We start from the raw sequence: 72,089 nt of genomic DNA on the forward strand, positions 1-72,089 counted from the left end.
TTAAATTTTTTTTAATAGATAAATAAGTTAGATTTTCAAAATGTCTAATATAATTTATATATAAATGATTTAGAATTTTTTTTATAAATTTTATAGAATGATCGAAAATATAAGAGTCATTTATAAAAAAAATGAATAATATAATATATTTTGTATGAAAATAAATTTAATATATAAGGTAAAAAATAATTTATTTACATAATTTTTTTTAATAATAATTTTAGAAGTAATAAATTTTTATTATAACCATAATAAATTATTTGTATTATTAATTTTTATTATGTTGTTTTTTCATAATAAGGACAATAAGTATAAATAAAAGAGTAATTTGGTAATTTAGTCTTGTCACTCTCTAATCTTATCCTAGGTAGTGAGATTGAATCTTCAATAAATTCTCTTAATCATCTTCTTCCACCATCTTGTATCATTTTAAAAAAAAACTATTCACTGACTAATAATCTCTTCCTCTTTCTTGAAAATATTTCTTGTGAATAGTACATTCATCCAATAAGAAAACAGTGTTTTCTTTTCACAGGTTCTGTTTGGCTAAACCTATGCACAAAAACTTATAATAAAAGGACTTCTCTGAATACTTTTAATGTGAAAAACTTCTTTTAGGTATTTTGTTTACATGATACCTATTTGTACTTATGTACAAGAGCTTATAGAACAAGTAGTGTGCGGATAGTGCTTTTTTATTATTAAAATAACTAAAATTATCATAACAAAATCTGAAAAGTAATTTTGCACTCCAAATTTAAAATCTGTGTTTTTTTAACCTCTTTGATTAATGATTTTTTCTTTTTCATTTTAACGTTTGCATTTAATTTAATTTTTATATTTTTGGAAAAAAAATACATCTACATTATTCTATTATAAAACATAATTTGCTTCCTTTCTATGAAAACTATACATACAAAATAAATAAACATTTTATCACTCACATGCTCATTAGTAATTTGATTGTGTTCTACACAACTATAGTTTGAAACATACACAATACAAACACGTCATCCAATATGAATTGTCCAAACATAATCCTCTCATGAATATCTAACCTTGTCCTCCAACTTTCAAACCCTGTGTTTACCAAAGGAAGCACATTTTAGTGATGGCATGCACACAGACACTCCATCAAAAACTGGTTAAGGTTCAAATTCAACAAAAGAACAAGCCAAGTAATTGCTGCTAGCAAAACTTGAGTAGCCTGGAAGAAATGACCTTCACATGAAATTTTGCAAAACTTTCTATCGCAGTTTATCTATTACAACAAATAAATATTTCACCTCATAGGAGGGAAGAAGAAGAAGTATGCAGTTTTCAGTGGGTGAATGATAAACATTATTGTGAGAGGCAAAGATTGAATGCAGTGTAAGTTTCCCCCATAAAAGTCACCAATCACCACCAGCACGCGCATTGAATCTCTCCATTGCCTCGGCTTTCTGTTGCTTCACAATTTCGAGCATCTTGGGATTGAAGAAACGATCACGAACATATTTCCTCTCCTCAGCTTGTATCTCCTTGATAGCACTAGGATATGGGTTTGGAGGAGGTCTCTTTCCTTGAATACGTGCAATTTCCTTCAAACGGCTATATGCTTTCTTCTTCGCCTTCTTCTCTGTCAGATATTCCATCTACAAAGATAGAATCAAAGAAAAACAATCAACTCATTGTCAGAGAAACAAATTGTAGAGACACCTTGTTCAGGAACCAAACTGGGTTACATACATCAGCTATAGCCATTGCTCGCTCCTCACTAACACCATGCTCTTTCAATTCAAGAACCCTCAAGGCAAAGATACGAGATGGAGGAGGGTCAAAAGCATGAAACCTGTCCAAACATTAATCATGTATCTGAATCAGTTATTAATTCATTTGATGCTTCAGCTGCTTTACCTCCATCAAAAGGTAGACATGGGTTAGAGCCTAATTAAAGTTTTCTTGATGCAAATGGAGGCAACATTGAAAAAAAAATTAATCTACAGCAATACAGAAACAAGAATAGGCTCGAACATAACAAATGGAACAGAAACTAGAGACAAGGAAAAAGGACAATACCTAATGGGGTCATGGCTTTTGGATTCCGGATACTTTTTATAGAACTTCTTCACGTAAGCATCCTCAGGAAGAGTGATGGTCGGAATTTTTTCTGCAACTCGAGGAAATGTTGCAGGTGGCGCCCTGGTAACACAGTCAAAAGCAAAACATTACAAAAATTTCAAACCTTTGGTAAAAATAAAAAGCCATCAAAGGATAATCGACATGCTCAAATAAAGCTTGGAAAGAAAAATTCATTGAATCCCAAAAATGATCAACAGTACAGTGCAGAGCGACAGTGAAGAATTGAGCATTCCGAGCATTATAATTAAGGAAAAAGAAAAACATTAATAAGATTTGGAAAGTAAAAAGGTAGGATTTTGGAGAAAAAGAGGGGTGGATGAGAAAAACCCAGAAGGGGATTCTGAAATGAAAAAGGGAAAATGAAAATGCAAAGGAAAAGATGGAAGAGAATGATGAATCTGAATTAGAAGACAAACTGTTCCATGGCTTTCAGCCATACGGGTTGTGCCTTGGCCAAACCCTTCACGAGCTTCCTTGTTTGAGAAAGTAAATCTCCGCGCATAAACGACATCGTTTGGGTTGGTTCTTGGTGTTGGGTGTTGCAGTGTGGAATATGAGAATAGTCTAAAGAAGAAGGGGTTTTAGCAATGCGTGGTCATGTGTAAGGTGGTCACTGAGTATTTGCTCCAGAAGTTAGACTGGAGTTGAATTATTTATTTATTTAACATTTAAATACTTTTTATTCTCAGAAAAATTATGGAATTTTCATTTAATTTGTAATAACTTTTCTCTTATTTTTTAGTCTTTGAAATATTTACAAATTTGGTATTTGGTCTTTAAAAAATATGTATTCATATTTATTATTATTATTTTTAATTTCGTTAGTAAGTTTTTGAAATATCATGTTAATAAATAAAATATACTTAAAAAATACTAAATAAAAAAATAAATAGAATAAAATTAGAGAAAAATATTTATTAGAGATTAAATCCAAAATTTTACCCAGTTATATTAATAAAGGTCATAAACTTATTTAACATGGTAGAAGTCTAACTTTAACATAATAATTAAACTTTTTGCAATTTCATATATATAACAATCTAACAATTTAGAATGGATATATACACCGTTTCCTTTTTCCTTCTGATGAATAAGTTTTTGATATTTTCTAATTTTATCGACGTAAGTATATCATCTGTATTTTCTTTTTTAAATTAGATCCTTTTATTGTTGAATTGTAATTTTTTTTGTTGCAAAATACTAAATTATCATTACGTTTTTTCCTTTTTAATTTTCCAGTCTTTTATTGTTGAAGTGTAATTTTTTTGTTGCAAAATGCTAAATTCTTTTCTGTTAAAATTCTAATTGTAGAGTAACAAATTCTTATCAACATTTTCTTAATAGTTTTATAGATTTGTATTGTAACATCCTGTTTTCATAGTTTTTAAACTATTAAACAAAATATTTAAATTTTTAATAATTGAGAAGCAGATGATGACGTGGGTCAGTATAAAATATGATACAGTCATCCTCAAAATAACCATACATACAACTTACACTAAACGAAGGGTTACAAAACACCCTAAGCATCTACTAGAGGAACATGTGACTAATACCGCTGAAAACATCCAGGAAACCCAATCAACGCCTGCCAAGAGAGGGTGTATCTTCGCCTGCACTTTTATCTGCTCACGCCATTCAATAAGGACGATCATTGCAAAAGTAAAAGACACACAGAACACAATAGAACTAGAAGGGTAAGCTAACTTGAACCAAGAGCACGTCATGCGATTTTCATACTGAAACAGAAAACAGACTTTCATTTCACAATCCAATAAATCATCCAATTTATCCTGACCATAACACCACACATCATTCTAGATTCGATATCCGGATTATGTAAGTGGCATTGGAGCTCTTGGTGACTTGCACTTGAGATGGTTCCTAAACTCTGCAGAGTTTTAGGCACAAGGGGTATTCACCTAACCACTCCCAAGGTAAATCCCATCACCTCTATGATGGATCGAATCATAGACCAGGACCTCCTGCTATTCCCCCCGACGTAATCCATCATACTCTACTTGAGTCTTAATGGTTACTATGAGCGTTAGGATGTCACCAATCTGAGTCTTCATGCCCTTACATTCACTAAAACCACATTCCTTAGGATTTCCCTTGAGATCCTAACTCCAGCATATTCCCATTCACATCAAATTCGCACTCAAATCCATCACACAGTCTATCATGCATAAAGATCACGTACAAGATCAACTATCATCATTTTAAAGCAATCAACATAGCATCATGTAAGCCAAATAGTGAGAAAAACTAACTTCTGCAGGGGATCTCGCTTAGGCTAGAGAGTCTCGCCTAAGCTAGAGAGTCTATCTCGCTTAGGCGAGTTGATCTCGCCTGGGCGAGACATCATACAGTGGCGAATTACAAATCCTGGGCGAACTCTCGCTCAGGCTAAACTGGCTTGCCTAGACGAGATGCTATCTCGCTCAGGCGACCCCAGCTCGCCTAGGCGAGATTTCGCACAATGACAGGGGTGAGTTTCTGGTATTTTCGCTCAGGCGAGACCAACTCGCCTAGGCGAAACTACCAGGAAATCCCCCCTGTTCTGCACATGCAAGCTCGCTCAAGAACATCCCCCACTCAAATTCACACACCAGCAGTCTCAAACATCAATTGAACAAGTAATCATGCAATTAAAACACTCACGAACACAATTCACATCAAAATGAGTTACAGAGTTAGCTTCTCTTACCTATTCTTGAGCTAAAGTTTGGGTGAAGACAACCTAGGAGAGGGGAGCAAAATTCCTCAGCCGAACCTAGAAGAATTTATCATCAAATCACACAGGAAGGGTGAGCACTGGATTAGACTCTGAATGGAAGCAGAATTTCGAGTTGAGTTTCGAGTTCAGAATTGAAGCTGCAAGGAAAACTTACCTAGGAGATGAGAGGTTATGAGTGGAGGCAGCAGAGGGCTCAGGCGTGGCTTCTTCTTCAGGACCTAATCAAGAAGCAAGGTTGGTGAGATGGAGGCAAGGGTCAGAGAGAGGGAGACAAAGGGGAGAGTTGAGTTTGCAGAGAAGAAGAAAATGAGAGTGGGTTTTATTGTGTTTCTGGAAAAAGATGAGTGTTACATGTATAATAAATATACTTTATTAAAAATTTATAATTTTTTATAAACTTATGTGAACATAAATTAAAAAAAAATATAATTTAGTATCCACAAATTAATTGAAAATAATGAATTTGAAAAGTAATTATAATAAATAAGATAATTTAAATATATTGTAATTATAATAATAGAAAATTTATCATAATAAATTATTATAACTATGTTTTTTCTTTTTTTTTTCAAAATTAATTTTAATAAATGTCTATTTATTTTGTTAAAATAATTTATGTAATAATTATTTTTTGTAGAATAAGTTAGAAAGTTTAAATTAAATAAAAATATGATTGTAGCTGGAAATAAATGCAAAATAGTTAATGGAAAGTTAAAAATTAGTAACATGAATTTAAAACATTTAGGTTTATTTCTAAAAAAACTTATTTAAAGAGAATATTAAAAAAGTATAGAATTTTCTTAAAAAACGTTTTAAAATAGCAAAAAAATAAATAAATTTGAATTTGAATAACTAAGAACTTCAGCAAATAATTTTTATTTAGAAAAAGTATATAAATATTAATTTAGATAATTTTTTTTATAAATAAACCTAAATGTTTTACATTCATATTTTATATCTTTTATCTTTAATTAAATTTCTTTTCAAATATTTCCACCTACAATCATATTATTATTTAATTTTATTTTTCTAACTTATTACACACAACAAAATATCATATAAACTATTTTAACTAAATAAATATATGTATATTTATCAAAATTAATTTTACAAAAAAAAACCATAATAACAAATTTTTCTATTACCATAATTATCTTATTTATTATAATCACTCTTCAAATTTTTTATTCTAAATTAATATATAAATATTAAATTAAACTTATCTTTTTAATTTATATTCACATAAATTAAAAAAATATATAAATTTGTAATAAAGTAATGAATTATAAATAAATATACAAATCTATAATACTAAAGAACAATGTTTTTAAGAATTCGTTCCTAAAAATATAAAATTTCCGCCACAAACAACCTCCAAAGTTAGAAAAAAACATATTGAAAATATAATCTCGTACAAAATTAAATTATATTTAAATAATAAACTGGTTTTGTTTGAGAGAAAAAAATTCTGATGGTCTATGAGGCCAATAAATTTAAAAAATAATATTTGAAATATGATTTTATATGAACAAAATTTAATTTAATAAAAAATTATCATTTAAATAATCATAAATCTATTATAGCAATTGCCATAATTATAAAAGAAAACATGTATAAACTCATAATAATTAGATAAAAAAGCGATTTGACCTTCTGGATAATACTCAATAATATTTCTTGATATAATCATTTAGTAATAATTTTGCTGATTAAAACAATAGTGGGATGTCAGAATAAAAAAAATAAGAACCTTGTATACTATAATATCTTAACCTATTCATAAATATAGATTATTTTAAAATATTTCAATCAACCTATTACAAAATAAAATTATTCTTTAATTATCACACATTTCTATAACTCTTCATATGCAAAATTGAAAAAAAAAAACTTTAATATCATTTGATATTTTTAAGTTGGGATCCTTAATGCGTAAATTATGACATTATAATTATATATTTTAACATATCTTCCTCTGTTATTTCATGGCTAAACCCATCAATAGTCATATAGGTTGTCACAAATGAATAGCATCAAGGATGATACCAATGTGTAACATGAAACGTTCATGTAACGTGATCTTAACATGTTTAATTCTATTATAACCTCATAAACTTTAATGAGATTGAATTACACTAAACTTAAAAGTTCTGATATACAAAAACTTTATTCATATATATATATATTGTTTTTTTTTTCAATTCAAAATAGTATTTGATTTTTGTGTTTAAATGTTTGTTATGATTTGATCATTTGTATGTGGTTATTGAGGTGTTAAAATATGTCTTTTAAACTAAAATTAAAATTGAATATCTAATGGAACTTGTATCTAGATATAAAACATGTTTCCTTAATAATCTTAAGACTATTGAACTTGATGCATGGTTGCTTGTTTAGGATTCAAGAAATTAGAAATTGACGAGTTCAAAGTTATTAGGAATAAGATTTGAGTATTGGTGCGAGTTGATTTTAGCATGAAATTGGAATTAAGATATTTGTGAATGCATAAGAATGAAGTTGATGAAATCTAATTTTGACAACTGTAAATACTTTAGGTTAAATTTCTGTTGCACACCAATTGTTTGATAAAGTACTAAAAAGAGTTTTTTAGTGTTTTTGTGAACTGTGATGTCTAATTGAATTATAAATTGCGAGAATTGTCATATGTTGCACAAGTCCTTATGAAATGAACGATATTTATTATTTGTTACGTGTGATCGGTGCACTTGCCATCTTCTACTAACATCAAGTTCAGGATAGTGCCTACCCGCTACTCATATTTCTTTCTTGTCACTCATTTTTTATCAGTACAAAATACCATGGGTGGGGATCGATACCCTATATATTTTTATATTTTATTTTTTTAATTTGAGATAAAATTATTTGAAAATATAAACTAAGATAAAAAATTAATTTTTATGTACAATTTAAATCAAATTATTAAATAAAATATTAATGTAAATAAATTTAGTCTGTTTGAAAAGAAAATTTAAATGAATTGTACCAAAATATAATTTTTAAAAAATTATTGTTTTACAAAATCAATTTTATAAGTTTAAATAAATAAAAAGTAAAAATATATGAAGTTAAAGTCTAAAATAAATAAAAAGTAGAAATATTTGAAGTTAAATTTTAAATGATTATTGCATGACTAATATTTGTTTCACTAATAATTTTTTTTTGATGATTTGAATATAGAAAATATTCAAATAAAATTCACTAATAAAGGTATCTACAAGTTGAATACCATAATACTCATATACTCCTCATCTAACAAACGGATAATTACATATCATATTCATTATCTTTTTTAATTCATGCACTACCATTACCGAAAAGAAGTCTTGTATTATCACAGTACCCAGTTTCCCGTATTTGGGTTCCGAGTGTTCTAACGGACTATGGCGGAACAAATTTAAAACTTCTATTAATAATTTAGAAATATTCATGAATTTGATATATACGATAAAGAAAAAGAAAAGAGGTTAACATAATTAAAGAATCTAAGGTGTACTGTAGTGGGACCCCAAAGGGAGAGTGAAGTTGTATGTTGTAGGATCTTAGTAAGGGCATATTCATTTTTCACTCTTTCTGTCCCTTCCCTTCCCATGGGCCTGCATTTCTGAAAACCATCTCTTCCACATGCAAAACTAACACACAAAACAAAACCTCTTTGCTTTTAACCTTCAATTTTTAATTCACATCTTCCATATACTAAGTATCATTATTATTTTGTTTCTAATGATATAATCATAGTTGGAAATTCATTTTCCTAATAGATATGTCTGTCAATTATCTAAGAAAATTGTTACAGAAATATTGACTTTTATAAGGTAAAAATGGAGTGAGACTATGAATCCATGATGGTTGAAAACTGTGAAGTAATTTTTTATGAAAGTAAAATGAAAGAGAAAGTGAATGTTGAATATAATAAGCATATATCACAGAGCTTAAAGGGACAAAGGGGGAACTTCAAAACACTCACTTTACTTCCTTTTCAAACCCCTTCTTTTCTTGGCTTTTGTTTTGTTTCTTCATCTCTCTCTTTCTCTGTCTCTGCATCTCTAATAATGCAATTGGGCTGGCATTTGCCGTGCAGTGTGATTCTGTAACTGAGCTTCTGTACCATTCCCTGTGGGTCCAATAACAGTCTTTTACACCTCTGATTTTTAGTATACCCATAAACTTCATTGTCTTTTCCTTTCAAATTTGGATTCTTTACTCTGCCACATACACTCTCATGGTTGCATTGCATGCCAAAAAAATGCTCCAGTTCTTTCATTTATACCACTTTATGTGTTTTTTTTAACCCCTTTTTAACTACGTGTACAATTTTGTTTAGCAACTTTTTCAGTGTGTATTGTTGAAGAAGTGAAAGAGATGTACAAAGCTATGGTTGCATAAACTGCATGCCAAAACAATGGTCGAGTTCTTTTACTAATGCCACTTGTTGTATCTATATTTACAACCTTTCTTAATCACACCTATTATCTGTTTGTAATAATGTTTAACAGCTTTTTAAATGTATATACTGTGTGGAAGAAGTGAGAGATGAAAACGTTTATGTTCTACTTTTCTTTGACTTGACTTCATTTCTTTACTATTGTACCTAGATGAAGTCATGTTTACAGTTATATAAATAGGTGCTATTAGTCTAGTTTTTGTACCACCAGTAGTTCGCGTTTGTCAGGGTAACATGTTAAAGCTGCATGCACAGATTGGATGCACAACTACCTATACCTGAAAATTGAAGATTATAGATTGTGTGAGGAACCGAAGCATTTTGTCTTTTGGTTGAAGCTATTTTTTTCTCTCTGCCTAATCAGTTGTTTATTCACACCTGAATTTGTTAGCATTCATCTAAAACATGCATAGCATTTAAGTAGTATGTAGAATCCAAGGGCCATTCTAACTGAGCTGAACTTAAAACCTTCAGAAGTAACTAAACTTTTACAGGAATCATAAAATTATACTAATATATTTATGAATGTCTTAGTTTAACTAGAACAGAAAAATACAGTCACAATAGCCTGCATCACTGATATCCTGCACATGCTATATCAACTGATTACATTTCATTTAAATAAATGACATTAGCCAAGAGTTGTCACTAGCAGTAGAACATGAGCTTCTTGATGTTTTCACTAAGTTTTGGTAGAGGTGCTGTCTTGGGAGGAGCAGCTCTGGATAACGTAGATGTATTTCTGAACAAACCTAAGGACTCTGATCTCTGGAGGTAGAGTCTGCCTCTATATGCAGCTAAATGTGCATAATATGCTGGAGGCACCAAAGAAATTGGCTTGGTGCACCTGACAAAAGTGTAGCATAAGTTGTAAACCAGTTTCTGCAGTTCATCAGAAGTAAACTGGTTTTCATCCCATAAGACATGGTAGTGAGTTGGCCTACTTGTTCCTTTCACACCCCAATGGCTACAAAGGTAGAAATCAAATTCATTTGGATGAGTGATCACTGAATCAACCACAGTCCCTGGAGGAATGTTTTCATATAGAAAATGGTTTTGAGTTGAAGAGTGGTCAGTTTCAAGGGGAAACAACCTTGTGTGATGCCTCTTTTGCACAACTACAAAAGTAATGGAAGGTTTGTAACCAGGAAACCTTGTGCATGCACACCTGATTGACTGAAGTTCGTCTTCCAACACTTTGTAAAACTGAGTTTCACTGACTCCATCTCTGAAGAAAATAATTCTGCTGGGGAGTTTCTCTACCTCCTGGTAAAAATCATCGAGAAGTTCCCCCACCATTGCACCAAGATCGTGAATGATTTCTTGTCTGTGTGTTTGAGACCTTATTCTTGAAATGTATTTGTTTGCTGTCGGCCAATTCATGCTACCGACAACAGCAGCAACAGATGGACTAAAATCATCAAGAGGGTGAGGATGTGTCACATCTGCACCCATGAATATCACTGGCTCATCGATATGAAAGAGACGTGGTAACTGTGAAGGCAATGAGTTGTACAAAGCAACCGTGCATCCACCAACTTTGGCGTTGATTTTGAGGGCCAAATTAGCCAAAAATTGTGAACTCAACTTGCTGAGATTGGGGTAAAGGCAGCATTGGCTCACAACACCAACACTGGTCTCGGCAATTCGTTTCAAGTCTGCATACCCTTTGTGTTTTCTCTCCATTATGCAAATAAGAAGCTGGAGATTGTTTGAGGCAGTCCTCTGGATCCTCTTGAGCTTAGATTCTAAAAGGGTGACATTGTTAAGAATCTGGCTTGATTCAAACTGGGGAGTAATAACTGTGTTCTTGTTGAGAAAAATGCCCAATTGTTCACACCTTTGAGATAACTGGTTTATGAATCTGGGGACACTGGACTTCTGCTCAGGCGTGCCCCCAAAACTAATCAGTGCCCACCTTTCAATAGTAGTTCCTTCAGAGACATGGCCATCCAGAAGGTTCCATTGCCGGTCATGGCGCGAAGGAGTCAAGTTTCTCACATGACCTCCATCTCCAAGCTTTAGTTTGGGAGGGAAAAGAATTCTGCCAGTCAACTTTGTCATTTCTCTGGACACTTGGAGATTGAACTCTTTTTCCTGATCACCACTGCCAAAAAGATTACATTTTTATACATTAGAAACTAATTCAAAAAGCATTATGAATATTTCAAAATAAACAACCAAAGGATCCATAGAAAGTACATAAGAACCATAAATAATATCTATTCAACAAGAAAACATGGTACTATAGTAACATGAAATTAAACTACCTGGTAGGCCCAACATTTCCTCTCATGACTCCTTCAATAATGGTTTTTCGTTCTCCCGGTCTTTGGCAGCCCATCTTGAGTATTCGTGCTGTCTGATCATCACTGAGTTTTCCAAGGAACTTCTGGCCTTCACAGATCACACAAAGCTCCATAGGGAGATAACAAGGTTTACTCCTACTAATTTGCAAGCATGGCAATTTTCTGAATTGTATGTCATAGTTATAGTGATCTTTAAAGTAATTAACCAGCCTCAGATTCTTGCCATCTCTGTCAGCAAACCAAAGGTTTTCAGTAGCCTCCTCAGTCAAGCCATAGACACGGTATCTCTGAACAGTTTCCCTATGGCAAACAAAGACCCTGATGTTCTTCAATGACTTCTCAACTTCCTTCCTCTCTTCACCAGTTAATTGAGCTGTCTTCCTTTGAGAAAGGTCTCGAAGGAACTCAAGACGTTTCTGCAGGTATGCAATCACTCCGATGCTCTCATGGAAAGCAGTTACTGAGAAATCCACATTGAGAGCTAATCCTTGTTGTGTTGGCCTGAGACTCTGAAAGAAGCCTCTCAATCCAACAGCTCCTCCACCAATGTCTTTGCTTCTTCCCATTGAACTTGAATAGAATGACCTTCCAACAGGTATGCATTTCTCAGTAGGGCTCTCCCTAAGAACTACATCCAAAGCATGCAGATAATCCTGTGGAAGTGGAATCCAGTCATCACCCTCTTTGCTCAAGTAGTTAGTCAACTCCTTCCCATTGATTTTTGAGACCAACTTGATATTTATCCTGAAAAGTTTAAGCTTTTCATGCTTCTCTCTCAAGTCAGAGATTTCTCCATAAGGTGATGCAAGCTTGGCAGAGGGGATTGGGAGGCTTATGTAGAACTCCAGCTTATCATTTTGGAACTCAACTGGACTGAAAAGATTCTTTCTGCCATCATATGCTGGAGTAGCACCTGAGAGGACAGCAGAATTGTTATTAACCAACTTGTGCTTGATAGCTCTGGCGATATCCTTGGAGGGATGGGGAGTGATTTCAACATTGTAATGATATATGTTCTGTGATGGATCAAATTGTACCAAAAAGTGGTTGGCAAGAAGAGAGATGACAGAGCCTTCTTGGCCACCAGAGTCTGGCCTCTTTGCAACAAGCACTGACTGTGGCTTCCTTGCTGGAATGAGTTTCTTCCCATCATTTCCTTTGAGGGATCCCTTAGATTGCTGCTGAAGTTCCTTTGGAGCTGAGTCAGTGTAAGAAACAACATGGTTCATCATTTTTCCAATTTATTTTGCAGCCAATGGATTGGTTCAAAGGAGGGGAAGAGGTAAAGGAGAATTAAATCCTTCCATTTTTAGACAAAGACAAAAGTGTGGCCTTTTAAACTTTTGAACCAAAAAATATTTTTTTATCAGAATTCCTTCCTGGTGTCCAGTTCCTTTCCAACCACACAGTATGGTAAGCTCGAGTTACTAAGTCTTTAGGCTTGTTGGATATTTCTTTGTTTCCACATTAGAATTCAGTTTTTTTTTTTTTTTTTTTTTTTTTTTTTTTTTTTTTTTTTTACATAAACACCATATATTTATTTTTCTTAAGTAAATGTTTATTATTTCAAAATATTAAATTGTTTGTTTCTTGTGTACTAAAAATATTTTTATTAAAAATCCTTAATTTGTATAGTATAAAAAGATTTAAAAATAGAAAGATTATCATGCACTCCTTTTAAAAGTAATTAATTAGAAACTAATGAAAACCTGTACAAGTGTTTTTTTTTTCTTATCAAAATTGTGTAATTTTACACTAATTTTTATCATAATCACCATATTTTGAAAGATTTACGACTGAGAAGTTTTAAATATCTAAAAATAATTAGTCACAGTAATAATTAATTTAAATACTAATTTATAAACTTAAAATTATTGATATTTAAAATAATTTCTATTATAAATAAAAAAAATATAGTTTAGCAGTGAATTACACTCTAAATTAATTAAAATTTTTGACTACTTACAAATTTAATATCTATGGTCACTAAAATTCACATCCCAACCAAAATTAACTGAAACTGGAACAATCTTGCATTTTTTTTTTATATAGCCATACAGACTCAACAAAGAAAAAATGAAAAGGAAAAGAAGAAAAAAAAAAAAGTAAAAGAAGGGACAACATAGTGAATAGGAAAATCCACCATACCTCAGAATATGCTAATACCGCCTTCCAACAACTTACTGGCACCAAAAAAGGGTAAAAGAAGGAAGGCTTTCAACATCGTTAGCTTGCAGATAAGTCTTAACAAAGAAGATGTTGAGTGAATAAAATTCAATCGTGAAATACTATAGAGAGAAGAGACTTGAACATTTTCTCCCACAACTGTTCAACTGTTTGATAAAACAGAATACACCTGAGTACTACTTTTGACCAAATCAACATTGAAACATAACTCAAAGTCGCACACTGATATGGAGTTTGTTTTTCCCACCAAGACCGTATAACTTTCACATGAAAACCATCAAACGAATGCAAAACATGGACCAAACCCTTCTGATTGAACTCTAGAGATATACCAAAATGTTTCGAAAATATACGCATAACATAGAAAAGGACTAGGCAGAAATGTTTTCTTCATGGTATTGCCATGGTGGTTTTTTTCCTTTGTTAGAAGTTGAAGAAAAATTGTACTTTTTTTTCCAAGAGAACAATGTTTTGGGTTGTGAATTAGCAAAACAAGAATGCAAACAAAAGGGTTAGTTTGGAAGGGAGGGAACAATGCTAGTGCTTACCAGGAGCAAGTGGTGGTGGAGCAAGGGAGGGGGAGCTACTGAGTTTGCATGGAGGTTTGTGAAAATGGGTTTTTGATTTGATGATGTGGTTTTGAGGGAAGGGTGGAGTGAAAGGAAGTTGTTGCAGTTGCAGATGATGATGGTGTTGAAAGTGATGATGATGGTGGTGGTGATATCGGTGATGCTCATGAGAGTTCACTCCATTTCTGAAGCTCATTCTTCTGGTGGTGAATTTTTGGTTAGCATTGGTGCACTCCTCTACCTCTTCCATGGTTTGGTTAAGAGAATAAAAGAAAGGAAATGAAGAGAGAAAGCTATCAGAGAGAGTTTATAAGAACATGGGTTTTGTTTTGTCTGGTTTTTGAGTTTTGAGTACAGGTTTGAACATAATAAGATCACAAAGAAGCAAGCAATGTTCTGTTTAGAACATCATGTGTTTAGATTCATTGTACAGCAAAGGAAAGAAGATTTAAGAGGCTGTTTCATTAGAACTATAAAAACTGTGAACAAAGATCATAGACTATTATTATGTCATGCTTATCTCTTCCTAATTTTGTTTAAGTTAATTTTAATCAAATTTAAAATCCTTTGATTTGCCTCATCTTTAGTGTACATGATCAGTGGTGGTGGGACGTAAAAGGGTCATTCATGCACTTCATAAGGTGGGTCTGTTGAGACAAACATAAGTTGAATGTGATGATGGGACAATGTTATGTATGTGGAGCATTAAGTTTATTTTGAATGCATACCACATAACTCCACTACTCTCTATTGGCTTTAATGCTGTTTACAGTATCTTTTTTCCCATAATTTTGTCCATACTTACTGATGTAACTCTCAATTTAATTATACCCTACTTTCATAATCATTCCTTCATTCTTTTATAGCTCCTTAGGCAATATTTGAGTTCAACTACTCACTCTTATTTTGTAAATGATCATATTCACACACACATATATACATATGGTTCTTGCTTATGGCATAAAAAGGTGATTATCCATATAACTATGTTTAATTTATCTCTCAAAATCATGCTAACAATAATTGACCACACACATTTATGGTTAGACTTTTTCCCTAACCCTCAGTTTTCTCATTGGGCAAAATCAACTTTACATTACATGAAACCTTGACATGTACGAAATGATTTCATATTAATATGGAGCTTAATTAGTTGTTATCAAGTGAAAACATTTATATAATATTGCATTAACTGTGTAGGGGACCAACGTGACTAAAACCTACATTCCACAGCCATTTTGTTAACTGGGTCCATTTGATTTTTTTATTCATGAATAACTAAAGGGGTAAAAAAATATAACTTAATGGCTGGGAACTGAGGAGTTGCAGAATGATAGTTACTAAATTGAGTGTGTGAGTTATCACAGACTTTAATCTGTAGCCAACCCTAAATTTGTGATGATTCCTATACCTTCACTTTGCTTTGTGTCCACTCTTCTGTTAGTACAATGTTAATTAATTTTATTACTCTGAATGTTTATAAGCATGTTTATTAATTCAAAAGTGATTTTGTATGGTGACTTTATTTTACAGATTCAACTGTGACAGTTATTACTACCTTCTTCTGTACATTGTATATGGAATATGGATATAAGATATGGTTGTGAAAAGTGGAATCAGACTACACTTGCTTTACCTAACAAATTTCAAAACTTTAATTTATTATTGATGTACTTGAGATATGCCTGCCATGAAAGATACAGCATGAGGAATCACACCCTTTTCATGGTTTTGTGTCTGCCATATTTCTGTGCTTATTATTGCCAATTCCCAGAATCACCACACCACATACAAGATTCCTTTCGTAGTTTGGAACTATGAACATTTTTCAGTAATAGGGATGCAATTTAATAACATTGCTGATAACAAAGGTCTTTCTTTCTATATAATTCTTTAATGCCACTAAGACTAGCTAACCACTGAAATCTGACATAAATTTCTTGATTTATGGTTTGAAATTTGTGGTAGTCTATGCAGACAAGTTTAATGATGTGGTAGAAAGCTAGGTTTTGATTAAGGTTGTCTAGGTATAAGATTCTGTGTGATGTTTTAAGAAGTATCATAGTTTTTTGTGTTTAAATTTCAGTTTCATTAGAAGGGTTAAATTGAAAATTTTATTTTGAAGTGTTTGTTAGAAGCAAAATGTTTAATGTATGAGAACTTGAAGTTGGAAAAAGTATGAAAATGGTTATATTTCTTTGATTAAATTTAACAGAAAAGATTTCTACAGAAGAAGTATAAGTCTGATTAATAACTTTCTCAAACTGATGTGAAAATTTTACAGGAAAAATTATCATTACCATTCTTATATACTAAATCATGTAACTTGATAATGAATACAAGGTTTTTAATAAAAAAAAAACAATACTATTTGATTATATATTTTTTCCTACAATATATTTGTATTCACTGTTTTCGTTTGTCTCCTTTCATGTTTCTCTTTAAATAAAATCAATAAAGCAAGTAATTGATGGTAAGGGAGAAAGATAAGAGATATTAAAAATTATATATGATGTTAGTGGATGTCATGTGAGTTATATTATATGAGAAAAAACACTGCTCAATAAAAAATTTCTTCCAAGAAAACAAAAGAAAATGATTTGATCTTACTGTCCTGTTTTCTTTTCCTTAAAATACAACTAAGACGACATAGAAAAGGGTGTCTCCATCAAGGAAAACAAGTTTGATCTAAATACAAAGTAATTAAGATATTGATTTTGAGTTAGTGTTTTGCTGTTTTAGAATGAAGCATTGATAGATGAAGTGATTAATTTATATATCTAAAAAGGAAATATGAAGAGTGTATTTATGCATAGGACATTTGATGAGATTTTAGTGCAATGGAGAGATAAGAACAAATATTTCCAGATTGGCATCAAAGTGATTGAGAGGTCATTTTTGTTTTTACTTGTCACCTCTTGTTCATTGCTTATGACATGTTTGAATTCATTGCGCATAATTTTGCTTTGAAAAGGAGTGTAGGGAATTATAAACTTCTATTGTGTTTTTTGTCGGTAAATGGATTCCAAAGAGGGACAATTGTACAAACATCAATGTCAATAATTCATAGGAACAACTATGAGTTCAGTGTTTCACTGCTCTTCCAAATAACTATTTTATTAATATACTCCTATTTTGTTATCACACTTTTTTATTACTATCATTTAATATCATTCTTCATTATTATTCACTTTTTTTTTTAGAAATATAAAAATTTATTTTTGTTAAGACTAATTTATCTTTGTAAAAATTATCAAATAATAGTCAAATTGTGTCACTCTATCTTTTGTTGTGCTTATGCTTTTCACAGGTAATTCATTTATCACATACGTATTTACATACCACACAAGGATCTATATAATAATAGATTTTTGTTAGAGAATATCTATTATTAATGCAATTTTTTTTTTATGATAGTTAAAATATTTTTTTTACATCAGTTTCAATACTAAGATTAGATACGTAGGATATACTGTAACGTCCCATTTAATTATTAATCGAAATTAAAGAAAACGTCACGCGATAATAGTACTGCAGAGTAGTCTTGGGGTCCCTAACACAACCCCTACAAAACTAGGCACACCACGATGCCAACAAAAGCAGGATAGTTGAATATGGATACAACGTAGAATGTAGCGTAGAAATACGGAAAGAAATACATGGGCCATGGCCCTAAATAAACACAAGGAAGACTCCAGCCCAGATGGCTAAGTAGCGGAATCACCATTCGCTTGTTGACTCTGAGAACCTCGCCCAACTGCTCCCATCAACCAAGTTGATGATCATCGCAAGGAAAAACGGCCACATACAACACAAACATACAACAAAACGGGTAAGCTAGAGCCAATCAACATATTCCACATGCAATCAAATATAATTTCACTATCTCATCCACATAGCATTCAAACATGTTATGACTCTTTATTCAATACACTACGACTCGACTCGACTCATTCGGATACGTATAACTTGGTCGGATTCAGCGGATGCTTGCACTTGTGTGGGTACCCCTGCTCGAACCTGAGCTGCTCGATCCTGAGCCATGTATTACCAGTGTTACAATGAAACAAATCTCTCCCACCACAAGGTTAGCCCTTAGTGAGTTTCAGGCCTCCTGCTACTCCCACCACAAGAGTCAGTCCGCTCTAAGTGAGACTAACTGACTCCTCGGAGCGTCAGGATGCAACCTTACCTTGAATCCTTACCTAGTTATACAGATGGGGCACCACCATGAACACCCACTAACAGGGGCCATGGAATTACGTCCCGACCACTGAAGCGCAACCCCGGAGGTCTCACCTAGAGACCCCAAGGAATTACACACTGACACGGACCAATATTTATAAAATAGCAATAAGGGAATAATAAATCATGTTTTTCCAATCCCATATCAACCCTTGAAATTAATTCCTCATCTCGATTACATCTCAAACCCATACCTCTAATCATCACCACCCCAATGAGTCTGGGGCCTAGTCTCATATCAATATCATGTTCCTTTAGTTTCAAACTGCATACTCATTTCACATGCTAAGTCTCATACCAACCCATTCATCCACAATTCATGAATCATGCCAAACATATACTTCATGCTCCATTACATACATGTTCATCATCATACAATCATACTCAACCAACATGGATCACTCGGGAAACATCAAACATCCAAAACACAGCACGGTCTCGCCCAGCATCTCGCTCAGGCTGAGGGGTCTCGCTCAGGCGAGACGTGCTCGCTCAGGCGAGCCTCCCCCTCGCCTAGGCGAGAGTACAAAAAAAACAAGGGCATGGCAACACGGGATCTCGCTTGGGCGAGTTGCTTGCTCGCTCAAAAATTGAGCGAGCCGCCCGGGCGAATTTTCGCGCAAAAAGCTTAGGTGAGCTCCCTGTTTCATCTCGCCTAGGCGAGATGGACTCGCTTGGGCGAGATTAGCAGGTCTTGCCACTGTTCTTCGCTGTACCGCCATGTTTTCTGGCCAAACCACACATGCAAAGCACTCTCACACATCCAAACGACAGATCCAACCGTACAAACAACAAATAACTCATAACAGTTCAAAAGGGACCCGAAACTAGAACCCTAACTTCCCGTACCTGGGATTCAAGCTAGCAAAACACTCCGACAAGCCCTCGCTACCGAACGTACGAGCATCGCAGCTTCAAGGAACGAACGGGAGAACTGGAGAGATGGCGAGACAGGAGCACAGTATGGGTTACTTGGAACCTTAGCTATGAAAGGAACGAAATGTACGATAGAGACAAGTATGGGCTAGCCACAGCACTTACCTGGAGTAGGGGAAACTTCGAACTGGCTCAACAACAGTGGGGCGGAACCCTAGCAGAGGTGTGTGGCGGCTGCAGCTCAAAGCAAGGACCAAGGTTCTGAAAGGTGTAGGGCACCCTAGGGTTTTAGGGCAGACTTAAGGACATATGTACCCTGGGCCAACCCTTAGGCCCACTTAGGGGCAGCCCACTAAACTTTTGGGCTGGAAAAAGAAAATGGGGCCTTACATATATAGTATGTTTTTTTCATTATTTTGTGTGATTGTTAAAATTAGATTGTCTGATTATAAGTTTAAATAGAATGTGATACTTTTTTATGATGGTTAATGATACACTTGTCATAAAAAGTAATATTTGTTTTTGTTACAAATTAATAGCCTTAATTGTCATAAAAGTGTGTTTTTTTTTTCTCTAAATTTCGTGACGTATTTATTTTTGTGCTTGAATAATAAATACTATGGTTAATAAACACAGAGATTTGCAAATAAAATCTTAATGATCCAGTAAATAAACAATTGTAACTTTTTTCCAAAAGTTATAATATGACATCTTATGTACAAAACCGTTAATTATACCTTCCATGCAGACAACTACATAATCAAGTATTTAAGATGAAATTAATATTTCGATATTTATCATATTTGAGTGAATTGTGAATAAACATTATAAGTTCAATACAAATAATATAATATAATTGATATATTAAAACTAAATAGCACTAATGTGGATTTATTTACTTTTTTCTTCTTTTAATATGTTCTTTGAGAAACTTGAAACATGCACAATTTTCTTTTGCTAATGAAAAGAGGGATTCCAAGTATGAAGAACCCTAGCTAGGGACATAATTCATGTACATAGAGAGTATTGACTATCACCATTGCAATGAGAAATATCAAATTTAATGATAAAGTTAATGTGGTAACTTTTTAGCACCATAGGTGATAAAGATTATAAGAATCTTGGGAGGCATATAGTAGATAATATATATATCATAGTGTTGACCCTAAAGACCTGCACTACGAATACCAAACATTTTGGTACTATATTTTATAAGCCTAGGAGACAGCCATTAATTATGGTTTGGACCAAGAAAATGTAAACAATAATTATTCCAATGAATGTGTATGTATGTGTCTCCCATGAGTAAAATAAAAGTGATAGTAGAATTTAATATTTTAGAAGAACCTTACATTGATATTGGTGCCTTAGTATTTGTTTAAGTGTTAATCAAGTTGATGGAATAGAAGCAGTTGGTTGGAATAAAATAAAATTTAATGATCGATGCAATAAACACACTTTAAATTCTAGTTGAATATTAGGTTGTTGATGTTATATCAAAACCATGGTGTACTCACGAGGAGGAAGAAGAAGAAACATATATTATGCAAGAATCAATATTCATTCTTCTTAAAAACACAAGACCTTTTTTTTTTTTTTTTAAATATACTGTATTCAATATATTTGTATGTTTATAACTCAAAGCGCAAGTTATAAATTGGTGTAAAAACTAAGGTTTTAATTGTTATTGCAATATGAAAGTTGCAGGAGCATTTTTTTGGATTTGAACATCACTGCCATAACCTTTAATTTGGTCATTTACAATAAATTTGATTGTTGTTGTCATCTTAACTCCTCTCTTTACCTATAAATACTTGTCATATTCTCCCTCCAAAGATACCTTCATGCTCCTAATTATTTTTCTCTCTCCTTTTGTTTTCTCACTCCCTTTTGTTATTTTATGTACTCTTTATCTAAGATCTTAGATTTATTGATACTCTGTAAAGAGTTACCTTACTAGATTCTAAGATCCTCAGAATATTCGAGATGTTTCTGTAATACCTTGGAAGATTTGACCGGATACAACAGATAAATTCTTAAGGACAATGACTTTTTCATGTCTCAAGAAATTCTTCTAATTTAGATTTTATACAGAATATCCAACATAAATTTCTTATTTAAATATATATATATATATATATATATATTATCACAAATAAATTGTTAATTAGCTACTAGTTTTTTGTATGGTGGTGATAGGTGGAGTAAGAAGTTGTCCTTGCAATTTTGCTTGAATATTCCATTTGAGCCTACTTTAATTTCATTTGTTGTCTTGTAGCATAATGACTTAAGTGTAATGTGGTGTTGTTTGTGCATTAATTATTGTCCTTGTGATTTTGAAGATGTTAGAAGAAAGAAGAGTGTATGGTACTACGTAGTGTGTCTTCAAGAAGCTCTACCCTATTCTTATGTTATCATGTTGCCTTTCATCAATGTCTACCCTACACCCTTCACTTTTTTATACTATTTTTTATTTTTATTACAACTTATCATTCCATATTAAATATATTTCGTTTATGAAAGTTTATTTTTACTTTTTATTTTGAAACTTTAGTGATGCAAATAAGATATTGTTACTCCACCATATACGGATATTTAAAAAAAATATTTTATAAACTTTTAAAATAAAACCTAAATAAAATTACAAAAAATAAAATAAAATTAAAATTAAATTAAATTAAAATTTAATTTTAATTAAATATAACCTAATAAAAATAAATTAAATATATATTAAATTTTAATTTTAATTTTTTGTGGATAACAGATACCACATGTACGGATAATATGATAGCTGCACTCGACCTTGTTTATAAACAGGCATTAAAATCCCTGATACATGTTATCCACAGTTAATAGATACTCGCGGATACCAAGTATCTGTTACGGATTTTATCTTTTAATTTCAAAAATATTACTTCATAATATGTCACTTTCAATTTGACCTTTGAATTCAATCTTTTCTTATTAGTTTGTTCCTTAAAATTATTTTGAAACCTAAGTCCTAAATTATTTTAATTTTTATTTTTAATATTTTTTTAACCCTATTTCATTTTCAAATAAGCTTTCATGCTAAGCATTATTATCATAAAAATAAAAAAAAATATCGTTGGCTAAAGCTTGACAAAAATACATTGTATACATGGACAAAAACACTTACTATAAAAAAAACTAAGTAACTACGTAGAGAAAAAATAGTAAATTAATGCAATACGAGTATGAATTTAAAGCTAAATAATCAAAATCCTCAACATATTAAGAGATACAATATGCAAAAGGCATTTAAAAATTAGTGCTTTTTAGAAATCTTTGCTTTGGAAGATTTAACATTAACTTTTTTTTACCTATCCCAACCAGATTTTCTTGTAGTTTGAACTGACTCATTATCCTCTTTAGAATTAAAATCCTCTCTCTACAAAATGAGCTTCCTCTTATCCCATACCTCCAACATGTTTTATTTCAAGATTTTTTAAGTGATAAGATTTGATGAATAATATTTCAATTAAGAAGATATTTAATAACATAATTAAGGTGAATAATATTAAAAAACATAATTAAAAGTGAAAATAATTAATTCCAATTTACAATATTGGAGGAATTTATTGGATCTAAGTAACATTGATTATGTTGATAAAAGAAAATGACAAGATACCATCCTTTCAATTTTTTTTTTTTGGAATGAAATACACCATCTTAAATTTAATAACTAATCTAAATTATTCTTATTTCTTTCAAGAAGAAAGTTCTAGATGTATAAATTGAGGAAGACTCTTCATGTCATGTTAGGGTATGATAAACCTCAAATTATTTGTGCTTAGCCATTTGAAAAGTTCATTGATTTATGTTCCTCTTGTGTGGCATGATGATTATGGGAAGATACATTTTCCTATCCAACCTTTAGCCGCAAACAAACACCCCAATTAGGGTGCAAAGTCAAGCTTCACAATAATTAGGGTTTTTCAATTGATGATGGTTCATCCTAATCATCATGTTCCTCTTCCTCCTTTGACCCCACCAATTCATCCCCTTTGGTATACATCAAATGAAGAAGTCAATGAGCCCACACCACACCCTTTAAACTCTCCTCTTCTTGCCATCATTTGGTCATTGTTACCATACTCATGCTTCAATCACAAATCCTCTTTAACACACTTTTGGCTAAATTCATTGAATTAATATATGGGTGGAGTGGTACAAATCTCATCTTGAGATAATATTAAACAATTATATACTAATTAGTGTAATTAACAATCATTTACTTTAAAGTACATTAGAGAACTATTCTAATGAGTTTTGATAAGACTTCTTAGCTTCACTTTTTATTTAGTAATAACTAACACCTTCACAGCATTTTGTAACTACCCCCATTTACACCATCTTTAGAGTTTTTCTTCAATGTAAAGTTTTTCTATTTGTTGAAATAAATTGGAATCATTTTCTTAGTCCGAAATTCTCATGGTGAAGCATCCAAGACATGAAAATCTATTTGAAAGAGTGACTTCCAATAAGTACTCTTTTTTAGTCTATAAAATTAAAATTTGAAATTTCTATCACACAATTATTTTATAATTATAAAATGTTAAAAATTTCATATCAATTAAAGATAAAATAAATTTATAATATATAAATAAATATAATACTATTTTACGGATTTTATAAGTTTAAATTAGACTTAATAAAATTTAATTAGACAAGACATGAAAGGGTGTACTAAGTTAATAACATAAGCATTAACAATGTACGTAGGTTTGAGAATTAGCACGAGGACTTTAATGTGAATAGTGACAGTGTTAGAAATTCAATGTTGTTTTCTTCTTCCCATGGCTAGTGCCATTAATTCAATGTTCCTCTCACTGTTGTTTTCCACATTTTTTTCACCTTTTCTTCTTTTTTCTTTCTTTGACCATTCCCTCATTCAAAAGGCTCAGTCTTGCTTTAAGGTTGAAGCATTGCAGTTCAGACTGTGATCTTTTGAGGACCCTTCAAATTTGGTACATCTACCTTTCTGTTCTTTGTCTAATTCAACTTTCTTTATTGCTTCAACATTTTTCCTTTTTTCTTTTTTCTTTTTTTTTTCTATACAAGGCTTCAAGATAACTTTAATGCCGGCAAACTTTCATTATGCAATGATTCATATATACAGGAAAAAAAAGAGTTTATATTTAAATCAGATTGAACTTGATTTTAACTTTTGTACTTTCAAATTCACTGAAATCAGTTTTTAAACATTTAAAATTGTGTTTTTTTTTTACAAACTATCTATTATTTTGTCAATAGCTCGAGAGTGGCAAAACATGTGTTTTCAAAAATTAAAGAATTAATTTTATTGATTTTCAACTATGATGTACCGATAATTCAATTTAGGTCACGTATTCGTGTTCAACACATATCCGTATTCGATATTTTAGGATATTTTATCGATTCTTATCAATTAAGTATCTAATTTACAAAGTCTTAGTATACTACAAGAAAATATTTGAATAATGACCAATTTTAGTAACAAAAAATAATTAGTCACTATAGTGATCAATTTATATACCAATTTATAAACTAAACATTATTTGCAACTAAAATAGTTCAAAAAATAAGAATTGATCTCTAAATTGATAACTAAAATAGTTTATATTATAAATTAGTTTCTAAATTGGTCACAAACATTAACTACCAAGTTTTTGACTACTAAAATAATTGATCTCTAATTAGAAATTTGGTCTCTAACATATTTTTTGTTATTAAAATTAGTTATTATTTAAAAGTTTTCTTGTAGTGGTATTTTTATAATAACAATAATTTATATCTTTTTATATTAAAGACTTTAGTACATATGGTTTTAATTTAAATTCACACAATAATAATAATCATATATTTATTATATTTTTAAGAATTATTATACATTTTTCAATACTCAAATATTACATATATATCATGTATCGTATTTTATTATTTTCAAGATAAATGTATCGACATATCAGATACGTGTTGTATCCAATACACGTATCGTATCCATGTATCATAGATTTTCAAATTATAAAACCTATAAATTAAGTTTAAAAAATACAATACATTTTTTCTATTTATGAAATGACTAAATAATCCTTAAAACTCAAATGGTTGTACTTTACATGTTTATAAGCTCAAAATTACATACTCAAAGTTAAATAACTTAAACAAAATATAGTGTGTATTAAGAACTATTGAGGCCAGGCAGGTAGATTTTGTTGTTATTACATTTGAAGAATGAGCTTTGTTAATTGCTTATCTACTACTAGGAAGAATATATACCTGCTTGGAAATGCTGAATTAATTAAAAATACAAATTTGATTTAGAAAATGTCAATGGGAAATCATTTCTTGAAAATCCATGCAATGTATTTCTATAAATTTAAAATAGTATACCATCTATTGCCTAGAAAGTTAATGGGTTAATTAACCCAAAATTGTGTCCAATAAATTCAATCATATATAATCTCAGTAATTTAAATTTAGAAAGCATAAATTTGAAAGAGCACTAAATTCAAAGGGAATTTTGTTGATGTTAAAAGACAATAACATCTGAATGAGAATAAAGCAATTAAAAAAGAAAATTAACTCTTTTATTAATTCAATTCTTCATCATTTACCACATAATTATTATTCATTCACTTTTTAAATTGATTCGAATTATTCAAACAAGAGTCGATCAATTCCTTAAATATCTCATTCATCTTCAAACAAGAAATTAATAGCATTAAGCAAGCTAAAAAGAATTTCAATTAATAAATAAAATTGAATTATCAACAATCGTTTATAAACAATCCTAATAGCATAAATCAAAACACATGAACATCCAAACAATATGTATGAATTCAAAAGCTTATATATTATCAAAAGTTAGCACTTAAATGGTCCATCAAACTGTCTAGTGGAATTCTATACATTTATAAATCGTCTAAAGTCTTATCAAACTGTTTAAAGCCTATCATACCATCTAGCAAGGTTAAAAAATAATTTTAATAAATAATTTCAATTGAGTCTCAAATAACGGCAATCGGGAAAAATTCAGTTATAACATTGGACTTAGTCTCAATTATAATCAAATAAAGTTAAGATCAAATATTCTAAATATAAGTGAGAAATACAATCATCATGTATACCCTCGTTGAAACAAAGAGAAATGTTTTATGCTTGTCCATTTTCTTAAAATATAAATATCATATCTTATTATAGTTATTAATAAATCAATTAATAAATACTTCAAAAGTAAAAATTTAACAACTTAATTTTATTTAGCTGCAATAATTTATTATTTAATATGATTATATAAGACAAAATCATCAAAGTTTGTACAAGAACAGATGTAAAATATGGAAATTCCCCTAAACTTATTTTCTCAAATGCTAACAATTATCCTTTTTTTTTTTTAATGCATTGACTTCAACATTATATCACTATTTGTATGTTAACATCAATTTAGGTTTGTGTTTAGTATTTATTGGTGTTGATCCCATTTCTTATTCATATCCATAATTCGACTCAAAGATTGAAGTTTCCATCTATCTAATATAGTTCAAAGAAAGATGCTCATTTTATGTTTTCGTAAGAACTCAAAATATTTCTAACTCATCAGCCACCAAGATGAACCTTTTTTTCAATCATTAATGACCTCAAATATGAAAAGATGTAGAAAGAGCATGGCGACCACATGTGTGAATGATAATAGTGCAATGAGACTTTGCAACCTCATAACAAGATGTTACAACTTAAAAAACATGAATGTCTTAAGAGGATGCAAAGATATGGAATGCCCAAAAATAAACATTAGGTCAATCATGACACATTACAAGTTTAGATCAAGTTACTAGCTAATAAATAATAATGGCGAGCAGAATTACAATCCTAAGCGCTTAGGACGTGAGGCTTAGACCTAATGAGACCAAATCAATCCTCAACCTAAAGCGTAAGCTTGGCTATAAACTCATGGTCTTCCTTCTCAACCCAAACATTATACTAAACTAGTATTAAGCTAAAGATAGCTCGCTTTGCCACTAGGGACAAAAGGTTTGATCAAAGACAACACATTTTTTCTTGTTCACATCAAGCAAACTAGGGATGGAAAAAATGAACTGCACTAATCTAAACTATTAAACACTACAATGAACCAAAAAGTAGTTTACCCGGATTGAAATGAAAATTAGTTTAGACCACTTAATTGAACTACTTTTTATTCTACAAAACTACACTACCCTAAATTTCATTGAATTACACTGAACTATACTATGAAATGAACTAAACTGCTATGGACCTTAACCTATTTTCGAACTGCACTATTTTTGAACCAAATTACACTATTTTTGAGAATTGCAATATTTTGAACCGAACTATTTGTGAACTATTTTTGAATGTGTTGATTTATTTAAGAAAAACAATCTCGAAAAAAGGAGAAAAATTAAAAATCAATGGTCAAATTTAGTTGAGTCAACCGAATTTGGCCAAATTTTTATCGATTGACTGGGTCAAATTCAGACAAATTTCGACACGGCCGACTCTGTCAAATTGTGCTGAATTTCAGTCGTGGCTGACTAAGCCGAATTCGGCCAGGACCGCCTTAGCAAAATTTGGCTAGGGCCGACTAAGTCAAATTTCAATCAGGGCTAACTGGGTTGAATTTGACCAAATTTTGGTCGTGTCCAATACGGTTGAATTTGGTCAAATTTCAGTTGGGGTTGCCTTGGTCGACTTAGTTAAATTTGACCAAATTTTAGTAATGACTGACTCGACTAAATTCGACTAAATATCGGTCGAGGTCGACTCGATCAAATTCAATTAGGATGACTCAACCAAATTTAATAAAAGCCAACTCGACTAAATTCGACCTAATTGTGACTATTACCAACTCAATCGAATTCGGTCACATTTTGTTTGGGTCAAATTTCGTCAACCAACATCCTTTATTACGATCAACAACACAAAAAATGGCATCATCTCCTCATAGATGACATCATATGTGTACCTTTACATCTAATTTGAAAACCTCAAATCATACAATGACACCACCGATTATATGAGCATGTTAAAGTATATAAAACCCATGTATGATTGGTTTTAAACTTTAACACGGATGTTATAAGTGCACTTAAATGGTTTAATTAATGAAAATATATATACTGCACAACAACCAAAATTATTATATAAAGAATTTTTTTTACACATTTTTTGAACTTTTATTTTTCAAATAATATATTTTTAATCTTAAATAATTAATTTACTATTTTTATTTTTTTAAGTGACTATTTTTAAATTTTTTTACCTTATATTAATTAAATGTATTTTAAATTAAAATAACAATCTACAATATTGTAAAAAGTATTTAATTTAGTTTTTATAAATATAATAATAATAATTGCAATTTTAAAATGGGTATACTATTAATAAAATAACTTCTTTTCGAAGATTATTGATATATTGCTTTCAGAATTTCACTTTCGTCCTCCATAAAGTATTACTCCTTCATTTGAATTGAAAAAAACAGTTAAGGGTTCTCGTTAGCAGATATTTGAAGTGTTTCCATGTAAATTTTTTTCTCCATTCAGAAGTTAAAACCCATTTTAAGGATCTTTTTCCACTACAAGAGTTTCTATTCTTACATATGATGGAGAAACATTCAACATAGAGAATTAATCTCCCTAATCTCACAAACCAACAACTCCCTAATCTCTCAACCTACAAATTTCAGACTTTATTTTTAACCAAGAATTTTCCAACAGTTCCTAAATCTAAGATTTTGAGCATAAAAAAAAGGCATAAAAGATAAACAAAGAAGAGAGGAAAAAAATACAAAACCTAAGAAGTTTGACCAATGAAACATGTATTCGATAGTTATGACCTTTTCTTTACCCAGAGTGCTTTATTTTATTGATCATCATTTTCGTGCTTCAAATGTTTTTTAATTAATGAAATAGTTTTAGTTTAGAAAGTCTGTTGAAGCATAGAAATTTACCTTAATCAAGTTATATTTCAATGCATTGTGAAACGCTCAATACTTAGTTTAGTATCATGTATAGAATCATATTTTGAGCAGCATCGGTAAACCAAAGCTAATTAATTAATTAATTAAGACACAAAATCTTGTCAGTTATACAAGGTCTTGAGCCAAATTTACTTAAATCCTAAAGCAGGTCTATTGTAGTCTATTCAGGAAATTATTTTAAGCCGGTTAAAAAAAGATTTTTTATGTTAAGACTTTCTATGTTAGTTCTAGAATTGGCATAGATATACAAGGTTTAGAAAGTTACTACTTTTTATGTTGATTCTAGAACAACCGGCATAAAAATTTTCTACCAAATTCTCAATCAAAACCTAAACAATGACGCAAGATCTCAAACCTTCCATCAACTACTTCTCGCTCCCTAACTACTTCATCATCCAAAACTGTTGAACTTCAATTCAGAGTTAAATGTGGAAAAAATACAAAATAAATTAAGTGAGCAAACACATTTGTTACAACGAAGAGAGCGGTAATATTACCACGAGTAGCGAATGCGAGAGTGCAGCAAAGAAAGACTTCGACAGTGCAGTGAAGAGCACAAAAAAGAAAAGAGCGAGAAAAGCACATACACATGTGGCGATGAGGAAAAAAAAAGTTACAAAGAGAAAATGGAGGAGTGATGGCGAGGGAGGACCAGGAGAGGGAGGACCAAGAAAGGGAGGAACGAATGCGAGAGTAATGCAAATGCGAATGAAGGGACGAGACTTCAACATGAGTGAGGCAAGTGAGAGTACAACGAAAAGGAGAGAAGAAGTACAAAGAAGAACAAATGGAGGAAAATGAAGTGATACGCAAAAAGGAAAATATGAAAATTTAAGATATTATGTCAATTATAGTAATGAAACAACATAGAAAATCTTCTAGTTTATTACAAAATTATCAGTGTTTCACTTTTTATGTTGGTTTTAAGTATAATCGGTATAAAAAGTCTTATATTTCATTACAAAATTATTACTTCGTCAACTTTTTATATCATTTTCAATTATAACCGATATAAAAAGTATTGTCATATTTATAAAATTGTTATTTTTTGCATAGAAATTATTAACTGGGTAGAGTATAATTGACATAATACATCATCGTAAAAAATTATTTTTGCAATAATGAATTTTAATTTTTATTACATTATTATTCATAACATATCGTGTAATTAAATGACTTATATGGTTAATATATGTTTTATTAGTGTTGAATTTTCTAAATATACTTTCATAGAAAAAACTAAACAATAATCATATTTTTACTCATTATTGTCTTGAGCAAACATCGAAGTGTCATTTTGATTCGGTGTCGTGTTCTTTCTTCATTCTATTGAGCTCATTCAATATTATCATCTACAATTAACTAAACAAATCATGTTTAAAATACATTATTTTTTCTTGTTCTCTTCCATACTAAAGAAGTGTAAATAAATATATCTTCATTATTTTATCTTAATTCTTGTTAAGTTGCGAGAAAAAATGTTAATTCTTTCGTAGGACATTTTTTAATTTCTATAGTTTTTTTCTTATTAAATATTATGAGAATTTACGTGTGGTATAGATAAATAGCGAGAGGAGAAAATTAAGTTACGAAAAATGGAGGTTAATTTCGAGAATATTTTTTATTAGTGTGTCTAGTCATATTTGAGGACAAGAGAAACTACTATTAATGTTTTCAGGGAACCAAACATTTTATATTTTTCATATAATTTTTTTTTTCATTTCTCTACATATTTTGGCACTGGAGAGAAGGTTTTCCATTTCCTAACTTTCTACAACCATAGAACAGACATCTTCAATTTTTCTCATAACATTATTTTGGTTATGATTGGTTTCGCTGTGTAATCATACAATATTTTCAACATGTATGTTATGTTACACTTTTTTCTAACATCTATTTTAACCTTCAATTATTTATATTTATACTTTTCTCTTTCTTATCTCATATTTTTCCTTTTCTATCCATTTTTTCAACGGTTATAAAAAGAATGTAAAAATATCGTTTTTCCTACTTTTTCAACTATCTTTCAAAGTAGATTTAGTTTAGCTTTCGGCAACCTTCTGTCACCATCACTAATCCTTTTGAATTTACTCATCATCACTAATAATATATATATATATATATATATATATATATATATATATATATATATATATATATATATATATATATATTTTGCAACATCTAACTCCGAAGAACAAGGGCCTTATAATTCGGGTTTGGTAGGTATATACGTTAAACTGTTATGGGTTGAGTCAAACATGGATTTGGTGCATATGGTCCACCTATAATTTGGTTTATTTACTATGTAGAAGTTGAGTTATTTATATTATTAGAGTTTTTTTTAAATAATTTATATAACTAATATGTATAAGGAAATTTAAAATAACCAGTATTGAAATATCAAACTTAAAATAAATAATTTCTTGTTTAAAATTAAATTTAAGTAAGAAACTTCATAAGTATGTATAGTTATTAATTGTGATTAGAATTTGTGAGTTTGGAATGAGAAATAAATATGTGCTTGTGGCTATTGTCAAACTATTCTAATGTCAACATGAAATACTCAATTTGATAAAGTAAGTGTAAATAATATTTAGCGTTTTTTTAGATGGGTGCTGCAAATATATATATATATATATATATATATATATATATATATATATATATATATATATAATATCCCAATTTTAGCATCTTAAAACTAATAAAAATAGGAAATTTCATCATGGTTCCAAAACAGATAATCTAGTGTACACAATATATTAATACAGTCTTACAAAAATATGACTATAAAAATATATCACTTATACACTTAAACTAAACTAATAAATTCTATACTTAAACTGACCACTTAAACCGCCCACTGGAAACCTCCTCCTCAACACTTAAACGATGGTTCTTCATCCTCCATAAGTGTCTTTGACACTGCAACCACATCTGCTCCCACCGAATAGGTGATCATCGCAAAAGGAAACATACAACACGAGACAGACACACAGAAGCAAGGGTAAGCTAATCTGATTAAAGGCATCATACAGTTCAATTATAAACAGAAATCATGCAATCTTTCTCATTTTCACCAGAATCACATAGGCCACCACAAAGACAATGCATATATATTACTCTAGACTCGATATCCGGATTATGTAAGCGACATTGGATCTCTGGGTGGCTTGCACCTGTGAAGGTTCCCAAACTCTGTAGAGTTTTGACACAAGGGGTTATCACCCAACCACTCACAGAGTAAGTCCCCTTCGCGTCTAAGACTTATCAAGTCCAAAGACTAGGACCTCCTGCTACTCCTCACGACATAATCCATTCTGCTCTATCTAAGCGTGAATGATTATTGGAGTTTCAGGATACCAACCCATACGGAGTCCTCGTGTCCTTACACACACTAACATACTCTTTTGAATTTCCCTTGAAATTCTAATTCAACCACTTCTTCTCATATTCCAACTTCATGAAATTTCACCACACATATTACCAGTTATAACAATTCATGCATATCATAACTAAGTTCACATTTTAATATTTAAACATAGCTTCATCCATTAGAACAAGAAAGCAACACTCAACTGCAGAGGTTCTCGCCCAAGCTGGAAGGTCACGCCCAGGCGAAAGGGGCTCTCTCGCTTAGGCGAGTCATTCTTGCCTGAACGAGGCTCGAAACAGAGAAAAACCCAAACGCTGGGCGAATTCTCGCTTAGGCTAAGTTGTCACGCTTAGACGAGAATGACTCTCGCTCAAGCGAGACTGGTTCGCCTAGGCGAGATCTCGCGCAGAGACAGGGGATGAGTTTTTGGTGTTTTTGCTCAAGCGAGAGCTACTCGCTTAGGCGAAAATACCAGATTCCCAATCTGTTCTCACATGCAACAGTCCAGAAATCTATCACAATCCAATCATACACTCAATTACACAGTTAAATCACTCATACAACACTCAATCAGGCAATTCAAAGTCATCAAAATGATTTCTATACGAAATTCAAGCAAAATAGTTAGCTTCTCTTACCTGTTATCCTGTTTAGACACGTCAACGCCTTAAAAACGTCAACACCTCTAACTCCACAAGATGCTCTATCTACACATAAAAACATCACAAGAACGATCAGGACATACCGTTATGGTCACTGATCAACAGAGACTCATACTGATGATTAAAACGTCGCATGCAAGCGGAAAAGGGCTTGCATGCAACAGAAAAAGACTAAAAAAGAGAGCGGAAAATCAACTTACACGAACGGAGAAACTGATCGGTCTAATTTGAAGAACTCGTCGAGAGGATCAATCCTATGGTCTTGATTCTTCAATCAGACGACCAGAGAGACAACATCTCTAGAGAGAAGTCAGAGAACTCTAGAAAAGTGGTTTATAGAGAGATGGTGTGTTTTAAAATAATGAAACTCGTTTATAACAATTCTATTTATACTAAAACCTTTTAATATTAAAATAATCGAGTCTCACTATTTTTAAACCATTATCACTTTTAAAACGTCATTTCCTAGGGTCTTACAATATATATATATATATATATATATATATATATATATATATATATATATATATATTATTTTTTATTTGTTTTAAATTATTAAAAATCTTTAATTTAGATTTTACTCTATTTTTATTTTTATATGATTATAATTTTTTGTCATTATCATTTAGAATTAAACAGAAAAAAAAAACAGTTTTCATTGAATCTCTAATAATAATATTTTCTTTTCTTATAAAAATTTATTCAATAAATATTTGTATAAGTATAAAGATAAATACATTTATTACTTAAAAAAAATAATGAAATTCTTTTAATATTTGTTGAATATACAAAATAAATAAGATTTCAATTTGATCAGCCAAACTAACTTATTTGTTAAGTCTTATCTCTTCATGATTTTACAAATCATATTAGAATGTCAGTTTCATTAATTGGAACAAGATATAGATTAGGTAAAGTCACTAATCCAAACAGCTCAGAAAAATTATGACTGATTAAAAAAGTTGATTTTAATTGATTTTTCTATTTTAATTTTTGAATAAATAAAAACTAATGAGATTACCGTTATGTTATCACCTGGCCGATAACAAAAAAAATGGTAAATATCATTATATAACTATTTATTTTGAATTCTTTCATTGTCTAACATGACCTGTTAATGTTAATTTAAGTTTTTCCTAACTTAAACTTAATTTCTTCCAATTTTATATTCATTTATGTTTGAACATATTTAAACCCTAAACTACAAATGAATGAATGGACTGGAATCCATTACTTTCTGTGATTAAGCGACCAGTTAGATTTTAAAGAATTAGTTATAATTTATTTTAAGAGTAAATTGTCAAATATATTATTTATTAAGGTATTCTTTAATCAAATATAAATTTAAGTTTTAGGTAGAATATCCAACATAAATTATATATATATATATATATATATATATATATATATATATATATATATATATATATATATATATATATATACTTTACTTATATATGAGTTTGAGATGAAAAATGTTTATAAATGACCTAATAAATAGTTGCGGACTTGACTATTAATTTTTTGAATAACTAAAATAATATATTTAAAATTTATATATTTTATTATTATAACTAATATAACAAAAAAGAGTATGTAATTTAATGTAATGATAGCTATAAAAGAAATTATATATATATCAAATAGATGGTTGTTTAGTTTTTTAAATTATTGAACCTATCAACAATTAAATTAAATCTAAAATTTTCATCATCTATCTTTTAATGTAAATAATTATATTGTGTGCAAAAAATTTATCTCCTATTTTATTCTTCAATTTTGTTTTCATAAATCATTACAAAAAAAAATCTTCTATTAAAGTAAAATGTACATTGTATTCTTAACAAATATTGACATAATTCAAATATGATCGATAAATTTTTTAAATTTGGATGGTTAAGAGTATCTATAATAAAGTATATATATATATATATATATATATATATATATATATATATATATATATATATATATATATATATATATATATAGAATGTGCGTCGTTACAACATTGTTCAAAAAAAATCATTTGTAAAGATAAATAAAGAGTTAAGGAAAAAAGACTACATTCTTTTTATCCATGATTCAATTGTAGTATATATTATCATAAGACTTATGGTTTAGGAGTAGTTTTACCTAGGTTCCACGGGGCCAAATGTTCTTACTAGATTTTGTTGAGGAGTCTCTCAAATAGAGTAGAAACTCTTGAATGATGGGTTGATGTTTCTTGATGAGAAAGCTCTAAGTTTTGAGGAGAAACGGATGAAGATCCAATCTAAAATAATTTAGGATATGCACATTGAAATTAGACATTTTTCTCACTTTATGTCATTTGGTCATTTGCAAACAAAACGAAGAGATAAAAATTTGTGTTTGTGAGGCAAATTTGGTCCATGTGAAGGTGAATATTGATGTTGTGGAAAAATGGTTTTCTTTGTTTAGTTCGAATTATGTGTTTTGAGACAATGGTTTTAAATATGTAGATGGTTCAATTTATAGTTGATGAATAATGAAGTGAGAGATAAGTATAATCTATGTGCATTACTAAAGCAACAATATAAATAAGTACTATAACGGACACACAAAAGTGTAAGTAGAGAAAATAATGCATTGTAGTAAAAATATTGGTACGTATTATTGATCAGTGTACCTTGAAAGAAACTAAAGTATGGATAATTGTGACTATATTTTATTGATCATTGTGTCTTGAAGAAAAATAAATTATATGGGTGAATGTGCACTAGTTAATATTATTGATTAGTGTGTCTTGAATAAAACAACAATGTATGAACGACTCCACAACTATACACTTTTTTGAACAATTTATGTATTATTATTAAAACTTATGTTAAATATAAATTAAAAAGGTGAAACTATAAATTAAAAATCTAAACCAAGGTTTATATGTAAAATTAATTACCAACTTTGTAATTGAAAATGCAATCTTTCATTTTTTTTCTTGGGTTAAATATTAATATGTTATTAGTCCCTACAATTTGATGCAAAATTGGAATTCGTTCTTTCTCAGAACTTTGATATATTTTGATCCTCAAACTTTAAAAATGAATGAATATAGTTCTTTTAACCCAATTACATTATTTTTTTCTTGACATGTGAAATATGTTTCATGACAACATTTAAGTTGTTTACACCGTTCGACAGCATTTAAGTTGTTTAGCTACTCCTATACATTTAGAGCACATATGGAGTTGAAATGGTGGAATGGAAGGAGAGAGATGAATCCTTTGAGCCCCAGAAGTGCCTCGGCCTCTCTCTTGAGTTTCAGCCGATTCAAGTCTCACACTTTTAATGTTTATGCAAAAAGTGATATTCACTGGGCCAGAAGACATTCTCGGTGGGCAAATAAGCCTTCCTCGCTGGGCTAGCAAGTCTTGGTAGCTGGGCGAGCACGTCTACGTTGCTGGGCGAGTGACTCCAGGCAGCTACTAGAGATTCTTCTTCAATCTTCCATTTTCTCTACAAAAGTTCACAAACAACAAAGTAACATGTTTTTGAAATTTAAATACAAATTCCTAAATTTCTTCATGGGTTTAACACAAAACACATGAATAAAAGACAATTAAGAGGTTGTAATAAGTATAAATAATAGGTAATTATCACACTTATCAAAACTATCCATGAAAAGGATGGGTTATGTGGGGTTGTACTTCAGTGTACATAAACTGGTGATCCTAGTTTAGGAACATCTAAGAATGACTTTTCTCAATTAGTCATATTTGAATTGGTTAGTATCATTATACATAGTTGTCCACTCCACATTGAATTGTCTTCAACCACATAAGTATCATTACACATGTGCATATATTTAATCTTCATATATGTGTATATTTACAACAATCCTTGGGGATTATTACAATAAAGAATCACGAGAAAGAGAGAGAGAGAGAGAGAGAGAGAAATGAGAAATAAAAAATGTAGAGTGTGTTTGGTTTCACGTCTCATTGACGTGTAATTGTTGTTTCAATATAAAGTCATGTTTTGTTTGGTTTTAAAATTAATTTTGAACTACAAAATTCTCATACAAAGAGAAGTTAATATTATAAGCTTCTGCGTCCAATAATCGATTCTTCACAAATCAATTTTTCAATGCACTCTCAAACACATTAGTAATCATTAAACATAAATAGTTATAAAAAAAGTAGTGAAAAAGATTTGATAGGTGATTGAAAATGAAATAGTTATGAGATAGAAGTGAGAGGAATTAAAAAGAAAAAAAACATAAATATAATTTATATAACTTTAGAAGTAAAAGGTAAAAAAAGGTTAAAACCCATCATATTGTGTATAGATTATAATAAATAGCGTAGCAAAAAGTATAATAATAAATATAAGGAGAAGAAAGTAAAATAGCAAATAGTTATTCTACTAGCTAAAAAAAATATTTTTTCATTTATAATATTTAAATATGATAAAGATATTATATATCTCCTGCTTTTATTTATATTAATAGAGATATCATATATTTGATTTTCTTTTATTATTATCAAATATTCTATTTTATTTTGTTTTTACTTTTCCCTCTATATGATGGGACATTGTACTCTATATATTGAATAGAGGTTCTAATAAATAAAATAGAAAACTCTCTTGAGTTGGTTTTTACCTAAACTTTTCTTGTGCCTTTTTTGTACGCATCATTTCTTCTTTCTCTCGTAGCTTATACATTTCTAACATGGTATCAGATTTAACCACATTTTTTTCCTTTGTTGTTGATTTCCTGCCATGGCCAATACTCATGGTAAAAATTTTCGCGGTGGCTTCTCTAGCAATCATGGACGAGACCGCTTTCCTCGGTGTGGTGGCCGCAATCCTAGATATTGTGACCATTGTCACCGAACCAATCATACCTCTGATTCTTGTTGGATTAAGCATGGTGTGCCTCAAGGCTCTAACCTCCACACTAAAGTCCAACCTCCTCCTTCAAAGCCCTCTGCTCATGCTAGTATGGTTGATATTGTCTCATCTACTGCCAATCTTCGTGTCAGGAAGGATGACAAAGCTGAAGCTCAGTTTGGTTTCTCTAGATAGCAGTATGAAGCTCTTCTCGCCTTGATTCAGCAGTCTCCCAATGATTCTTCTTCCACAACTACTGTTGTTCATCAATGTACTACCAAACCCACAGGTTTTGTTTTTCCCTTTTCTTCTTAGATTTTAGATAGTAGTGCTATTGACCATATTTGTCCTTTTAAATCTTTATTTCAAAATCTCAAACCTATTTCTCCTATTTCTATACAATTACCCAACCAAAATTCTGTCATTGCTAAATTCTCGGGTACCATTGTCTTGGGCAATCTTATCCTTCACAACACTCTTTTTGTCCCTGAATTTTCTGTTCAACTCATCTCTATTCCAAAATTGCTTAATTCTACTAATTGTCTTATGTTTTTCTCCTAAAATACTTGTCTTATTGTGGAGACAGATACCTTCCAAACAATTGGAGCAGCTATGAAACATCAAGGTCTGTTTTATCTCTTAGATAGTTCTCAAGACAGACGTAACTTGAGTATATCTAACACAAATATTTCTTTACCACATTCTACTTTCATTAATAATGTTAGTCCTTATAACTTGTGGCATATGAAACTTGGTCATCCATCTGATAAAATTTTACAGCTTCTTCTTTCTGATCATTCTGATATTTTTTCTCCTTCTATTATTCCTTGTGATGCCTGTGCTTTTGCGAAACAAAAACGTCTGAAATATTCTTCCAGCACGAGTAAATCTCTTCAATTTTTTGAACTTATCCATGTTGATATTTGGGGCCCGATTTCTGTCTCTTCCATTGATGGATACAAGTTTTTTTTTACTATAGTTGATGATTATAGCATATTTACTTGGATTCTTTTTCTTAAAAATAAAATAGAAGTCAGATCTCTTCTTCAAGACTTTATTATTTTGACAGAAAATCAGTTTTCTTGCAAGCTTAAGAAAATACATTCTGATAATGGCAAAGAGTTTCTTCTTAATGATTTTTATAATAGCAAGGGTATTTTTCATGAAACTTCTTGTGTTGCAACTCCTCAACAAAACAGGATTGTTGAGAGAAAGCATCAACATCTTTTTAATGTGTGTCGTGCTCTTCTTTTTCAAGCAAAAATACCCAACATTTTTTGGTCCTATTCCCTTAAATTGGTTGTTCATCTAATTAATAGGTTACCCACTCCTTTTCTCAGTAATCAATCTCCTTATGAATTGGTCTATTCTACTAAATCCAATTTTTCTAATCTAAAAGTTTTTGGTTGTTTGGGTTACGCTAGTTCTGTCAATACTGGAAGAACTAAATTGGATTCTTGAAGCTTAAAATGTGTTTTCCTTGGTTATAAATATGGAACAAAGAGATATGTTTTGTATGATCTTCACTCCAAGTCTATTTTTGTGACTAGAAATGTTATCTTTCATGAAAATATTTTTCCTTACTCATTCTCTTTGTCTTCTGATAACTCTATTTCTTCAATTGATGATTCTCATAATTATGATATTAGCATGTATGATTTTCCAGCTTCACCTGTTTCACATGCCACTGACCTTACTACGGACCCTGTTACTAGTATTGTTTCTGATACTGCTGAAGTTATTGATCTTGATCTTAGAACATCTCATAGAGTGAAAAACAGGCCTCGATACTTAGATCAATATTATTGTGGTGTTGCTTCCACTTCATGCTCTACTTTTTCTACACCTTATCCAATGCATTCTTTTGTTTCTTATGATAATTGTTCTTCTGACCATACTGCTTTTTGTCATAATATTTCTGCCCAAGCTGAACCTTTCTCCTTTAAAGAAGCTGCTCAACACAATTGTTGAAAATATGCTATGGATGCCGAGTTACATGCTCTTGACTGAAACCAGACTTGGACTTTAGTTCCTCCTTCTTTTGGCATCAAGCCAATTGGTTGTCGTTGGGTTTACAAACTCAAACATAAACCAGATGGCACAGTCGATAGGTTTAAAGAACGATTGGTGGCTAAGGGTTTTACTTAAACCGAGGGAATTGATTATTTTAAAACTTTCTCTCCTGTTGTTGAACTTACTACTGTCTGCATCCGTTTAGCCTTGGCCTCTACTAGTGATTAGTTTATTCATCAATTGGATGTTGACAATGCTTTCCTCCATGGAGACTTACATGAAGAGATCTATATGAAGCCTCCACCTGGTCTTTCACTTCCCCGGCCAAATCTTGTTTGTAAGCTTAACAAGTCTCTATATGGTTTGAAACAAGCCAGTTGTAATTGGAATCAAAAATTAACTTCAGAGATACTTCTTCTTGGTTACACACAAAGCTCTACTGATCACTCTCTCTTTGTGAAGAAATATGCCTCTGATATTACTACTTTATTAGTTTATGTCGGTGATGTGGTTCTCACTAGCAATAGCATTGCTGAAATTAATACTGTAAAAGCTCATCTTCATTCTAAATTTCATATTAAAGATCTTGGCCCTATCAAGTATTTTTTGGGCCTTGAAGTTTCTCGTTCTCTTAATGGATTAGTTTTGAATCAAAGGAAATATTGTTTGGACCTCATTTCAGAGACATGATGCTTGGATGTAAACCTGCACCAACACCATCTGATCCTTCTATCAAACTTCATGCCGACGAGGGAGCTCTTCTAGCAGATCCTTCTTCCTTTCGGCGTCTGATTGGACGATTACTTTACTTGACTAACACCAGGATATTAGTTTTGCTATCCAAAAACTCAGCCAGCTTGTTTCTTCTCCGCGTGAACCACATATGTAGCAGGCTTTACAGATCATTCGGTACTTGAAAAATGCTCCTGGATATGGCCTTTTGTATAAATCCAACACCTCTTTTAAAATTCATGTGTTTTCTGATTCTAATTGGGCAACATGTGCCACTACCCGACGCTCTATTTCTGGATATTGTGTTTTCTTAGGCACCTCTTTGGTTACTTGGAAGTCTAAGAAACAAACCACTGTTTCATGGTCTTCTTCTAAGGCTGAGTATCGCGCCTTGGCATCCCTGGCATGTGAACTACAATGGATTTAATACCTTTTTCAAGATTTACATTTTTATGTACTCACTCCCTACACTGCCTTTTGTGACAATAATTATGCTATTCACATTGCCAAAAATCTCACTTTTCATGAGAGAACCAAGCACATAGAACTTGATTGCCACATTATTCGACAAAAGCTTGTTGATGGTCTTATTCACCTTCTCCATGTTTCCTTCTAGAAGTCAACTTGCTGATATGTGTACTAAGTCCTTACATCCTTATACTTTTCGGGTTGCTACTTCCAAGTTGGGTCTTTACAATCTTCATGCCCACCTTGAGAATGGGTGATAAAGATATTATATATCTCATGCTTTTATTTATATTAATAGAGATATCATATATTTGATTCTCTTTTATTATTATCAAATATTCTATTTTATTTTGTTTTTACTTTTCCCTCTATATAATGGGACATTGTACTCTATATATTGAACAGAGGTTCTAATAAATAAAATAGAAAACTCTCTTGAGTTAGTTTTTACCCAAACATTTCTTGTACGTTTTTTGTACGCATCCTTTCATCTTTCTCTCATGACTTATACATTTCTAACAAAATAGTTTATCATATTTCTTCATTTATTGATATTTGTAAACTTTTGAAGTACATAAGATAATGAGTGATTAAGAAGATGAAAAGGTTAGCAAGAGGATACGAGAAATCTTTCCAAGAGAAATTGAGAGAAAATTTTCAGCATTGGTTTGCTTTTAGGATAACTTTAATTCATATAATTAAATTAAGTTGTATATTTATAAATTTTAATAGTTGTAATTGAATTTTTATTGAAATTTTTTATCTACTAAATAATCAATTTTTTTATATTTATAATTAACTTTTTGGGATTTAATTTTTCGTTAACTAGAAATCGTGATGTTATATTATTTTTTTTATTTTTATTACTTGTTTTCACGTTTTGAAAATATGATATTTTATAACTAATATAAATGATATTACAATTAATATAAAATGATAAAAGATATTTATTATTTTTATTAAAGAGTTAGAAAAGAAAATTATAAATGATATTAGAGATGTCAAAGTGAGCTCGAACCCGTGAGTCAACCCGACTCACCACGGGTTCGAGCCGGGCCGGGTTGAAAAAACAAAAACTTTTGTGATTATGGGTCAAAACGGGTTAAGCTCACTTAACCCACGGGCTATGCGGGTTCGAGCCGAGTTTGAGTGAGCTGACCCACCAACCCACCTAACTTAATAAAATTAATTATTTTAATATTAGGTTACAGAACTGGAATCCCTAAATTGAATTGGAATTCAAAATCCCTAATTGCAATCCTCTTCTTCGATACACTTCCACGACAGACGAATCAAAATCACTGAGCTCCTTTCCCTTCCCTCTGAATCACGATCACGGTAATGGTGGTGCCTCCATTTGGTGGTGGTCGTCTGGTCTGAGGCGTGGTGGTCGTTCGTCGTGTGTCTACGGCGTGGTGGTCGTTCATCGTGTGTCTACGACGTGGTGGTCGTTCGTCGTCTGCGGCAAAACGGTGTATTCACACCCCATAGGTTTGAGCGATCTGCACCTGTATTCACACGTCCTCTGCAGATTCTGAGTTTCCAACCCTAAGGTGCATTTCTATCTCTTGTCGCTTGTCGCTCATCTATGGGGTTCTTATTCTCATGCTATCTTCAGACGTTTGTTTGACTGTCGTCTGGTCTGTGCGTGCTCATTGGTGGTCTGAGTGGTCTACGACGATGCTAGAGTCGACGTTGGTGGCCATTTGTTAGTGTTGTGCACTGGTCTGCGACGACGTTTGGCCTCTCTGCGTTAATTGGAGTTTCTGTGGTGAGAATTTTGGTGTTTCTCAATTTCCTTTTTCTTGTTAAATGTTTGAGTCGATTGTAAATTAGTTTTAGCAAGGTGCAATACAGCTCGTCTGGTATTTGTTCTTCAATGGTGGAAATTGTTGTTAAGGTCCTTGAATATACAGTTATTCGAAACTCTAATCAGTCATTGAGTGTGTTTTCCATTTGTTAAATTAGTTATCGAGATTTGTGAGGCGAGTACTAATTTGACTTGAGCAATGCATATTCAGGGAATCTAAGTGCAATTTTCATCATTGAATCACTAGCATGACCAGCTGTAACGGTCTTTTCGGATTTTTTTTCTCATAGGCACTTGTAAGAAAAAAATGAAATAAACTTTTGCAGAAAAAATTTAAAAAAAATAAAAAATTTAATTTTGTATGCGGGTTGGTGAGCCAACCCACTTAACCCACCAACCCGTGGTGGGTTGAGCCGGGTTGTAAAAAATCTGGCTCACCTTAAAGTGAGCCGGATTGGACTCACTCGTTTTCTAACCCGGCCCGTGGTGAGCCAACCCGTGTGAGCCGGGTTGACTCACTTTGACATGTCTAAATGATATAATATAAACAGTCTCTTATTATCCGATGTGATAAGATAGAAAAAAAAATTAGAAGAAAAACAAAGATTTATTATTATTATTATTATTATTATTATTATTATTATTAAATGAGAACAATGAGTAATTCTTTATAAAGTTTTTATTTTTTAGAATATCCTTTTAGGAATTCTCCTATTTTTCTGTTAAATTCTAATTTGGTTTCTATTTTTTTAAGATTCGATTTGTGATTTTAGCAGCAAAGACAATCATTCGAACCAATTAATTTTAATTATAGAATAAGTTCAAATTTTAATCTTATTTTTTGAGTCAATTTGTGTTTAACATGCATGTGATCCTAGGAGTGTTGCATGTGGTTGTAATGAATTCTTAAGAATTTCTTGATCTTCTATGATTTCAATGATATGTTTGGATCATTAAACCAATAATCTCTGCGTTTTTTGAGTTGTTGGAAGAACGTAAAAGGTAAAGGTTGAGTTTTTTGTTGAGAGTGAAGTTAGTTTTGAGTTAGTATAGTTCATTTATTTGAATTTTGAATTTTTTTTTTTGTTTTATTTGGTTCTGTCTCTATATTTAAATTTACAATTTTGATGAAGTCAAATGTGAATTGATCGCTTGGAATTTTAGAATTTTGATGTAATTGTTTTTATAATATATATATGATGAATTGAAGTTTTCGATATATTTTATTCGCTGAGAAATGTGTTTAATTTATTAGCAGTGGATTTATACGAATAATAGATTATTGTATCAATAGATTGTGAAGTTAGTTATTCTTAAGGAACTTTTAAGAAACACGATACTATTACGTTTGGTTTGTATGAGATGTTAAACGATAGAAACTGAAATAAAATTATTCTGATTCTACTAATATTAAAGAAAAAGAAAAAAAAGTTTAGAAGTAAGAGTCGATGGAAGTTTTACTTTTTATTTCAGTTAATTTATTTTTAAAATACTATTGTAATTTTTATTTACACTTGAATAATTGTACATCACCTTATAAACTTTGTTTCCATACATTTCGTGATATAATTAGGTAATCTGATTATCAATATTTGGTAAAAAAATGTTATATTGGAATTGTTCCATCCAATATATATTTAATAAAAATAACAAAATTTATTTGTAATTTTATAATAACCAAATTAAAAAAACAACAACAAATTTTTAATCCATGCAATAAAAAAAATAATTTGATAGAAATTTAATAAAGTACTCAAATTTAGAAAAAATAATTAAAATTTATTTAAACTTTAAAATAATTAGTATTTAAAAAAAAGAATAGAAGAATAACATAATGATATTAAAACTGATATTAATAATAATGTCAGGAGGGACAGTAAATTAAATATCATTTATTAGAAAATAACAAGGTATAAATACACATTTGGTACTCAAACTTTTTTGAAAAGTTCAATTTGATACCAAAACTTTTGGTTTGTTCAATTTAGTACTCCAATTTTCTAAAGAGATTCAATTTGATCCTCTCCGTTAAGTTGGAGTTAATACCGTGTCCTACGGACACGTGTCAAGCCATGAAATTTTTTATTTTTTTTATTTTTCTTTTCAAAAAAAATTAATTTTTTTTCAAAAAAAATTATTTTTTTTCAAAAAATTTTATAAACTGTCACGTGTCAGTTTATCATCGTGCCACGTGTCAGCTTACAATCATGATACGTGACAGTGTAATAATTGTTTTCAATTTAGTACCCCAATTTAAATTTTTGGTTCAATTTAGTACCCAATTTTTTAAAATCATCCAATTTCGTTATCTTCCATTTGAGACCAAATTAGTAAATAAGCTTAATTACAACCAATATATACATGTTACAATAACTTTTTCTAATATATACATCAAATCATTCTACCTAAATACTTAAATTATTTTATTTTTTACATTTTAACCTTTGTAATTTTTTATACATGAAATTTTTTACACTTGTAAAAAATAAAATAATTTGAATATTTAGGTGTAGTGATTTGATGTATAAATTCAAAACAATTATTTTAACATGTTTATATAAGTTATAATTAAGCTTATTTACTAATTTGGTCTCAAATAGGAAAGGACGAAATTGGATCATTTTAAAAAATTTGGATACTAAATTGAACCAAAAATTTAAATTAGGGTACGAAATTGAAAACAACTATTACACTGCCACATGTCATGATTGTAAGCTGTCACGTGGCACGATGATAAACTGACACGTGGCAGTTTATAAAATTTTTTGAAAAAAAATATTTTTTTTTGAAAAAAAATTAATTTTTTTTGAAAAAAAAAATAAAAAAAATAAAAAATTTTATGGCTTGACACGTGTCCGTAGGACACGGTATTAACTCTAACTTAACAGAGATGATCAAATTAAATCTCTTTAAAAAATTAAAATACTAAATTGAACATTTCTAAAATTTAAATACCAAATTGAGCTTTAAAAAAATTTGGATACCAAATATATATTTATACCAAATAAGAATAAGTGTAACACTCATTACATGAACTAAAGTTTCTGAAAAAGTTGTAGAAGCCCCAAAATCTATACAATACTTGGATAAGACGTAAGAATCATAAATATGCATGTATCTATTTGGATTATATTAATCAATTTGTTGAGAAAAAGAAAATAAGCAGAAGCTTTTCTCATAGAAAGTTCATGTCAAAGATCGATTCATTGATTCTCTTCGATGCACACATTAATTATATACAGTGGCACTGTGCAGCAATCATCACAGCTATAGTAGGAAACAAGGTGACCACAAATCTTAGATGCATGTGATTTACCAGTATTTGAAAATCACCATCATGCTACTTTTATTTATAATTTAAAACATTAACAAATACTTTTTTCAAATTAAAATTAAAATTTGATTTAAACTTACATACAGTTTATTTCAACTTAATTTTTAGTAATCACATTTATTTTAATTTTATTTTATCAAATAAAACCTCTTTATTTTAAGTAACAACTCACAATTTCTTTTGACATAATTAAACTCATTATATTTCATTTTAAATGTAAAAGTAAAATTGTAATTTTATTAATGAAAATATTTTTCTTTTACTCTACCACACTCCCATGACATCACTTTTTTCTCCCATTTTCTACATTTTTCATCATCTTATTTGTAATACAAATCCTCTCGTAAAAAAAAAGAAGAAAAACTCAAATAAAATTTGAAAACTTAATTTAAATTTCTAGCATTTAGTAAAAATTATGCATGAGTTTTATATATGATGAATAAAAATGTAAGTTGCAGTATAGGTGGGACCCTAAAGAAAGAGTGAAGGTACCATGTGGTAGGATCTTAGTAAGGACAGGTCCCTATCAGTGGCAGAAGCCATATTCATTTATCACTCTTTCTGTCCCTTCCCTTGGCATGGACGTGCAGTTCTGAAAAGCATCTCACCCACATCAAAAAGTAAGAGAGAATATCTCATCTTTTTTCTTCTCTCACTCTTCTTATAATTTATTCATATCAAACATTTTACCTAAATTTTCCATTCATTTAGAGAATACTTATGTAATTTATTTAGAGTCAACAGCAATCTTCTGCCTTCATTCTTATAGTTTAAATTTTTTATCAAAGTCAAAGTATATCAATAAACATAGTTTTACATTTGTTACATGTGCTTATTGGTTGTTATTTATTTTTTTATATTTATGAAGAAGTGGAAACACTTGAAAGATGGATAAACACTTGTTATAAAAGAGGACCATTAAATGTACAACATTTAATGTTCTTCACCAATATTCAAGTAAGCATTCAATGCTTGCAATCAAATGCCTCTGATATTGATTTTGTGACAAACGAAGAGTTAAACAAAAAACAAAAAAACAAGGAAAGAAAACCTCAAATTACTAAAACCAATTTTGTAAGCTACAATGTGTCTCCAAATCTTGATGAACAAATGTTTGGCTTCTTCTTTCTTTTACAACTCTACTATTGTATTGTATATATATAGAGAGTATATAGATTTTTTATGTCTATCTATGTATAATCTAGTGTGAGATGATTAGATTATAGCTATTAAGGCGACAAGTGGATAATTTTCATCCACGAAATGTATTTTCTAACAATGAAACTTGAAAGTTGGTGAAGTTGATTGAAGGCAAGAATGCTTTTAGTTGCAAGAAAATTATCAAGGAAAAATATCACTTCTATAACATATGATGAAACTACTATGTAATAATCTTTAAGATTTAACTAGTAATGAAAGGCTATATCTTGAAAGAAGAGGTGAACTACAATTTTATGATTTTGGATTATTACTATTTCAAACTATAGGTATAAAAAAAATCCCAATAAAATCACCAACCTACAAAATGGATGACATTTCAAATTATAGTGAATGGTATTTTCTCAAAGAACAATACCTTTGATAACAAGACATGCAATTGAATTTTTGTTTTGATAAATTAAAAATCTTGGCCCTGTACATATTAAGTAAATGTTGACTGAAATTCTCAATCCACGATGGTTTCATGGCTATGTAATATTTTTCTATGAATGTACAATGAAAGAGAAAGTAAACGTGGAAATAATAATAATAATAAGCACAAATTATACAGTTTAAAGGGACAAAAGGGAAACTTTAAGCACCCACTTTACTTCTTTTTGAAACCCATTTTTTCTTTTCTTGGCTTTTGTTTTGTTTCTTCACATATCTCTCTCTGCATCTCTGATAATACAATTGGCTGGCATTTGCCGTGCAATGTGGTTCTGTAACTGAGCTTCTGTACCATTGTGGGTCCAACAACAGTCTTTTACACCTTTGATTTTTAGTATACCCATAAACTTGTCTTTTGCTTTCAGATTTCGATTCTTTACCCTGCCACATACACCCTCATGGTTGCATTGCATTGCATGCAAAAACAAAATGCTCCAGTTCTTTCTTTTACGCCACTTTCTGTGTTTTTTTTTTCCTCTTGATTAACTACGTGTACAAATGAGGTTTAGCAACATTTATTTTCAGTATATATTGATGAAGAAATGAGAGGTGTAATAGATAAAGAGATATATACAAATCTATGGTTGCATAAATTGCATGCCAAAACAATGGTCCAGTTGTTTTATTAATGACACTTATTGTGATTGTCTTCTAGTTTCCTTGGACTTGGCTTCATTTCTTTAGTATTGTGCTTGAATGAAGTCATGTTTATAGTTATATAAAATAGGTGCTGTTAGTCTGGCTTTTGTACCACAAGTAGTTCACGTTTGCTAGGGTAACAAGCTAGTTGCACATACTGGATGCACAACTACCTAAACCTGAAAATTGAAGATTATGATTACACGAGGAACTGACAACTATTTTGTCCTTCGGTTGAAGCTATATACTTTTTGTCTCTGCCAAATCAGATGTTTATTATCATATGAATTTGTTAGCATTCATCTAAAGAATACATAAAATTTTAACATTGAAATGAGATATTAAACGGAAAGAGTGAATTAAAGTAAGAGGAAAGGTGGGAGAAATGGATTGTGGATTTGGGTCTCTGGTTACAAATACTACAGTATTAACATCTAACATTTGTCTGTAAAAATAATATTACATGTGATGCTCCGACACGCTTCATAAATGGCGTATCCCGTGTCCGACACGTATCGAACACCGACACTCGTACGATACTTGTAGGACACACTATGTTCAATCTAAAAAATATTTTTTTATCTTTGACATGATTTTGATAATTAAAATAAGGAACAAATCTTATTTTATCACTACTTTTCGCATATTGAATATTAGATAGATTGATTGAATTCATTTTTGTGTTAATTGACATTGTGTTAGTTGACAGTTTTAAATTTAACATGTATATACACAACGTGTCTCATGTCTTATGATTTTTCAATTTAACCGTATCTTCGCATCCGTGTCGGTGTCATATCCGAGCAACATAACATGGAATGGAACCAATACATTGACATAAGCATGCTGGTGTCACAATCATTTGCTCACAAGTGAATAAAATGGTTTTACTTGTCAGTAGTTTAATAGCAAACGTCCTTAAAACCTTCAGAAGTAACTCAGTTTGTATAAGAATCATGAAATCATACTAAAATTCTCATGAATGTCTAAGCTAAACTAGAAAAACACAGTTCGAACAGCCTTCTAATCAGCCTACACTTTTTGCCTTATAATAAAATGCAAATCCTACAGGTCTTCAATTTTTTTCTGCAGCAATGATATTTATGCTGCACATGCTATATCAACCGATTACATGTCATTTAAATAAAACTATCTAGAAATCGAATGGCATTCCCGAAGAGTTATCATTAGCAGTAGAACATGAGCTTCTTGATGTTTTCACTAAGTTTAGGTAGAGGTGCTGTCTTTGGAGGAGCAGCTCTGGATAGTGTAGATGTGTTTCTGAACAAACCTAAGGACTCTGATCTCTGGAGGTAGAGTCTGCCTCTGTATGCAGCTAAATGGGCATAATATGCTGGAGGCACCAAAGAAATTGGCTTGGTGCACCTGACAAAAGTGTAGCATAAGTTGTAAACCAGTTTCTGCAGTTCATCAGAAGTAAACTGGTTTTCATCCCACAAGACATGGTAGTGAGTTGGCCTACTTGTTCCTTTCACACCCCAATGGCTACAAAGGTAGAAATCAAATTCATTTGGATGAGTGATCACTGAATCAACCACAGTCCCTGGAGGAATGTTTTCATATAGAAAATGGTTTTGGGTTGAAGAGTGGTCAGTTTCAAGGGGAAACAACCTTGTGTGATGCCTCTTTTGCACAACTACAAAAGTAATGGAAGGTTTGTAACCAGGAAACCTTGTGCATGCACACCTGATTGACTGAAGTTCGTCTTCCAACACTTTGTAAAACTGAGTTTCACTGACTCCATCTCTGAAGAAAATAATTCTGCTGGGGAGTTTCTCTACCTCCTGGTAAAAATCATCGAGAAGTTCCCCCACCATTGCACCAAGATCCTGAATGATTTCTTGTCTGTGTGTTTGAGACCTTATTCTTGAAATGTATTTGTTTGCTGTCGGCCAATTCATGCTACCGACAACAGCAGCAACGGATGGACTGAAATCATCAAGAGGGTGAGGATGTGTCACATCTGCACCCATGAATATCACTGGCTCATCGATATGAAAGAGACGTGGTAACTGTGAAGGCAATGAGTTGTACAAAGCAACCGTGCATCCACCAACTTTGGCATTGATTTTGAGGGCCAAATTAGCCAAAAATTGTGAGCTCAACTTGCTGAGATTGGGGTACAGGCAGCATTGGCTCACAACACCAACACTGGTCTCGGCAATTCGTTTCAAGTCTGCATACCCTTTGTGTTTTCTCTCCATTATGCAAATAAGAAGCTGGAGTTTGTTTGAGGCAGTCCTCTGGATCCTCTTGAGCTTAGATTCCAAAAGGGTGACATTGTTAAGAATCTGGTTTGATTCAAACTGGGGAGCAATAACTGTGTTCTTGTTGAGAAAAATGCCCAATTGTTCACACCTTTGAGATAACTGGTTTACGAATCTGGGGACATTGGACTTCTGCTCAGGCGTGCCCCCAAAACTAATCAGTGCCCACCTTTCAATAGTAGTTCCTTCAGAGACATGGCCATCAAGAAGGTTCCATTGCCGGTCATGACGCGAAGGAGTCAAGTTTCTCACATGACCTCCATCTCCAAGCTTAAGTTTGGGAGGGAAAAGAATTCTGCCAGTCAACTTTGTCATTTCTCTCGAGACATGGAGCTTGAATTCTTTTTCCTGATCACCACTGCCAAAAAGATTAAATTTGTAGACATTAGAAACTAATACATAAAGCAATATGAATATTTCGAAATAAACAACCAAAGGATCCATAGAAAGTGCATAAGAACCATTAATAATATCTATTCAACAAGAAAACTGTTAGGTAAACTTGTTGTCAACAAAAACATGGTACTATAGTAACATAACATGTAATTAAACTACCTGGTAGGCCCAACATTTCCTCTCATGACTCCTTCAATAATGGTTTTTCGTTCTCCCGGTCTTTGGCAGCCCATCTTGAGTATTCGTGCTGTCTGATCATCACTGAGTTTTCCAAGGAACTTCTGGCCTTCACAGATCACACAAAGCTCCATAGGGAGATAACAAGGTTTACTCCTACTAATTTGCAAGCATGGCAATTTTCTGAATTGTATGTCATAGTTATAGTGATCTTTAAAGTAATTAACCAGCCTCAGATTCTTGCCATCTCTGTCAGCAAACCAAAGGTTTTCAGTAGCCTCCTCAGTCAAGCCATAGACACGGTATCTCTGAACAGTTTCCCTATGGCAAACAAAGACCCTGATGTTCTTCAATGACTTCTCAACTTCCTTCCTCTCTTCACCAGTTAATTGAGCTGTCTTCCTTTGAGAAAGGTCTCGAAGGAACTCAAGACGTTTCTGCAGGTATGCAATCACTCCGATGCTCTCATGGAAAGCAGTTACTGAGAAATCCACATTGAGAGCTAATCCTTGTTGTGTTGGCCTGAGACTCTGAAAGAAGCCTCTCAATCCAACAGCTCCTCCACCAATGTCTTTGCTTCTTCCCATTGAACTTGAATAGAATGACCTTCCAACAGGTATGCATTTCTCAGTAGGGCTCTCCCTAAGAACTACATCCAAAGCATGCAGATAATCCTGTGGAAGTGGAATCCAGTCATCACCCTCTTTGCTCAAGTAGTTAGTCAACTCCTTCCCATTGATTTTTGAGACCAACTTGATATTTATCCTGAAAAGTTTAAGCTTTTCATGCTTCTCTCTCAAGTCAGAGATTTCTCCATAAGGTGATGCAAGCTTGGCAGAGGGGATTGGGAGGCTTATGTAGAACTCCAGCTTATCATTTTGGAACTCAACTGGACTGAAAAGATTCTTTCTGCCATCATATGCTGGAGTAGCACCTGAGAGGACAGCAGAATTGTTATTAACCAACTTGTGCTTGATAGCTCTGGCGATATCCTTGGAGGGATGGGGTGTGATTTCAACATTGTAATGATATATGTTCTGTGATGGATCAAATTGTACCAAAAAGTGGTTGGCAAGAAGAGAGATGACAGAGCCTTCTTGGCCACCAGAGTCTGGTCTCTTTGCAACAATCACTGACTGTGGCTTCCTCGCCGGAATGAGTTTCTTCCCATCATTTCCTTTGAGGGATGCCTTAGATTGCTGCTGGAGTTCCTTCGGAGCGGAGTCGGTGTAAGAAACAACATGGTTCATCATATTTTTTTTCCAATTTATGCAGTGAATGAGTGTGGAAAATTACACAGCAGAGTGTGAACATGGAAGCAACTGGAAAAACGTGTGGATTGAAAAATGTGAAGATTTACATAAAGAGGCGAAAGTAGAGGAGAAAAGTGAAAGGTGCAGAGGGATGAAAATGGTGGAAGTGAGTAAAGGAAGTGACAGAGATAGTGGAAAGAATGGAAAATTATATGAGATTTGGATTGAAGAAGAAGAAGAAGAAGAAAGGTATGAAAGAGAAGAAGAAGAAGGGGAAAGAAAGAGGGAGGGAAAAAGGTTTTAATGAGTGGTCAAGTCAAGAAGGTTGTACAGGTGTATCTTACGTGAGTGATTCAGAGAGGAGTGCAGTTACTTTTGGACCCAACAAAAAAGCAAGTAAATCATCTCCCCACTTCATTATTCTGCAATCTCATCCAAATATTTTCTATATTTAATTCAAAAACCTCAAATGTAAAATTTTAGAAACCAAAACCCTAAAATGTAAACTTTTTTATTTTAAAATATGTTTTTTTTTATTTGGCTTAAATACCTTTTTGTCTTCATTTTCGTAGTGTTTGTTGCGGATGGTTCTCATTTTGACAGAATGTTTAAAATGGTCCCCAATCTTACCGAATGTTTAAAATAGTCCTCATTTTCGCAATTCGTGTTTCATTTGGTCCTTTACTGTAATGTTGTTTAAATCATTAACGGAGCATTGTACAAGTAGCACGGTTTGTATGTACAGTACACATAACACACCCTAATACAAATCGTGTCACATGTACAATGCTTCGTTAATGATTTAAACGACATTATAGAAAAAGATCAAATAAAACACGAATTCCGAAAATGATGACCATTTTAAACATTCTGCCAAAATGAGGATCATCCGCAACCAACACTACGAAAATGAGAACCAAAAAGGTATTTAAGCCTTTTTATTTTTACATAATTAAGAAGGTCTTAACAAAGTTGGTGATGGAAATAATTTAAAATTTGAGATGGAGAAAAAATTTAATTTGTATGAGAATTAAAAAATTCAAAATATATTTAATCTTTTTAAGAGAATTATAAACATTTTATTTTTAATATATGTGTAAGAAATAACATACATTTTTTTAAATAATTATTAACTTAATTTTAAATAATAGTTAAAAATATATATATATTCGAACTTAAATTTTGAAATTATTAGATGGATTGATTGTATAAAGAGTTTTGTATAAATCATATCTTGTTAATTCTTAAAATTAAAACAGTCACAAATTATAAGATAATTTTATAAATATTTATTTGATATATATATATATATATATATATATATATATATTAAAAAATTTAATATTCAATCAAACAAACTTTATAATTATATATTTTCATTTATAAGAAGTATAAGTATGTAATTATACATTATAATGTTATTTAAAAATAATCAACTTTTTAAAACAAATTAACCGTATGAAATACATAAGTAATACATTTTATTAATATTTTATACGAATTTTATTATTACTTTACTAAGACTTAAATTTTAATTTATTAAAAATATTATTTGATATATTTAATTAAAATTGGTAATTTTTGTATTTAATATTTGATATCTTACAAATTAAAATAAACATTTGTCAGCTTGCGTTTATTTCGAGTTATTTAATGGTGGTATAGATGAAAAAGCAAATGATTTTTACGATCACGTCATTAAGGGCGTGTTTTCTTTGAGAGATTTATTGTAATAAAAGAACGAAGAGCAATGATTTACTACAAAAGATGTTGTTCGTTTTGAGCGAAAGAAAGCATTAATGCGCTCATATTTGCGAGATTACAACATATTTTCTATCTCATTGTTTTAAAGAGATTTTCGAGATAATTGTACCACTTTACCACTCTACCTATCTTATTATATTATAAAAAACCAGAATTTATGTATCTGGTTCTGTGTTTTTTGTACTCAATTCTAGTTTGCTTGTATCCGATTTTAGTTTGCTTATATCCTATCCTAGCAGTTATTCTTTTACATTTTTTGATTGTGTTGATGGAAAATTATTCAATTTTTTTAATGAAAAAATTAAAATATTTTATTTTTCGGTTCAAATATATTAAAATATTTTGTTTCAATTAATATTTATCTATAATATTTAAATTTATGTAGAAAAAATTTCAAAATTATTTACAATTTATCTAATTATCATTTTATACTATATTTAATAGCAAGGATAAATTGATAATATAACTTTTTCATACATTAATTTTTATTTTTTATTAGTCACATCACTCAAATTTTACGTAAACTTTCACAAAGTTTATTTTTAAATATATTTCTATATTACCTCCAAATCTCTTAAAATAAATAACACAAACCCCATCCTCAAATCTACTTAAATTAATCATTTCCTTTTCTTTCAAATCAATCATCTCCCTTTCTTTTAAATCAATCCTTTTATAAAAACACATTCTTAGAGATTTGGGGTGCAGCAGGATGACATCTTCTCGTATGTGAGGAGATGTGAAGGAATTCTCTCTACTTCTATTTTACGAAAATGTTTTTAAGTTTTTCTTTTTATAACAAGTTTGTATCGATAATGATTGGTTGCTACTTTTTCATTGATTGTTTCTCTTTCATGACTAATAATAATATTTTCTTCTAATTTTAATTTAATTTGATTCCAAGTTTTCTTTTTTATTTTAAATTTATTTTAACATTTTATAAATTAATATATTGTAGGGTTTTTTAAATATCAAGATTAGACATATTTTTTAAATTATTTTATTTTATTTTAATGTGACGAATATTTCAAGAATATAAAGAAGATAAATATGAATTATTCTATTAATAATAAACATAAATTAAGAACTAATGAACTATACATCTTAACTAGTCAATTTCCAATGATTTTAATTGGCCAGTAATACTAAAAACAAAATCATCATATAAGTATGATATGTCAGGGAAATTTACAGGTAAAGTGAGTTAAGAAGATAAAGATATTGGCTTAATCTCATTCATATCTAATGCGTCAGGTAATGAATAACATAATTCAACTCACTATTAATGAAAATCTAATTATGATTATAAAAGTTATCAATGACGACGTCAATACAAAAATCATGATGAAATTATTTATTTAATAAAGGAAGAAAAAAAACAATGTTATTGGTGAAGAAGATAACCATGGAATTAAATATTATTTTATGTCATTTTATAATATAAACTTTTTATTAATTATGATTATTAATTTTAATAATTTATATTTAAAGAAATTTTATGTATTTATTTAAATATTTACTTATAATATATATATATATATATATATATAAGAGAAATAATTTAGAAACTTTAAATTTTATATGATTTTATATGTTATAAATTAATATCATAATAAAAAGTATAAAGATATAAACTTATATATAATTCAGCATAACAAACTAATTATAAAGTAACATAATGGAAGTAAAAATTTTTATCAAGACTTAAGTTCAACTATACTGGTAGCGATGGATCTTTAAATGGATAGAGGAGTATAGCTCTCAAAATTTTTTTTTATCTATATAATTTTAAATATTTCTTTTAAAAAATTAATATATTTTATATATTTAATATTTTTGAAATCTTTTAAATGTCTATATTTATATATAAAGAAAATTTTTCTCTGTATTTGTTTATATTTATTTTTCTATTTTATTTTGTAAATAATTTTTTTTAAAATTAAAATAAGTATTTTTTAATTGTTTATTTAACTATTTTTTTTTCAATTTGACTGTTATTTTACACACGATCATAATAAATAAAAATTAATTATAGTAAAATTATAAAATTATTTATATTTAATTTTATAATTATAAGAATTAATTATAGTAAAATTATAAAATTATTTATATTTAATTTTATAATTATAAGAATGACAATAATAATAATTTTATTGTTTTTTATTATCATAAAAATATTAAATGCATTATTTTTACTTGTTTATATAAAAAATATTTTGTTTAATTATTATTTTTTGTTTATATTTTCATTTAAAAATATCAAGTTGATTATTTATTTTTTTTAGTTTTAATTTAATTTTGATTTTTGAAAATTTGATGTAATTTGTTTTTGTTAAATTTATTGAAATGAATCAAGATTTTCTAAACAAAGTTGAAGTTGTAAATAAGAATGATTTGCTTTGTTGGTATAATTAACAAAATCATAATGTCAATTTTAATGATAATTTTTTGATTCACTTCAAAAAATTTAATGAAAAATATCAAATTACATTGATTTTTAAAAAATTAAGATCAAATTAAGATTAAAAAATTGTAGAACTAATTTGACATTTTTAAATAAAAACAAAAAAATAATAATTCAACTAAAATTTTGTCACTTGTTGAAGATCTCTGACTGTATAAGGATACTACCTTTTATTAATATTATTTCTCATTCTTATTTTATAAAATTCAATAAATTTCTTATTAATAACATTTCTTTTCAAAAGACTTTATTCATAATTTTATCACATAAAACTTTATATTATTTAACAATTATTTATAATATGTATATTTTGAATGTTTGAAAGAACTTGTGACAAATCAAAGTGGCAGAATGGAAGCACAATATTTTCATTAAGGGTTAATTACTATTTTAATTCCCTAATTTGTTGGTTTGGTTCATTTTGGTCTTCTTATTATTTTTTGATTCAATTTAGTCCTCTAATTCTTTAAAAAGGTTCAATTTGGTCATTGCCGTTAAGTTGACGTTAACACCGTCTCCGTACATGCCACATGTCATTTTGTGGAATTTTCGATTTTTTTAATTTTTTTTTAATTTTTTTTTAATTTTTTTTGAACTTTAAAAAAAATAAACTTCCACGTGTCACTTTATGGTTGTGACACATGTCAGTTTAAGAATTTTTTATTTTTATTTATGTTTTATTTATAAAAAAAATACTACCACGTGGCGGATTACGATTGTGTCACATGTCAAGCTAACATTGGTTGTTTTCAATTTAGTCTCTCTATTTACAATTTTGATTCAATTTAGTCCCCATTTTTTTAAAATGATTCAATTTTGTCCTCTTCAATGTGAGACCAAATTAATAATTAAGCTTAATTACAACTTATATATTCATGTTAAAATAATTTTTAATATATTTATAAATCAAATTACTCCACCTAACTATTCAAATTATTTTTTTGTACATGTGTATAAAATTTCAAGTGTGAAAAATTACAAGTGAAAAAAATGTAATAAATAAAATAACATGAGTATTTAGGGAGTAATTTGATATATAAATGATAAAATATTATTTTAACATGAATATATAAGTTGTAATTAAGTTTAATTATTAATTTGGCCTCACATAGGAGAGAACAAAATTAAATCATTTTAAAAAATTGGGGAACTAAATTGAATCAAATTTTCAAACAAAGGGACTAAATTGAAAACAACCAATGTTAACTTGACATGTGGCACAATCGTGACCTACCGCGTGACAATATTTTTTTAAAATAAAAAATTCTTAATTTGACACGTGTCACAACCATAAAGTGACACGTGGCAGTTTATTTTTTTAAATTTCAAAAAGATTAAAAAAAATCAAAATTCCACAAAATGACACGTGGCATGTACGGAGACGGTGTTAACATCAACTTAACGACAGGGATCAAATTGAACCTTTTTAAATAATTAGAGGACCAAATTAAACCAAACAATAATAAGGGGACCAAAATGAACCAAACCAATAGGAGACCAAAACATTAATTAAGCCTTTTCATTAATGAAAAGACTCGAGGTCAACGTGAAACAGATTTATTACCTTTTTATTAATATTATTTATCGTTCTTAATTTATAAACATTCAATAAATTTTTATTAAACATATTCTTTCCAAAAGAAAAATATTTTTATCATATGATATTTATATTTATAATTCCATCGTATAATATTTATGTTATTGAGTGATTATTCGTCACATATGTTTTGAAGGTTTAAAGAAATTCTTATGACAAATTAAAATTAGTCACAAATAATATTAACAAATTTCTATTTATCACTACAAATAATATATAAATAGTGAAAAATTTATATTTATCACTATTAATTGTATTTTCACAAAATAAAAATAATGGTAACTAATGAAAAAAAAAATCTTAAATTTAAATCTAAAATAGTATAAATTTAATATTTATTTCCTAGAGTATAGATACATATATATATGTATAAATTTTCAATTAAATATAATAATGAATTTATGACACATTGACACAAATATTTTAATTTTGTAATAATTCATAATTTAATAGTAAATAAATATTAATTTATAAATATTTAACATATTTTATATTAATTATATTGAAAAATAATTTTATTTATACATTTCTATTAAACTTTTATGACATATATTATAATATTTTCATATAATTAATGCGATAATTTTTTAGTTTTGTTAATGTAACATCTTATTTTATTTTAAGAGCATGATACTGTTAAAATAAAATATTTCATTATAATATTAAGAAAACATATAATTTAAGGATATGATATATTAATACAATCATTCAACATACAAGACTATAATAGTATAACATGTATACATCACCATATCATTTAACAATTAAGACAACTTACTCCTCACATCAACAACATCCACAAGAGGTGTCTTTTATTGTTAGAGAAGTATAAGTTATGAGAAAAAAAAAATACCTACAAGAGGTGTTTAATGAAGAACAACTTAATTAGAGCTTTTATATTGATCTATTAGAAACTTGTCCAATATATATAGTGTTGGGTCTGTTGAAAGGGGGAGCTACTTCAACTCATATGAAGATGGTTTTGATGATGTCCAAGGCTACACTTCATGTGCATTACCAGTTTAGAATTAGTCCTGTTTTAGTTAGGCTGTGCATTAGGCTGTTAGTATGAAATTATCATATGTAAATTAAGCCTGCATCAAGTTGTAATTAAGCCTGCATTAAGTTGTAATTAACCATCACAATCTTGCTTGTGCAAAAATGAATGACTAGTTGTTTAACTAATGGATTAACTGTGAGTACTGCACTAAGGCAGTGAAAACACACTCACGGTAATCGATTAGGTAAACTCCTAATCCATTAATGACAGAGAACTCAGTATAAAAGCTGTTTTCTGAATCTGTTTCAGTTAGAGAGAAAATTTACATATCACTAAAATTCATTCTGAGAAACAGCCTTCTGAGAGACACAGAGTTCTTGAGCATTCTGGAAGATCATTCAAGTGAAGATTCAAGGAGATTGATGGTTGATTCTACCTTGATGGGTCTAGCTTGAATCAAGGAGCAAATTGACAAATCTGCACAACTATAGGTGTATTCGTTTCTTGTTTATTTTGATTGTATCTCTGATTACAGTTGCTTCATTGTGTGAAGTGTAGGCCTAGGTGCAATTGCGTGGATGCATTGCTCCTATGGGGAGTTCTTGATTGGTAGATCAAGTTCTTGGGTTTTAGGTTCTAGAATTATATAGGTGTTCTTGTAATTCTTGGATCCTAATTGTATTAGTGGAATCCTCCTAAGTGGGTTTACTTAGGAGAAGACTGGACGTAGATTCTTTTTGAATCGAACCAGTATAAACTGTTGTGTCTTGATCTATCTCTTCTCTTACAATCTTTCTTAATTGCCTTAAACAGTCCATTAACACAGAACTGCAAAATTGATTAATTGGGTTATAAGACTTAAAGATTCTTTCAAGATTCAACTCAACCAAGTGAAAGACTCATAACCAATTCAGATTCCCTTCTTGGTTACCGAGTACCCCTTTTTCTGTACCGCCTTTCTTCTTAACGAGACTCACTTACCTGACCCACTATCAGGAAGACTTTCGATACGAACTTGGCTCTGATACCATTATTGGGTTTTTTGAGAGAGGATCACCAGGGAGATTTAACACTAATGAGCATGAGCTCAACCCACATAAGAGATTGACACCACTCTTAACCAAAAACCTTAAGGCGGTGAGTTTATGAGCTTTGATCCTTATATGGTGCTCAACTTTCTCATTTTTACTCAATGTGGGACTTAGACTCACACTTAGATTCCCAACATATAATACAATATCCCATAATATAAAGGGAAAATAAAACATAATATATCAACATACAAAATATTTGACAGTAACATATGGGGGAATAAAATATATGATATCTCTATATTAATAGAGTTAAAGCCAGAAGATATATGATATATTTATCATTTACACTTGCATCTTCATATGTTCACATCAATAAAGTGATAATTGTAAAAAGAAGAAAATAACACACCACAACACCAATCAACACACAAGAGTAAGATAATTTGCAAAAAAAAAAAAAAAAATCATATATCAGTTGAACATGATGTATAACATACAAAGTAATCCAAACAATTATAAAGATAAAACCACACAATTAAAGACTATTCTAAAGTCCATTTATCTGAATACATGCAATGATATCGGACTCTGGCAATTTTTGCACTTGTGGTAGTCTCTACTAGGGATATAAAAAATACCCGTCCCGTGGGTATCCACGACGGATAATTGGTATCCGTGGGTATTTATTACATGCAGGTAGCGGGTATTTTACTACCCGTTTATAAACGGGTCAGGTGCGGATATCATACTATTCGTACCTGCAGATATCTGTTACATGTAAAAAATTAAAATTAAAATTAATTTATATCTTATTAAGTTAAAGTTAATTAAAATCAAAATTTAATTTATATTTTATTATATTAAAATTTATTAAAATTAAAATTTAATTTAATTTATATTTTATTTCACATGTTTTTTGTAATTTTATTTGAAAAATTTATAATTTTTTTAAAATATTCGTAGATATCCACGGATACTCATGAATATTTTAAAACTCGCAGGTATTTTTTAAATAGAGACCCGCACGAATAGCTGGACAAGTTGAGGGTGGATTTTTTTGTTGTGGGTTAGGTTACGGGTAAGCACTATCCGTGTCCGACCCGACCCATTGTCATCCCTAGTTTCTACTCACTTACACAAAAAGGACTTTTAACGTCACTAATTCCACGTCAAGTGTACCAAAATCCAACATTAAAAATGTGCTATGACATTTTTTAAAATATTTTGCTTAGATTGATGTTGGACTTGTTCCTAAGAGCCATTAATTTTAAATTTAACATCTGGTATGAGGTGGTCCCACATCAATTGGCCTTTTAAAATTTCATAGAACAACACCAACCCCTACCTTTCTTTTTATCATTTGTACGAAACCTTCTACAATGTGCACGACGATGTCAAACTCGTTGAACCAAGTTCTTCAGTCCATTTCACTCCATTATGTCGTTGTGGTGCCCGTTTGGGCTGAAACTTTCATTCTACTCAATTGCATTTCACATTAAGGTTGATGTTTTCATTAATTAGCCATTGTTTTGTGCCCTAAAGGTTGCGATTTTAGCTTAACCTATATGATAATAATTTTTTAAAATTCACTAAAAATAGCTAGAAAATGATTTTTGACTTAAATTTTTGTGTGGTAACTTCTATTAGGTTGTATTCAAATGTAGAGTATTCACATATGAGATATTTGTCATAGATTTAGAGTTGTCTATATTTGGTGGTTAAAAACTTCAAATGGTCATAACTTTTGTTACAGACCTTGGATGAAGACGTTCCAAAAATGAAAGTTGGTCGAAATGGGGTGACGAATGCGTTAGTCAATCTCCAAAGAGGATTTTGGGGTCTAGGATTTAAAAAAATCCATTTTTATGGTATGTTTTTTATTTTATTAGTATTTTTTAGCCATTTTCTATACTTTACTTCTTTATTTAAGAAACCCATAGTACTTAGAAAATTCTGGAAATTTTTGTGTATTCTTGTATTGTATATTGATTTTCTATGGTTTCAATGGAGGTAAATTTTGGCAAAAAATTTTAAAACTAAAAGACCTCAAATTAACATTTGTTATCCCCACAACAGACTTAAATTAATGTTTGTTGCATTTATAACAAAAGTTAATTAATATTTGTTACAGGGACAATAGGCGTTAATTAATGTCTCCCGCTATAATGTCTGACCTCTACCAGACTTAAAAAACCAAAATAATAGACTTAAAAAGCCTTTTTGTGTTAATGATTGCTCTATGAAGCCATTGCAAATGAGTTTCACCCTACCACAGATAAGGTTAGTCCTCCCACCATCATATGAACCCTAAAATTGTTCAAAGACTAGGACATCCTACTACTCTCACACATAACCTACCCTCCTCTATATGAATTTGGATAATTATTGAGTGTCAGGATAACCTCCAGTATTGAATGCCTACAACAATGCATACATTAAAGAAACTTACCACAAAAAGGATTTCCTCCTTGGAAACCCATTTATCAACACCAGAAAAAACTTTACTTCACTCCTTTTAAATCAATATCACACACAAAATTAACTACATATATCAAATAACCTCTTGTGTAATTACAAAACAAGCAATGAAAATTGTCTGGAAAACTCTCGCCAGTGCCAACTAAATGCCGCCCAATGCTACTTTCTTGCCCAGCAAGCCTAGTGCAATGCCCAGCGAGAACACCACTAGAGTTCCTAGGATTTAATTCTAGAAAGTGACGCCCAACGTTATTAGGTGGCGCCTAGGACTAACACAGAGAACCCTTGTAATGAGCGATGCCCAACAGCATCAATACTGCTTGATGTTGTATCAACACTCCCAAATTCCATTTTGAGCTTCACTTGAATAATTTGACACCTTTTAAGTTAATGCCCACTTAATAAACATCCCATTTACTTAAAATTTCATGTTTTTAACTCAAGTAGGGTCATATTACTCAACTAAAGAATCTCACAGAGGTACTCATGTCCACAACCAGATTTCATACATCATGTTTCTCACACATCAAGGCTTAAATCACTAACAAGTACATATTCAACAAACTCATTACGGACCATCAACAAGTGATAATTCAAAGCTCAAGCTTCTACCACACCAAAATTATAGTCAACCATTAGAATAAGAAAGCAACAAGTAAAAGCTAAAATTAGCTTCTCCCACCTATAAGACAATTCTAACAACTCTTAAAACACCAAAGCACCTTTAACTCCACAGGATGTTCTATCTGCACATAGAAACATCACAAGAATTATCAGATCATACCATTATGATCACTGATAAGTAGAAACTTTTATAAAGGTACATGCAAGTAGAGGAAGCTTACATGCAAGGAGAAAACATATTTGAACCTAGAGAAAGGGATAAAAGATCAACTTACTCTATTGGAGATTCTAATCTGCTACCCTTGTAGAACTCGACGTTCTAATCACAAAAGTGGTATCTGATTGTCAAACAAATAAGTGAGAAGACAAAAAACTTATGGAGAAGACAAAGAATTTTAGAAAAGTAATTTCTAGAAAGATAATGATTTGATATAAAATGAATTTCAACTATTAAAAATCTATTTATAGTTTAAACCATTTATTATTAAAATAATATAGTGTTATTATTTTATAAAAATCACCATCGCTCTCAAACCATTTTCTAAGTTCTCACAATCACTTTTTTGAATAATATTTATGACATAATTTTTTTTTCTAAATAATGTACAAATATTGATAAAATTTATACTTGTCACTCAATTTTTCTCACAAAAGTTTTTGTTGCAGTGAGTCATGTTACAAAAGTTTTTAATTAAGAGTTAGTTTTTCATAATATATATTTGGACGAGAAAATTTAAAATAATAATTCATTTATTTGATAAATTTAAAATTTATTAAAATAAAATGAGTTGTTTAGTTGAAAAAATTAAAGAAAAATTGAAATTAATATTCTTTTTAGAAAGTATTTCAAATAAATATAACAATGAAATTTAAAAGATAAAAATTTAAAATTTTACAATTAGTCACTATCTTTTTATATAATTTTTTATAATTTGATTATGGATAATTTTTATTTATTTTGTAGATGATTTAGAAATGTTTAACTTTAAAGAAATAATTAAATAAAAAATGGCTAAGTTTGAAAAATCGATCACCTAACAGGTAAAATGAAAAAAAATGGAGATACCAAAACAAAATCCTCTCTATATAATACAATAACAAAAAACAATAAATTATAATTATAAAAAAATATAAATAATTTTTACAATTTTAATATAGATAAGTTTTTTTTTTATTTTGTGGAGGATTTTTATTTTTATTTATTTAATTTAAAAATGGTAAATTAAAAAAACAGTGAAATAAAAAAAGGATAAATTTGAAAAAAAAAATAGTCACTTGAAGAGTAAAATTGAAAAAAAATAATGTGAACACAAGAAAAAACCCTCTTTATATAGTATAGATATATATTGAAAAAAAAATATTATTTGAATATTTTAATTTGACTAATAAATTTTTTGTAAAGTTTAATTTTAAAATAAAATTTTATCTTAAAAGAAAAATTTAATTACTTTATTCAAATAAGAAAACTAAAATAAAATATAATTTAATTACTCAATCTAAAAAAAATATGTAGAAAGTGAAGAGAATTTTAATTCTAAACAAACAATTAAAATATAATCTATTTCATTGAAATAGTAGAAATCTCCAATCCAAATACAATATGAATGTTATTCAAGTTTCAAATCTATTTTTACAAGAAAATAGCTAAGAACAAGTTGTCTTCTATAATCTTCATCATCATCTTCGGTGAGTGAGATCCATCAAAATTTTCAAATCCCATCTTGTGTAGGGTCACCAAAATGAGATTAAAATTGCATATGGAAATTCATAATCTGAAAGAGTCTTTGATTTCAACATGTGATCTTTGAGTACATAAATCTAGTTGATTTTCAGCTTGGTCTAGATACATATATTAGTTCAACATCTCCTTCATTAAGAAAAGCATCATGAAAGTTAGCAACCTTTCTTCAAGATGTAAAAAGATGTAAAACTCCAGTATTGAAGCTCTTAATTATGGATTGTAGATATAACTAGTTTCTCTTTGTGATCATGTTTCATTGCAATTCACTTAGTCTCAATCAAACATGTCATGGTTTTCATGTTTTATATCGAGTAAGATTAGTCAATAGGCTTGTTTGTATTCATGCTTGTGGAGTGTTTTAAATGATTTCGATGAAGTAATTTGAGGCAAATTAAATCTTAAACTCATTCCCGTATTTAGATACATCATTTTTGTATGTTAATCAGTTAATTCTATTGCTTTAAAAACACTTAAAAAGAAATTTTCAATAATTTTAATCAATTCAAATCTCGATTTAATTGATTAAAAACGTCTGCACTGAGTCAATTTTCAAATTTCTCTCTATTTTAATCAATTAAAATTACCAGCGATTGTGTTTTCTAATGTTTCTACCTTGTTTCTGTTCAACTCTGTTTTAGAAATAAAAAATCAAATCATATAAAATGAAAATGCCTCTAAAGATAAGACACAATAGAACCATCAAAGGATCACCAATCAAGAATAGTCAAACGATCTACAAATAGAAAAGATTAAGATAACAACCATAGAAAGTTATTGATTAATAAAACTAAACAATTTATATCATTAAGCTCAAATAATCACCAACTTTAGTTTCACTTACTCCTCTAAATATGGCAATTAAGCAATAAGCATCCTCTTTGGCTGTGACATATTATTATGTTTACAACAAATATATACAAACAATTGTATCTGTAATTTTTAGGTTCTTCATCTATGACAGTGGTAAAAATTGACCACTCCTATGGAATTCAAGAATTCTCTATTTTCACAAATAGGAATATATATATATATATAGCCACCTTTTGCTTATGAAATGGAATATTTCTCATCATATATGGAAGAGAACCACCACAACAGTTCTAAAATTGAACCCTTGTGCCTTAGCATTAAGCCTGAGGTATAAGGGGAGTTCGAAGATTATCATAGTTTGGTAAGTATTGGAGTGGAAGCAATGCAGGGTCTCTGTAAGCATTCACCAAATTCTCATAAAACTGTGTCATTGTAGCATCATTTTGGTCTTGCCTATCCTTCTTTATCAAACTCTGCAAACATAAACCAAAATCAGAATCAAAATGACAATGGATGAACCATGCAATAACCCTCTATTGTTTCAGAAATGTTCAGGGTTGGTTGGATAGTAAAAAGTATTTGACCATTTTGTAAAGAAGTGAACTTTAAGCCTAACTCAATCCTACAATACCAGCTTATAGACGAAGTTTGCACTCACTTATATATTCTAAATTAATCTTACTTTTAATTTATGTTAGACTTCCAACACATTCAGGTTATATGGATTGGAAATGTACCTCCGCAGAATATGCAACAAATATGGGAAGGAATCGTTTTCGGCAGTACTCATTAAAGAGAAGTGTGAGGACTGGTAGAGGCATTGCCAGAGTTGAGGCCATAGAAAGCTTTTTCAATGCAAAGATTCCCACAGCAATAATTTGCATGAGTACCAGAGAAAATATCATTGAATTGTGTATAACAGGCCAAAATTTCCCAGCTGTATCGTACTTTGGTGCATATACATTTATGAACTGCATAATAAATTGGCAGATCATCAGAGTGAGTTATATCAGAAATGTTTGCTAAGTTTCTCACAATTTCATGGATAAAATTAACATAATAGTAAAAAACAGAATAAGTTTTTTTCATGATTATACATTGGCAGATCATCAGTGTGAACTATATCAAAAATGTTTTCTCAGTGTCTTGCATTTTCATGGACAAAATTAACCAACAGCAGATTTACTTTCATGAGTAGACAGAAATCAATGATCTCAAAGAAGCCTCCTCATCTAAGATCCTTTTGCACTTGAAAGTATGATTAACGTTATCATTTTACTTGGTGCTAAATTTATTTACTTTATACAGAATCAGTACCACAATAGAACATAATTATGGAAAATTAGAAATGTTTCTTAACATAATAATCTTCTAACAGATAGAAGAAAAAAAAAATCCAAAGAAATGCTAACCTGGTTTCGATATATGATGTATGCAAGACAAAAGTAGGCCAAGAGGAATGGCAAAATTAATGGAGCAAGGAAAAAATATGTAATACCAAGAAGTCCAAAAAAAAGGACCCTCGGAATATCCTTGTGGTATGGAATAGATGGAACTTCAAATTCATCATCGTCTGGACTTGTGAAGAGCCTTGTTATCCAACAGAAAAGAAAAGGAATTACACGGAACAGTTCTGAACACACACTTGTCCATCCTTGGGTGACAACATAGGTAATAAAAAATGATGCCTGCACTCAAACCAAAATCAACATCAGAAAGATAGAAATAACTTTGTTATATTATTGTAACTTTGTTGCTTAGATCAAAGTGATGGATAGTATAAATATTTTGTTGATACTATATCTTTAAAGTGAGGTTTGCACTTATATAACCTGATAATGGGTAGAACAATAAATCCAACAAATATCAAATTTCAGTAGGATAGACTTTAACTCATGACTATAATACCATATAAAGAAGTGAACTTTAAGTCTAACTCAATCTTACAAAACCGGCTTGTAAGGTGAGGTTTGTACTCGCTTCTATATTGTAAATTGGTTTTATCTCTAGTTTATATGGATTTTCAACACAATTTTGTTCTAAATCAGTTTTGAAGAGAAAAATTAACTAACCTGTGCTGGAACTGCAACTGCCAGCTTCGCAGGAATGTTCTTAGGATCAAGGACGGCTTTCAGCATGGACAGGATTGAGCCAGAAAACACAGATGCAAAAAAAACATTCCATACTGTGAACCACAGAACTTTTCTAGATGCACTCATTTCTATATCACTGTGCGAGATGTATCCTTGAATGGAGGAAAGGAATCTCATGGCTGGAGGCACCACTTTCAGAAACAACTGAAGAATAAGACTGGGGAGGTATCCTGTCACTATTTGACTGAAAAATTTTCTGAAAGCAGATTCACAAAAGGTTCAGTAACTTTGCATTAAGATGTTATTAAACCAAAGTTAGTTCAGTTTTGTGTATCAGTGTTGATAAAGCAAAGTAACTTACATGGAGAGAAGACTTGTCAGGAAGGGAAACAAAATTTCCAATTGATTAAGGTTGGTAAGCCCCTGTACGAATACTACAGGTATAAGGAATGAAATGGTGAAAAGAGTACACACAACTACAACCACCAACTTAGAAATCCATCTACGCATGAACGATTCAGAGAAGAAAGGCCAATAAACATCACGAGGTTCTGGAGCAAACTCTGTAATCCACTGGGTGGGATTCACAGATTGCTTTATATGAAAAGCAGTTGCAGCACCCAAACGAGACCTGAAGAACACAAAGGCAGCTCGAGCCTCCTTCAATATTCAACAACAACATAGATTAGTAAATGTAGCATGAACTTTTATACAAGAAAAAATGTAAATGGTTAAACTTAATTGAGTCCAGATTCTCTGCTGAGTTTTTAGTACTGATCCTCTAGTGCCACACGGGCGACATGGATGAGATGGAAAAAAAAGAAGCTTCTATAAACTTGTTCCAATGTAAGATAATAAGCTCATGAGTTTAGCCTTGCTTCACCCACTAGAAACAAGAAGACTTCCATCTCCTTTATTCAAACATAATTTGCTTCTTTATGGGTGTTAAGCAGTGCCAAACTATCCTATAAGCATTAGCTTTCCCTAAAAAAATGGTGATCCAGCCTCACCTTCCATTACGGCTATCTTGTTCCAACTTCATTCTAACAAGTGTATTTTAAAGGCTTAATAACAATACCAAAAACTAACAGAGAATCCAAATTCCTTTTAAATTGTTTCTTTTGGAAAAAGATTGAAAGATTACCACATACTTCTCCTGCCAATGAAGCCTCTGACTGCTTGAATCTCACACTCTCCTCAATGTCCTCTAATTTCTTTTGATATTCCTCTATAACATTGGTTTTCTGCCTAAAAATTCCAGAAATACCACGATTCATACGCTTCTGCCGAGTGGGATCTGATCGTAATTGAGTAACTCTTTTATACAATTTTTTGGCCTCACTCTACATTAAAGCAGCGGAAAGATACAGATATCAGTTACATTACATATATCTCAAAACTGAAACACAAATAAATAAAATACCAAAATTATGCACACCTTTAAAAGACTAAAAAAGAAGTTTCCAACAATAATAAAATATAAAGGTGAAAATCCATTAAGAAGAAAGGAAACTGAAATTCAAACATGATTCTTACCACGAGGTTATGGATTTTACCCGTTCGACGAACAACCACATGCGACAGATATGTAGAAGGATAAAGCTCGCTAAAGAATCTCTCAACACTGTGACTGATGCTGCTAGAAGAGGAAGTGGGAATGCTGTGAACTAAAATGGTGAAGTGATGAGGCTGAGGTTCCGAAGAATAAAAGTAAGAAATTCTTTTAGACGATATGTATTTATATTCCTGACAACAAAATAAAACAGAGAAATGAGTAAGTAATTAAATTGTTGACTCTTGTAAGGTGAGTTATATTATATCTACTTGTACACTTCAATTAGTGAAGAAAATTAAAGAGAAAGAAAAAGACTTGCATTAAGTATGAAGCACAATGCATACAACTATTCAGATTGCTGAAGCAGTTAGACAAAATATTTCCAAAAGCTAAGAGTTTGTGTTCTTACAAAAAAGAGTAGCATGCAAATGAAGCCACTGACAATATATACAGCAATGAAGTGAACCCACAACCTGAAACAAAATCATAAAGAATAACAATCTCATACAGTTCAGTCCATAATGAATCCGTAACAATAGAACAATGCTGGAAAAAAAAAACATTCTCAATTGGAAAAAAAATTCTTGAGTTAGTATTCACCAATGAGAGCCACTGTTTACATTTGATATGGTGAACACATCCAAGGAGTTGTTGACAAAGTCCACAATATCAATATCTTTTAGCTGATTCCCCCAACAATTAACTGGAAGAATCACAAGCATCCCAATCATCCCAGCAAAGGTAAACATTTTCAAACTGCACAACAGAAACATGAGAACTCAGTTTACAATTTAAGTAACAGGTTTTATGCAGATGCTTCTATTGTCTTGCTTTGGAAGGGTTGAATGTGGAAGGGGGTGACACAAATTTACTATTGATGAAGGAAATGATATACCTGAAGGTTATCATGCGCATAAACACAACACCATCTAACCCTGATAATTGCAACAGTTCCTCCTCAGAAAGCCTCCATGCTTTTGCAACCCAACCTGCAGAAGGAATCAATCTTTCTAAGTTGAAACGACTCCTTCTCTTAGACATTCCTTCAGCCAGCATGCGTGGCCCATAAACTTCATAATTGCTCGGTTGTTTCCTCAATATAGAATACAGTGTGAAGAACAGCACACACAAAGCGGTATTGATGCCAACAGATGTCAACAGTGCAGACACGATCATGTTTTCAAGGAAATCTCAGAAATCAAGCAAATGGTGAATACGCTACTGCAAGAAACACAAACAATGGAAACAAATAATCAAATCTTTTTCAGATTTGAAGCATACTTTGTAACTAAATTACTTAAGGTTAAAATACCCTTTTGGCTTGGTTTCGGTTAAGCCAAGTTGATTATCCCACTAGTTTACAACGTTATCTTAGTCAACGTGGTAAAACAATGAAAATTTTCACATCATATGGGCGTTTTTACATCAGTCAAAGTTAACAGGGTTATGCAATAAACTATAGGAAGAAACAATTTCACTGGATTATTTGATTGTAAACAAAATTGCAATGATAATTTCCTGCATTAAATAATCCAGCAACCGATTGATAACAGAAACAATGTTGTACAAACTCGTAACTGATTGCACAAAAGAGGAAAATGAAATCAAAGTAAAGAAACTGCTCATACTCTTGAAATAGATGTTGAGAAGCCTGAAATGAAAAACCCAGATTCAGAAACTCCCAAAGTATGAGACTTTATCACAGTATGATTGGTGCAGTCTCCGAACACCAAAATTTGAGCATACCCAAATGGCTATATTG

At 30.5% G+C, this 72,089-nt stretch overlaps 4 protein-coding genes and 2 long non-coding RNA genes across 7 annotated transcripts in view; 1 reads left to right on the forward strand and 5 right to left on the reverse strand.

Annotated features, from left to right (window-relative positions):
• Positions 1–914: 914 nt before the first annotated feature.
• On the reverse strand, positions 915–2,752 carry LOC114169966 (uncharacterized). The gene is made up of 4 exons (XM_028055386.2): positions 2,538–2,752; positions 2,059–2,181; positions 1,729–1,831; positions 915–1,634 (listed from the first exon to the last, which is right to left on the reverse strand). Exons 1-4 carry the CDS (start codon positions 2,630–2,632, stop codon positions 1,392–1,394), a joined length of 564 nt encoding a protein of 187 aa, XP_027911187.1. The 5' UTR covers positions 2,633–2,752; the 3' UTR covers positions 915–1,391.
• Positions 2,753–9,774: 7,022 nt separating this feature from the next.
• On the reverse strand, positions 9,775–14,834 carry LOC114173827 (protein argonaute 7-like). The gene is made up of 3 exons (XM_028058455.2): positions 14,368–14,834; positions 11,594–12,830; positions 9,775–11,430 (listed from the first exon to the last, which is right to left on the reverse strand). Exons 1-3 carry the CDS (start codon positions 14,636–14,638, stop codon positions 9,972–9,974), a joined length of 2,967 nt encoding a protein of 988 aa, XP_027914256.1. The 5' UTR covers positions 14,639–14,834; the 3' UTR covers positions 9,775–9,971.
• A 3,026-nt stretch (positions 14,835–17,860) lies between these two features.
• LOC114171177 (uncharacterized) lies at positions 17,861–19,830 on the reverse strand. The gene is made up of 3 exons (XR_003601372.2): positions 19,675–19,830; positions 19,483–19,567; positions 17,861–18,145 (listed from the first exon to the last, which is right to left on the reverse strand). It is a non-coding gene; the product is annotated as an uncharacterized LOC114171177 (long non-coding RNA).
• A 22,795-nt stretch (positions 19,831–42,625) lies between these two features.
• LOC146888457 (uncharacterized) lies at positions 42,626–44,649 on the forward strand. Its single transcript, XR_014992886.1, has 2 exons — positions 42,626–43,173; positions 43,239–44,649. It is a non-coding gene; the product is annotated as an uncharacterized LOC146888457 (long non-coding RNA).
• A 5,350-nt stretch (positions 44,650–49,999) lies between these two features.
• Positions 50,000–53,522, reverse strand: LOC114171058 (protein argonaute 7-like). Its single transcript, XM_028056329.2, has 2 exons — positions 51,897–53,522; positions 50,000–51,699 (listed from the first exon to the last, which is right to left on the reverse strand). The coding sequence occupies exons 1-2, from the start codon at positions 53,165–53,167 to the stop codon at positions 50,241–50,243; spliced, it is 2,730 nt and encodes a 909-aa protein (XP_027912130.1). The 5' UTR covers positions 53,168–53,522; the 3' UTR covers positions 50,000–50,240.
• Positions 53,523–66,727: 13,205 nt separating this feature from the next.
• Positions 66,728–72,089, reverse strand: part of LOC114173970 (Early-responsive to dehydration stress protein (ERD4)) — a 5,636-nt gene continuing 274 nt past the window's right edge. Inside the window, exons 1-11 of one of the 2 annotated variants that reach the window (XM_028058680.2) lie at positions 71,956–72,089; positions 71,223–71,548; positions 70,928–71,083; positions 70,737–70,800; positions 70,309–70,518; positions 69,924–70,115; positions 69,134–69,432; positions 68,752–69,028; positions 68,092–68,367; positions 67,417–67,650; positions 66,728–67,152 (exon numbers count right to left, since the gene is read on the reverse strand). The exon at positions 71,956–72,089 is cut by the window's right edge and continues 274 nt beyond it. In XM_028058680.2, the coding sequence (XP_027914481.1) occupies positions 66,997–67,152; positions 67,417–67,650; positions 68,092–68,367; positions 68,752–69,028; positions 69,134–69,432; positions 69,924–70,115; positions 70,309–70,518; positions 70,737–70,800; positions 70,928–71,083; positions 71,223–71,503 (2,145 nt within the window). In that variant the 5' untranslated portion in view covers positions 71,504–71,548; positions 71,956–72,089 and the 3' untranslated portion in view covers positions 66,728–66,996. Of the gene's footprint in view, positions 67,153–67,416; positions 67,651–68,091; positions 68,368–68,751; positions 69,029–69,133; positions 69,433–69,923; positions 70,116–70,308; positions 70,519–70,736; positions 70,801–70,927; positions 71,084–71,222; positions 71,549–71,955 lie in introns of those variants that run through there. The other variant, XM_028058681.2, reaches the window with a different exon arrangement.

This window comes from Vigna unguiculata, chromosome 2 (assembly GCF_037176805.1).
Source record: "Vigna unguiculata cultivar grain cowpea cultivar isolate G323 ecotype 2 chromosome 2, ASM3717680v1, whole genome shotgun sequence".
Lineage (NCBI taxonomy): Eukaryota > Viridiplantae > Streptophyta > Magnoliopsida > Fabales > Fabaceae > Vigna > Vigna unguiculata.

Bases quoted from the DNA above. Each gene is read 5' to 3' on its own strand.
- LOC114169966 (XM_028055386.2), bottom strand. From the start codon at position 2,632: ATGTCGTTTATGCGCGGAGATTTACTTTCTCAAACAAGGAAGCTCGTG. The intron at 1,832-2,058 runs GTATTGTCCTTT...ATGTTTGGACAG, and splicing joins AAAAGCCATGACCCCATTAG to GTTTCATGCTTTTGACCCTC. The intron at 1,635-1,728 runs GTATGTAACCCA...CTATCTTTGTAG, and splicing joins GAGCAATGGCTATAGCTGAT to ATGGAATATCTGACAGAGAA.
- LOC114173827 (XM_028058455.2), bottom strand. From the start codon at position 14,638: ATGGAAGAGGTAGAGGAGTGCACCAATGCTAACCAAAAATTCACCACC. The intron at 12,831-14,367 runs GTAAGCACTAGC...ACACTGACTCAG, and splicing joins TCCACCACCACTTGCTCCTG to CTCCAAAGGAACTTCAGCAG. The intron at 11,431-11,593 runs GTAGTTTAATTT...TCTTTTTGGCAG, and splicing joins GGAAATGTTGGGCCTACCAG to TGGTGATCAGGAAAAAGAGT.
- LOC114171058 (XM_028056329.2), bottom strand. From the start codon at position 53,167: ATGATGAACCATGTTGTTTCTTACACCGACTCCGCTCCGAAGGAACTC. The intron at 51,700-51,896 runs GTAGTTTAATTA...TCTTTTTGGCAG, and splicing joins GGAAATGTTGGGCCTACCAG to TGGTGATCAGGAAAAAGAAT.